At 44.0% G+C, this 71,016-nt stretch overlaps 2 protein-coding genes and 2 long non-coding RNA genes across 6 annotated transcripts; 3 read left to right on the top strand and 1 right to left on the bottom strand.

Annotated features, from left to right (window-relative positions):
• Positions 1-22,792: 22,792 nt before the first annotated feature.
• On the top strand, positions 22,793-27,962 carry APOLD1 (apolipoprotein L domain containing 1). Of its 2 annotated transcripts, none has more exons than XM_009003302.5 (2): positions 22,793-22,859; positions 24,052-27,962. In XM_009003302.5, the coding sequence occupies exon 2, from the start codon at positions 24,055-24,057 to the stop codon at positions 24,778-24,780; it is 726 nt and encodes a 241-aa protein (XP_009001550.1). In that variant the 5' UTR covers positions 22,793-22,859; positions 24,052-24,054; the 3' UTR covers positions 24,781-27,962. The 2 variants fall into 2 exon arrangements, with proteins under 2 accessions (XP_009001550.1, XP_035111180.1); XM_035255289.3 differs by having other exon boundaries at positions 23,703-27,962.
• Positions 27,963-36,564: 8,602 nt separating this feature from the next.
• On the bottom strand, positions 36,565-38,987 carry LOC118144076 (uncharacterized). The gene is made up of 3 exons (XR_004728549.3): positions 38,124-38,987; positions 37,589-37,618; positions 36,565-37,459 (listed from the first exon to the last, which is right to left on the bottom strand). It is a non-coding gene; the product is annotated as an uncharacterized LOC118144076 (long non-coding RNA).
• A 5,913-nt stretch (positions 38,988-44,900) lies between these two features.
• Positions 44,901-61,600, top strand: DDX47 (DEAD-box helicase 47). 2 transcript variants are annotated; one of them, XR_013522450.1, is made up of 12 exons: positions 44,901-45,009; positions 45,675-45,768; positions 52,920-53,108; positions 53,381-53,452; positions 53,664-53,782; positions 54,346-54,417; positions 54,949-55,065; positions 55,606-55,752; positions 56,284-56,421; positions 57,433-57,503; positions 58,761-58,904; positions 61,044-61,600. XR_013522450.1 is itself a non-coding variant. In XM_002752126.6 (12 exons), exons 1-12 carry the CDS (start codon positions 44,923-44,925, stop codon positions 61,173-61,175), a joined length of 1,368 nt encoding a protein of 455 aa, XP_002752172.3. In that variant the 5' UTR covers positions 44,901-44,922; the 3' UTR covers positions 61,176-61,600. The 2 variants fall into 2 exon arrangements, 1 of the variants encoding a protein (XP_002752172.3); XM_002752126.6 differs by having other exon boundaries at positions 58,775-58,904.
• Positions 61,601-63,086: 1,486 nt separating this feature from the next.
• LOC144577832 (uncharacterized) lies at positions 63,087-65,156 on the top strand. Its single transcript, XR_013522451.1, has 4 exons — positions 63,087-63,205; positions 63,347-63,384; positions 64,177-64,226; positions 64,516-65,156. It is a non-coding gene; the product is annotated as an uncharacterized LOC144577832 (long non-coding RNA).
• The last annotated feature ends 5,860 nt before the right edge of the window (positions 65,157-71,016 follow it).

The raw sequence follows: 71,016 nt of genomic DNA, 5'->3' as shown, positions 1-71,016 counted from the left end.
CAGCCTGGGTAACAAGAGCGAAACTCCGTCTCAAAAAAAAAAAAATAGGAGAGGGCCTAGTATAATAAGAGCCCAGTGAAATTTGGAACGGGGGAGGCAGGGCCGCCCAGTGGAGCTATAGCCAAAGATGGATACAGCTACTGCAAAAGACAGAGCTGATGCAAGTAGAAAACAAGGAAGGAATACCCTGATTTTTTCCTTTTATTCTCTGATCTTTTGCTGCAGACACCTCTGCAGTGACCTCTGATTGGCTGAACCCAGTGGGAAGCATTTGGAGGGGAGCCTCAGTGACATGGTCCACCCGCCAGAGAGAAAGAATGAAAATGACCCATGAAGATAAGGAATGGCTTGCACAATGTTTTGGGGATATTTTGGTTTTGAAATAAATTAGGCTGGGCTCCGTAGCTCACATCTGTAATCCCAGCACTTTGGGAGGCTGAGGTGAGAGGATCTCTGGATCTCAGGAGTTCATGACCACCCTGGGCAATATAGTAAGACCCTGTCTCTAAAAGAAAAATTTAAAAAGCCAGGTGTGGTGGTGCATGTCTGTAGTCCCAGCTACTCTGGAGGCTGAGATGGGAGGATCGTTTGAGCCTGGGAGACAGAGGCTGCAATGAGTCATGACTGCACTCTAGCCTGGGTGACAGAGCAAGACCCTGTCTCAAGAAAAAAATATTATTTTTAATTGACAATAAAAGTTGTATATACTTATTGTGCACAGCATGACATTTAGATATATGTGTGCATTGTGAGATGGCGAAATCAAGCTAATTAACATATTCATTACTTCATGTATTATTTTTTTGTATGCAGTAGGAACTTAAATAAACTACCCTTTTAGCAATTCTTAAGTACAATTATCCTTCCATATCCAAGAAACATTGGTTCTTGGTCCTGCTGTGAATTCCAAAATTTGGGGAATGTTCAAGTACCTTAGTAAAAAAAGCATAGTATTTGCTTATAACCTATGCACATCTTCTAACATATAGTGGGCCTTTTGTATCAGTGGGCTCCGCATCTGTGGATTCAACCAACCAGAAATGGAAAATACTGGGGGTGGGGGTGGGGAGCAATACAACAATAAAAATAATCCAAATAAAAAAGCAATAAAGTATAATTATATAGCATTTCCATTGTATCAGGTATTATAAGTAATCTGGAGGTGATTTACAGGATAGGGAGGATGGGCATAGGTTATATGCAAATGCTGTACCATTTTATGTAGGGACTTCAGCATCAGATCTCTGTATCTACAGGGGGTCCTGGAATCAATTCCCCACTTACATGAGGGGGATGTCTATACTTTAAAGCATCTCTAGATTACTTATAATACCTGATATAAGTGTTATAGAAATCATTGTTATACTGTCTTTTTAAAAATTATTTATTTATTTTATTTATTAATTTTTATTTTTATAGAGACGGGGTTTCACCATGTTGGTCAGGCTGGTCTCAAACTCCTGACCTCAGGTGATTTACCTGTCTTGGCCTCCCAAAGTGCTGGGATTACAAGCATGAGCCATCATGCGTGGCCTATACTGTCTTTTAAAGTTTGTATTGTTTTTAAGTATTTTTTCCCAAATATTTTTGATCTGAGGTTGGCAGAATCATGGATGGCAAACCTGAGGATCCAGAGGACTGACTATATACAGTACACTTAATTAATTAATTAACTAATTTATTTATTTATTTATCGAGACTGAGTCTCACTGTCACCCAGGCTGGAGTGCAGTGATAGGGTCTTGGCTCACTGTAACCTCCACCTCCCATGTTCAAGCAATTCTCATGTCTCAGCCTGCCAAGTAGCTGGGATTACAGGTGCCTGCCATCATGCCTGGCTAATTTTTGTATTTTTAGTAGAGACTGGGTTTCGCCATGTTGACCAGGGTGGTCTTGAACTCCTGGCTTCAGACTATCCTCCTGCCTCAGCCTCCCAAAGTGCTTGGATTGCAGGTGTGAGCCACTGTACCTGGCTACAGTGCATTATTATTAAGTATAGTCACCATGTTGTACAATAGATCTGTTCAATTTATTCCCCCTAACTGGAATTTTATATGCTTTGACCAGTATCTTCCCAATTCTCCCCAACAATGTTTATGTTATGGTTGCGGAGCAATATATAATATGCTATTTTTGTAAAAGAAAACCACAACCACACATTTGAAATGTACATAGTTGCATAATCATCAGCATTATGTATGAGCACATAGCAAACTATAAGCTTCAGTATTACTCTAGAGGGTGAAAACATGGAGAAGTATTTTATTTCTAACTTTCTATATTTTATTTTTATTATATATTTTTTATTTCTACTAAGTGTGGGCTTTATTGGTTGATTTCTCGGTGAGTACGTTTCCAAGTGTGAAGGTACCCTTCCTGTAGTGTCTCATATACAGTACAGTGGGAATCTTCCTTATTCGGCAGTCGTTCAGACACCTTTGTGTGTATCTCACATGGTGTTCTCCTCCAGGTGGATGTGATTCTCCACGCCAGTGAAGAGTAAGGAAGACCACTGCATGGTATGGGGATAGAATAAACTCTGCTGGGCTAACCCAGAACTCTCAATAACTTAATGCAAGAAAGATTTGTTTCTTATTCATGCTGATGTTCCTGGTCTGAAAGTTCACCAGAGCAGCTTTTTTCTAAGAGGCAAATTTAGGGATCAGGGCTTCTCCCTTCCTATTCATCTGCCATCTTGGAACCTTCATTTCCACCAGTGCAGAGGAAGAGAGAACAAGCCTGAGAAAGTGGGAGAGGTGGTTTATTCAAGGGAGTGCTGGGAAATGTAGTCTTCCTGGTTCTGCAGGCTCTATGAGAGGCGTAGACCAGAATCTGCTTCTGATGAAGGCCTCAGAAGCCTCCAATCATGATGGAAGGTGAAGGGAAACCAGAGAGGAAGGAATGAAAGGTTTTCATTTTGAAAATTAGAAATGAGGTCTTGCTGTGCTGCCCAGACGAGACTCGAACTCTTGGGGTCAAGTGATCCTCCCACCCCAGCCTCCTGAGTAGCTGGAACTACTGCCTCATGTCACCACACTCGGCTCAATATATTTTTATATTATAGAAATTTGTTATAAAAATTAGGCTTTTTTGTGATTAAATGAATAAACCATACTTTGCATGAAAAGAAAGCACTGTTACACTTAAAGTGAAGACAAAGGTAAGAAAAACTCCTAAATGGTTATTAAACATTTAATTCACTTAAGGGCACTGCAAAGAGGAAATATTTAGAAATCTACATTAATTCTGTTAACATTAAAACCAAAGTGTAGGGTGGGCATAATCCCAGCACTTTGGGAGGCTGAGCTGGGAGGAGTGCTTGAGCCCAGGAATTCAAGACCAGCCTGGGCAACATGGTGAAACCACATCTCTACAAGAAATCAAAAATTAGCTGGGGGTGGTGGCACACACCTATTGTCCCAAATTCTCAGGAGGCTGAGGTATTAGGATCTCTTGAGTGTGGGAGGTAGAGGCTGCAGTGAGCCATGATTGTACCACTGTCTTCCAGTCTGAGTAACAGAGTGAAATGCTGTCTCAAAAACACCCAAAAAACAACGAAAAAAAAATGTCAAAGTCAAACAGTGGATCTTCTGGGCTCTATTGTTGGTAGGATCTTCTGTTGCCAACATCAGAAATCAAGTCACCCAAGGAATGAAAGTGGAGTTAAAGAAAAAAAGGAATTTGCAAATGGCTCATAAAATGGCAGGATGGCAAGAAATAAAAGTTAAGACTCTCTGTTTGCCTCTCAGGTCCTTATCTCTTAAATTTCTCCAGCAAACTAACTTTCTCTGCTCTTGGGGGAACATGATGGGAAAATATGGCTGCCCCCAGATCCTGAGTTCCATATTTCAGTTCCAATCATTGAGAAGACTGCGTCAACTCTCTTTAAGTCCAAATTCTGAAATCTTGAAAGAATTTAATTGGCTGAATTTGGCTCGGATGTCCACCTTTAGTGCAGTTGGCTGTATAGTCAGTGTGCAGGATCATGTAATGTAGTAGCAATGTACTGGAATATTTTAAATGGAGATAAAGAGATGTTGTGAGGTTCAGGGTGAGGGCCACAAATTCCCAAGCTGCCTATTACAGTTGCACAAAGGACAGAGGCTATTAAAGACTGATGAGTTAAAAATCACTTTTGCATTGCTCCCATAGCTAAAAAATTTAAAAAGATATTTCTGAGAAAGCCATAAAAAGGCAAGAGTAAAACACTGATATGAAATCAGCTGGGGCCAGGCTTGGTGACTCATGCCTATAATCCCAGCACTTTGAGAGGCTGAAATGATCTGCCCGGATCACCTAAGGTCAGGAATTTGCCTGGCCAATATAGCAAAACCCCGTCTCTACTAAAAATACAAAAATTAGCTGAGTGCGGGGGCCACGGTGGCTCCGGCCAGTTGTCCTGGCGCTTGAGGAGGCGAGGCCATGAGTTCAAGGCCAACCTGAGCAACATTACATGCGCTCATTGATTGACAAAAAAAAAAAAAAAAATTAGCTGAGCGTGGAGGTGCATGCCTATAGTCCCAGCTACTTGGGAGGCTGAGGCAGGATAATTGCTTGAATCCAAGAGGTGGCGGTTGCAGTGTGCTGAGATCGTGCCACTATACTCCAGTGTGGGCGACAGAGTGAGTCACAGTCTCAAAATACATACATACATACATACATACAAGTTAGCCCTCTGTATTTGCGAGTTCTGCATTTGTGAGTTAAACCAATCACTGATTGGAGTTATTTGGAAAAATTAAAAATAACAGAACAATATTAAAAAATAATACACATAAAGAAACTGGCTGGGTGCAGTGGCTCACACCTGTAATCCCAGCACGTTGGGAGGCCGTGGTGGGCAGATCCCTTGAGGTCAAGAGTTTGAAACTAGCCTGGCCAACAGGGCGAAAACCGTCTCCACTAAAATTAGAAAAATTGGCCTGATGTGGTGGCCCAACGCTGGTAATTTCAGCTACTCTGGAGGCTGAAGCAAACGAATCGCTTGAACACGGGAGGTGCAGGTTGCAGTGAGATCACACCACCGCTCTCAAGTCTGGGCTACAGAGGAAGACTCTGTCTCAAAACAAAACAAAACTAGTGTGACAACTATTTACATAGCACTTACATTGTGTTAGGTATTATACGGAATTTATAGATGATTTAAAGTATACGAAAGGAGGTGAGTAGGTTATATGCAAATACTGTGCCATTATATGTAAGGAACTTGAACATCTGTGATATTGGTGTCTATGGGGACTCCTCGAACCAATTTCCCATGGATGCTGAGGGACAATTGTACAAATGCTAAATGATTTAAAAGGCCACAGATAACTTGAAGTAAAAAATAGTTACTGGCTTGGAAAAAGGTAAGAATACCTTATAATTGTACCACATTTTGTAGGTCTTACAGGGTTTGCACATTCCTTTTCTAACATGATAAAGAAAGCCTGTGGCTCACGCCTGTAATCCCAGCACTTTGGGAGGCCGAGGCCAGTGGATCACGAGGTCAAGAGATCGAGGCCATCCTGGTCAACATGGTGAAACCCCGTCTCTACTAAAAATACAAAAAATTAGCTGGGCATGGTGGCGCGTGCCTGTAGTCCCAGCTACTCAGGAGGCTGAGGCAGGAGAATTGCCTGAACCCAGGAGGCGGAGGTTGTGGTGAGCCGAGATCGCGCCATTGCACTCCAGCCTGGGTAACAAGAGCGAAACTCCGTCTCAAAAAAAAAAAAAATAAATAAAATAAAATAAAGAAAACCTTATAAAATCAATTGAGGCTGAATCCAGTGGCTCATGCCTGTAATTCCAGCACTTTGGGAGGCCAAGGCAGGAGGATCATTTGAGTCCAGGAGTTCGAGAAACCTCGGGAGGAAACCTAGGGAGTCTCCGTCTCTACAGAAAATAAAAATTTAAAAAAAATCAACCAGGTGTCATGCACCTGTAGTCCCAGCTACTCAGGAGGTTGAGTTGGGAAGATTGCTTGAGACCAGGAATTTGAGGTGGCAGTCAATGAATCACACCACTGCAATCCAGCCTGGGCAACACAATGAAACCTCATCTCTTAAATAAATAAACAAATAAATAAATAAAGCAATTGAGTCTCAATAGGTCAAGTCACTTGCTCAAAGTCACACATGAACCACAGACTTGGGACTCAAGCTCCTTCTTTTCACTTTATGTGCAGAGGTCTAACTTATAGAATCTGCCTCCCCTCTTTTTCAAAGGTAGGTTAAACTTTTTAAAATTTTTATTCTTTATTTTATTTTAATTTTTTTAGCATTGAAAGTAAAGGCAGAAATGACTTTAAAAGTGCTACATTTTCAGGGAAAAAAAATGGATTAGGAACATTAGTTTCCATTCTGGCATATAAGGAGCTTAGAAGTCGCCACTCCTGGCTGAGCACTGTAGCTCATGCCTGTAACTCCTGCACTTTGGGAGGCTGAGGCCAAAGGATTACTTGAGACCGGGAGTTCAAGACCACCTGGAGCAACACAGCAAAACCCCATCTTTACCAAATATACAAAAATTACCCAGTCGTGGTGTCACATGCCTGTAGTCCTAGCTACTTGGGAGGCTGAGGTGGGAGGACCACTTGAGCCTAGGCAGTTAAGGCTGCAGTGAACCATGATGATACCGCTGCACTCCAGCCTGGGCAACAGAGCAGGATCCTCATCTCAAAAAAAAAAAAAAAAAGCCACCACTCCATTTTAACAAGTAAAAAGCTGAGTAAACTGAAAAATCAACAGCTCTTCTTAGATCCGTAAGAGATGGGCGGTCATAGAGCAAACCCCAAATTAGAAAGATAGGTGAATGTAGATAATCACAACTTACTGGAGCAGAAACCTTCATGGGAATCAGTGCTGGAGTGGGAAAACCTGAAGTGTAATTGATATATTGCTGGAGGCTTGATGTGGACAAGTCTGCCAGATAAAAACGTCATTGGGAGGCTCCCACACTTCTGTAGTTTTACCTCCAGGGGCTCTACTAGGTTTTTGCAGTGGATTTTGGAGAAAGAGACTCTCATGCTTCCATCGAGGGGAGAGCAAAAGGAGCCATCTTGAAATACCCTAGAGTGACGGGCGTGGTAACTCATGCCTATAATCCTAGCAGTTTGGGAAGCCAAGGTGGGTGGATCACGAGGTCAGGAGTTCAAGACCAGCTTGACCAACATGGTAAAACTCTGTCTCTACTAAAAATACAAAAATTAGCTGCACATGGTGGCACATGCCTGTAATCCCAGCTACTCAGGAGGTTGAGGCAGGAGAATCGCTTGAACCTGGGAGGTGGAGGTTGCGGTGAGCCGAGATTAAGCCATTGCACTCCAGCCTGGGTGACAGAGAGAGAGACTTCATCTCAAAAAAAAAAAGAAAAAAGAAAAGAAATGTTAGAGATCAAAAACACTGCAATAGAAATGAAAAATGTTTTTGACGTACTTAGTATACTAAATATGGCTAAGGAAAAAATCTCTGTGTTTGAGGATATCTCAAGAAAAACCTCCCAAACTGAAAAACAAAGAGAAAAAAAGACCGAAAAAAACAAAACAACAACAACAACAACAGAAAAGAGTCTCCAGGAATTGCAGGACAACTACACAAGGTGTAAGTGTGTACACCAGAAGCAGGAGAAAGAGAATACAGAAGAAATATTTGAAACAGTAATGACTGAGAATTTCCCCAAACCAGTGACAGCAAATCACAGATCCAGAAAGCTCAGAGAACATCAATAAGAATACATGTTTTTTTTTTAAAAAAAACCTATACCTAGATATGTCATACTTAAACTACAGAAAATTAAAAAAAAATCCCTATAGAAACCAGAGGTGAAAAAAAATATTATAGAAAAGAAAAGAATTACATCCAACTTCTCCTCAGAGAGTAGGCAAGCAAGAAGAGAGTGCAGTAAAATATTTAATGTGTAAAGAGAAAAAAATACCACCAACCTAGAATTCTGTACGCTGTAAAATCATCCTTTAAAAGGGGAAGAGAAATAAAGGTCTTCTCAGATTAACAAAAATTGGGGGAATTTGTTGCCAGCAGACCTGCCTTGCAAGAAATAGTAAAAGAATTTCTTTAGAACAAAGGAAGAGTATATAGGTCAGAAACTCAGATATAGAGAAAAAAAGACCATCCAAGTAAGGGAAGGTAAAATAAAAAAAAAAACTTTTATTTTTCTTATTTTTAATTGCTCTGACAGATAACATCTTTTTCAGAGCTTTGGGGGAATTTACCGGACAGATTTGGTGTACCAAAAAGGTGCCGGGCTTTTATCTACCACTAGCAGGTGTCATGCCTGGTGGCCCCTGAACAGCCATCAGTTGGTTGGCCAGACTGCAGTGGCTACAGGAGCCATGAGCAGCAACAAAACTACCATTGTTATCCAACAGGAGCTTGACTTTCTGTCCACAGTGTGTGAATGCCTGGTTTCAGTGCACACTTTTTCATCTGTGTTCTCCAGCAAACTGGCAAAGTTGTTAATTAACTCATTTTGTCCGTCCAATTCATTCTCAATTTCCTGCCCCATTTGTTTTTGGCAACTTATGATGGAGGAAATGGCATCAAGGCCTGTGTCCTGTTCTTGGATAATTTTCTGCTTGCTCTTGTCAGAGTTCATTAAAACCCAAGCCTCTTGTCTCCTCTGGCTCCTCAAAGAGCCAGGGGTTGGGCATTTCCTAACAGATAACAGTTTGTTCAAAATAATAATAGCAATAATGTTCTTGATTACATATTGCATATATATATATTTGTGTATGTTTATGTATAAGTGAAACAAATGACTGCAATGATACAAGACATGTGAGAGAGAAATTAGGATTATTTTGTTATTATAAGGTACTCGCTAGTTGTGAAGTGGTAACCAGAAGTAAAAAAAAAAAGCACTTATTCAAAAGTGACTCAGTTTAGGTGTAAATGTATATTGCAAACTCTAGGGCAATCATTTAAAAAGGTTAGAAAAAAAGAAGTATAACCGATATGCTAAGAAATGAAAAAAAAATCAATTTATATAAAATGCTCAACTGTAATGACAAAAGGCAAAATAAAAAAAGAGTGGAAGATAAAAATAAGAACAAAGAACAAGGAAAACAAATAGAAAACAGTAAAAAAAAATTAATCCAATTGTATTAATAATCGCTTTGAATGTCAGTGGTCTGAATTCACCAGCTAAAAAGAGATCGTCAGAGTGGCTCAAAAAACAAGAGCCAACTATATGTTGTATGCAAGGAACCCACTTTAAATATAAAGACACATATAAATGGATAGAGGAAGATAGACCTTGCTAACACTAATAAAAAGAAAGCAGAAGGAGCTATGCTTATGTCAGACAGGACAGACTTCAGAGAAGGACAGTGATTGGGAAGAAGGACATGACATAATGATAAAGGAGTCAATTCTCCAAGAAGACATAACAATCACTAACCCAATGTATGCACCTAACAATGGAGTGTCAAAATATGTGAAGTAAAAACTGACAGAACTGGAAGGATAAATAAATGAATCCACTATTATAACTGGAGACTTCAACACACCTCTCTCAGGAATGGACAGATCCAGTGGGCAGAAAAGCAGTAGGGCATAGTTGAACTCAACACCACCATCAATCTGTGCGGCATCTATGGATGTAATTGACATCTACATGACTTTATTAAACAATAACAGGTTACGTATTCTTCTCAAAGTCACATAAAACATTTATCCAGATAGAGCACATTCTGGGCCATAAAATATATCTTAACAAAATTTAAAAGAATGAAAATAATGTAATGTCTGCTCTCAAACCACAGAGAAATTAAATTAGATATCTATAACGGAAATGTAGTTGGAAAATCCCAGTATACTTGGAGATTGAATAATACACTTTTACTTATTCATTCCTTTCAAGAGAAAATTAAAATATTTTAAACTAAATGAAAATAAAAGCCAGGCATGGTGGTGCACTCCTGTAGTCCTAGCTACTCGGGAGGCTGAGGTGGGAGGATCACTTGAGCCCAGGAGTTCGAGGTTACCGTTAGCTAGGATTGCACCACTGCATTCCAGCCTGGATGACAGAGTGATAGCGCGTCTCTAAAAAAGAAAGACAAGACAAAATTGTCTGGGTGCAGTGGCTCACACCTGTAATCCCAGAACTTTGGGAGGCTGAGGCGGGTGGATCACCTGAGGTTGGGAGTTTGAAACCAGTTGACCAACATGGAGAAACCTCGTCTCTACTAAAAATACAAAAAATTAGCTGGGTGTGGTGGTACATGCCTGTAATCCCAGCTATTCCGGAGGATGAGGCAGGAGAATTGCTTGAACCGGGGAGGCAGAGGTTGCAGTGAGCCAAGATCATGCCATTTGCAAAAAGAGTGAAACTCTGTCTCAAAAAAATCATATGAAAAGCACAACTTACCAAATTTGTGGGATGCAGTAAAAGCAATGCTTAGAGGGAAATTTATAGCACCGAATCCATATATATGAAAAGAAGAAAGATCTAAAAATCAATAAGCTTCCACCTTAGGAAACCAGAAAAACAAGAACAAATTAAATCTAAACTAAGTAGAAGTAGCTGGTCACAGTGTCTCACACCTGTAATCCCAGTGCTTTGGGAGGCTGAAGTGGGAGGATTGCTTGAGGATAGGAGTTCAAGACCAGGGTGGGAAATATAGTGAGACTTCGTCTCTACAGATAAATTAAAAAATTAGCCAGGCATGATGGTGTGTGCCTTTAGTTCAGCTACCTAGGAGGCTGAAGCAGAAGAATCACTTGAACCCAAGAGTTTGAGGTTACAGTGAGCTATGATTGCACCACTGTACTCCAGCCTAGCTGACAGACCCTGTCTATTAAATAAATGAAAAGTGGAAGAAAATAGATTATAAAACTTAGAGGAGAAATCGATGATATTAAAAACAGGAAATCAAAATCTGTTTTTTGGAAAAGATTAATAAAATCAATGAACCTCTTCCCGACTTAATACTTCCTCTAAAGTATCACAGTAATCAAGACAGTGTGGTATTGGTGAAAGACTGGACAAGTGGAACAATGGTATGAATAGAGAGCCCAAAAGTGGACCCCCATAAATATAGTCAACTGACCTCTGACAAAGGAGCAAAAGCAAGACAATGGTGCAAAGATAGTCTTTCAACAAATGCTGCTGGAAACCTGACATCTACATGCCGAAGAAAATGAATCTAGACACAGATCTTACACTCTTCACAAAAATCAACCTAAAATGGGCCACAGACCTAAGAGTAAAACATAAAACTATAAAACTCCTAGAAGATAATAGGAAAAAATCCATATGACCCTGGACTTGGTGATTACTTTTCAGATACAACATCAAGGGCACGATTCATGAAAGAAAGAATTGATAAACTGGACTTTATTAAAATTAAATAATGTTACTGTGCAAAGGACACTGTGAATAGATGAAAAGGCAAGCCACAGACTGGGAGAAAATATTTACAAAAAACATATCTAATAAAGAATTGTTACCCAAAATATACAAAGAACTCTTAAAACTCAACAATAAATAATAATAATAAAAAGAACCTGGCTGGGTATGGTGACTCACACCTGTAATTCCAGCCCTTTGAGAGGCTGAGGTGAGTGAATCACTTTAGGTCAGGGGTTCAAGACCAACCTGGCTAACATGGTGAAACCCCATCTCTACCAAAAAATACAAAAATTAGTCAGGTGTGTTGGTGTGCACCTGTAATCCCAGCCACTTGGAGGTTGAGGCAGGAGAATGCCTTAAACCCACGAGGTGGAGGTTGCAGTGAGCTAAGATCACACCACTGCACTCTAGCCTGGGTGTAAGAGCGAGACTCTGTCTCCAAAAAAAAAGAAAACAAAGAACCTGACCAAAAAAACTGGGCCAATGACTTTAACAGGCACCTGACCAAAGAAGATATCGACTATAAATAAGTATAGGAAAAGATGTTCCACATCATATGTCATCAGGGAAATGCAAATCACACAGCAATGAAGTACCACTATGTATTGATTAGAATGGCCAAAATCTAGGACTGACAACACTAAATTCCCTCCTGAGGATCTGGAGCAGCAGGAACTCTCTCCTTCATTTCTGGTGGGAATGCAAAATGGTACAATGAGTTTGGAAGACAGTTTGGCAGTTTCTTGAAAAACTAAACACACTCTTGTCATAAGATCCAGCAGACATGCTCTTTGGTATTTACCCAAAGGAACTGAAAACTTAAGTCCACACAGAAACCTGCACACAGATGTTTACCACAGCTTTATTTGTACTTGCCAAAAATCAGAAGCAAAGCAACCAAGTTGTTCTTCAGCAGCTGAGTGAATAAATGGTGGCACATCTAGACCATGGGACACTATTCAGTGCTAAAGAGAGATGAGCCATCAGGGCAGGGGGTGGTGGCTCACGCCTGTAATCCCAGTACTTTGGGAGGCTGAGGCACGAGGATCACAAGATCAGGAGATTGAGACCATCTTGGCCAACATGGTGAAACCCTGTCTACAAAAATACAAAAATTAGCTGGGTGTGGTGGCACGTGCCTGTAATCCCAGCTATTTAGGAGGCTGAGGCACGAGAATCACTTGAACCCAGGAGGTGGATGTTGCAATGAGCTGAGATTGTACCACTATACTCCAGCCTGGCACCAGAGCGAGACTCCCTCTCAAAGAGAGAGAGAGAGAGAGAGAGACAGAGAGAGAGAGAGAGAGAGAGAGAGAGAGAGAGAGAGAGAGAGAGAGAGAGAGAGGAGCTATGAAGCCACTAAAAGACATGGAGGGAATTTAAGTGCATATCAGTAAGTGAAAGAAGCCAATCTGAAAAGGCTACATACTGTGATTCCAACTACATGACATTCTGGAAAAGGTGAAACTATGAAGACAGTGATCAAAGATCAGTGGTTGCCAGGGGTTAGGATGGAGGGAGGGATGAACAGGTGAAGTGCAGAGAATTTCTGGGGCAAGTAAACCACTCTGCATGAGACGATAATGGTGGATACGTGTCATTAAATAGTTTTCAAACGCACAGAATGTACACCACCACAAGGAACCCTAATGTAAACTGCAGATTTTGGGTCAATGTAGGTTCATGAATTGTAACATAGGCGCCACTCTGTGGGCATTGGCAGTAATGGGGGAAGTGACACGTGTGTCAGGGCAGGGAGCGTGGGGTGTCTCTGTATGTTCCACTCAATTTTGCTGCAAATCTAAAGTGGCTCTAAAAAATAGTCTAACAAAGCAGGATAGATTACATAAAATTATAGAGAGGAAAACAGATTACATAAAATTGTTTTCTCACCTAATCCAAAAGCAAATAGAGTTGAAAACTCACCATAGAGGCTACACTTTTTTAGAAAAACAGTTGGGTGCAATGGCTCATACCTGTAATCCTAGCACTTTGGGAGGCCAAGACAAGAGGATTGCTTGAGGCCGGGAGTTCATGACCAGCGAAGGCAAAATAGTAAGACCTCATATCTACAATTTTTTTTCTTTAATTAGCTGGGTGTGGTGGTGTGTGCCTGCAGTCCCAGCTACTCAGGAGGCCGAGGTGAGAGGATTGCTTGAGCCCAGGAGTTCAAAGTTACAGTGAGCTATGATTGTGCCACTGCACTCCAGCTTGGGTGACAGAGTGAGACCCTGTCTCTAAAAACAGAAAAAAATCTAAATTAATAAAAGCAAATAACTAGAACGATAATGACCAACTTTCAGGGTGTTAAAAGATACACCCCTTGCTTCATCATATTGTTTAACGTGCCCACTGAATTCTACTAAAAACAGACTTTAAACAAAGTTAGAGAAGAAAACCAATATCCAACATTCTCTTGCCTATAAGAGGCATATTACAAATTAAACCACTCAAATAGTCTAAAAGCTGAGGGCAAGCTTAAGACTTATTATGCCTCTGTAGATACAAAACAAGCAGGTGTTAAAATCCAGGCTGCAATGCTGTTGTAGATGTCTGAGAGCTCGCAAGATAATGACTAAGCCTGGGAAAGGGACAGACAAAGGTAATTGTTTCCTGGCATCCTGGAAGATAAGAGGATCTTTATGGCCACTGGAGGGATGTGGACTCAGCTGCAGTCTTTCTGGCACCAGAGGAAAAGGCATGTGGTAAACTAGATATTCCGTAATAGGGCCCATGGGGCAAACGCTTCTGTATTCATGATAAAGTGTAGGTTTCACCCACAGGATCCCAGGTGTTCTGTGCAGGTGTGCACACCTGTGGAGGAGGAAGCAGGACAAATTTTAAACTGCCTTCTGTGGATCACATTAGGAAGCCTGGGACAATCAAAGAGCTCCCAGCATCAGATATGTCCAAAAGAATAAGCAAGTAGGATTACCAAATATACATGGTTGTTTTTTTTTCCTCAGCAAAAAGCATTGAAGGTAGTCTCCCTTTAAAAATAAAAATCTGATTATGAAGTAATATTCAAAATCATATTATATTGAATTAAAAACAGGTTAACTAGTGGAATAAATTTCCTAGAAGTACATGTTAACAACGGTAACAAATCAATATAAGACTAACCAGCAATAATAGATCTATAGAAAAACATACTTTTTAAATAAAAAATTACCAAAATTGCATTCATCTGAAGAAGAATTAGCACCCACTAGGCACGATATATAATAAACTCCAGGTGGATAAAATTAGGTTAAAATGTTTATTGTGGCTATTTTCTTTCCACTTATCTAAGCCTCAGTTTCCCTTTCCCCGACACAGCAATCCCACTGCAATTTCCTGGTGTGAAACTTTTTCTCCCTGACTATATATATATAATGTTAGTGGGAAGGTCAAGTTCTTTCACCATCTCCCACTTGGAAGCTGAAGGCAAGTCACCCCTCTTCTCCCTGCCCAGTGCAGACAGTAGATGGGCACTTGACCTAAGCTCGGCCAACCCAGTGGTCACTCCTGGAAATTTTGATTCTTTTTTTTTTGAGTCAGAGTCTCGCTCTGCCACCCAGGCTGGAGTGCAGTGGCAGGATCTCGGCTCACTGCAACTTCTGCCTTCCAAGTTCAAGCGATTCTCCTGCCTCAGCCTCCCAAGTAGCTGGGACTACAGGTGTATACCCCACGCCCGGCTAATTTTTTTTTTTGTATTTTTAGTAGAGATGGGTTTTCACTGTGTTAATTAGGATGATCTTGATCTCCTGACCTCGTGATCCACCTACGTCTGCCTCTGCCTCCCAAACTGCTGGGATTACAGGCGTGAGCCACCCAGCCCCGCTCGAACTTTTATTCTTAAACTGATACAAGGACAAAAGGATACAGTGGTTGGTCAGTTTCACCACACAGGCTATTCCAATTACAAAACGACTGCTGTACTTTCAGTTTCTTGGTTCTTTAGAGCTCTGTGGTCCTTTCCCATGCTCAAGTAAGTTCCCTCAGTCTCACAGCAATAATTCACTTACATCAGCCAGAGCGAGATTTTTACTACGGGTTGAGTATTCCTTAATCCAAAAGTTTTGGGACTAGAAGTGATTTGGATTTCAATTTTGCGGGGATTTTGAAATATCTGCATTGTATGCGTACCAATTGAGCATCACGAATCCAAAAATCTGAAATCCGAAATGCTCCAGTGAGCTTTTCCTTCGAGTGCCACGTTGGTGACGCTCTAAAATCCAAAACTTACGGAGCACCAGCATGACGCTCAAAGGAAATGTTCACTGCAGTATTTCGGCTTTCGGATTTTTGGATTAGGGAAACTCCACCTCTCAACCTGTATATCCCGATGGAGACTGCAATTGCAAAGAAGGAACTGAAGAGGAAGAGGGTATTGGAGGTGGATGGTGGTGTCACAGTTCACCTGGAAATATCTTCTCTATAAGGGAAGGTCGTTTGTTTTTCTTTTTGAGACAGGATCTCACTCTATCACTCAGGCTAGAGTGCAGTGGCGCAGTCTCGGCTCACTGCAACCTCCGCCCCCTGGGCTCAAGTGATCCTCCCATTTCAGTCTCCTGAGTAGCTGGAACTACAGGGGTGCACCAGCACACCTGGCTATTTTGTGTGTGTGTGTGTGTGTGTGTGTGTGTGTGTGTGTGTGTAGACAAGGTTTTTCCATGTTCCCCAGAACGGTCTCAAACTCCAGAGCTCAAGCAATCCGCTGGCCTTGGCCTCCCAAAGTGCTGGGATTACGGGCGTGAGCCACCATGCTTGGCCAGAAAGTATCCTGACAATGATCTGCTTGCTTCTCCCTGTGAGAGGCATATACCTCTGTATCCCTTTGTTTTTTATTTTATTTTATGTTTTTGCGACAGGATCTCACTGTTGCCCAGGCTGGAGTGCTCACTGTAGCCTCGCAGCCTCGCCCTCCCAGGCTCAAACAGTCCTCCCACCTCAGCCTCCCAAGTAGCTGAAACTACAGATTAACACCTCCTTTTGTGGCTTTTTCTTTTTTTGTAGAGATGGGTTTTCACTGTGGTGCCCAGGCCGGTCTCAAACTACTGGGCTCAAGCAATCCTCCTGCGTTGGCCTCCCAAAGTGCTGGGATTACAGGAACGAGCCACCGTGCCTATCGCCTATCCCTTTAATGTTGGGCTGGCCACAACTTGATTGGCCAATAGAATGTGAGTAGATGTGCTGGCCACCCTGTCAGAGCAGCCTTAGGTATGATTAGCCAATTTTGCTTCGAAAACGTATTCTGTACTTCATCCACCCCATTCCATCGTAGCAACACTGGCTACATCTGAAATAATCTCTGTCAACTACTTCAATAAGCTTCCAACTGTCTCCTGGCTTTACTCGTGTACCTCTGAAAACCATCCTTCACACAGCCGTCAGTGATGTCAAACTGAGCCTTGTAAGGCCACAGATGAATGCCTGCAGTGGCTCCCTCTTTCCCACGTGGCACTGGAAAGCTGCCATGATTTGGCTTCTACTTACCCCTTCAGCCTCATCCTTGGGCCTTCCCTGCTTCCCACTTTATGTTCAGCAACACTTAACTGCCTGAAACACCCTGGACACTCCTTCGTGCCTTTGTCCATTCTGTCCCTTTGTCCAGCCCTGCCCTCCTCTCTTTCCTAATTTTTGTCCAAATAACTTCTGTTTAACTCTCAAGATTCACCTCCATGTCAGTGCTTCCAGAAAGTCTTTCCTAGCACTTCCTTGGCACACACTTTCCCTGCGTTTTCTTGGTACCAGCACACATCCCTGGCATTTCCCACATTAAATTTAAATGTTATGTTCTGTCTTTTTCTCTTCCAGTAGATCTGCCGTCTCCTGGACAGCAGGGACTGTATCTTATTCAGCTTTTTGTCCCCAGACTCTAGCATGATGTCTGACACACAGTAGGTGTTCAATGCACATTAGTGGGGCTGAACTAGACCAAATTAAGCATTAACATAAGAAAATTTTGAAAGCCTTCTGTCCCTATTCCTACAAAAGCTGTTAGCATTATAAATGGATTCTTCTGGAAAGCAATATAGCAATATATAACAAAAACTATGAAAATGTTCATTCTCCTTGACGTGGTATTTTCCCGTTTGTGAATACCCTCGACGAAATAATTCAAAGGAAAAAAAATGTACACAGTTGTCCTGGCAACTCTAGTTAAAACAGTGAAAACCCTGGAAGCAATCCAAGTGTCTAACAGGGAAATGACTAAGCAAACAATGGGATTATTACATAGCGATTAAAAAATAACATAGGTGAGGATTATGTCAACATAGCCAAGTGTGTATCTATCTGCAGGAACGTTAAGTAGTAAAAAGAACACAGGCTAGTGTTTAAACACTAGTGATTAAGGATGTGTGTGTACACTAACAAAGACTGGAGGGCAATCTGGAGAAATGAAAATGGCTCGAGGGCAGTGCTTGTTGGGTCTTTATTTTCCTGTGCAGTTTCATGAATTTTTGACAATAATACTGAGATTCTACACAATCTAGACATCCTGGAAGTCTTCTGCAGAATAAATACTCTAAGTTATCCCAGATGGTAGATTCTAAGAGAAAATTTTATGTTAAATTCTTACAAAGTTGTTATAAAAATAATATTTCTTTAAGTGAACAAAACATTTTTCTTTAAATTCAGTGAGCAACTATGAGAGCTTGACTATGTTCTAGAGCATTTACATTCTGGTGAAATTCACAAAAATCATGGGCAAAAATCCTCAGGGGAATATGTGTTATTTTATTTTATTTATTTTATTTTTTTTTTGAGACGGAGTTTCGCTCTTGTTACCCAGGCTGGAGTGCAATGATGCGATCTTGGCTCACCACAACCTCCGCCTCCTGGGTTCAGGCAATTCTCCTGCCTCAGCCTCCTGAGTAGCTGGGATTACAGGCACGCGCCACCATGCCCAGTTAATTTTTTGTATTTTTAGTAGAGATGGGGTTTCACCATGTTGACCAGGATGGTCTCGATCTCTTGACCTCGTGATCCACCTGCCTCGGCCTCCCAAAGTGCTGGGATTACAGGCGTGAGCCACCGTGCCTGGCGTGTTATTATTTTAATTTACCTTTTTTTTTTTTTTGAGACAAAGTCTGGCTCTGTCGCCCAGGCTGGAGTGCAGTGGTGCGATATGGGCTCACTGCAGCCTCACCTCCCAGGCCCAAACCACCCTCCCACCCCTCCTTAGCGTCCCAAGTAGCTGGGACTACAGGCCCACACCACCAAGGAACTGCCTCAGCCTCCCATAGTGCTGGGATTACAGACATGAGCCATCGTGCCTGGTCGAAGTTATTTTTATTTTGGTGAATGTACATATTAGAACAGATGACAAAGGAAAGTCTGCAAGACCTTTGGACTAAACCTCACATTCATGAGTTGTTTCAATTTTATTTATTTATTTATTTTGAGACAGAGTATGGCTCTGCTGCCCAGACTGGAGTGCAGTGGGGCAATCTTGGCCTACTGCAACCTCCGTCTCCGGGGCTCAAGCGATCCTCCCACCTTGGCCTTCCCAGTATCTGGGACTGCAGGTGCAGGCCACCACGCCCAGCTAATTTTTGTATTTTTTGTAGAGATGGGGTTTTGCCATGTTGCCCAGGCTGGTGTCGGACTCCTGGGCTCTATCGCCCAGGCTGGAGTACAGTGGTGCGATATTGGCTCACTGCAGCCTCACCTCCCAGGCTCAAACCATCCTCCCACCCCACCTTAGCTCAAGTGATTCTTCCACCTTGGCCTCCCAAAGTCCTGGGATTGCAGGGTGAGCCACCACGCCCGCCCTCAATTTTATATTTCAGTGCCCCCAAAAGAGGTCCTATATTTAGTCACTGAGATATACTGTTAAGGATTAAAAGGAAGAGTCATATCATATAGCTTTAAACTTATGCTACTTTTCCACTTAGTGCACTATGAATTAATATTTTATAAATCCATGATTATATTGTGAGTAGCAAAATATTAACATTATAAGATATATTACATTGCAATTAAGAGAAATAAGCCACAATTTTTTATATTCCATTATAGAATTTCTTCGTTTTTAAAATTAACTGAGAGGCTGGGCGCGGTGGCTCATGCCTGTAATCCCGACACTTTGGGAGGCTGAGGCAGGTGGATCATTTGAGGTCAGGAGTTCAAGACCATCCTGGCCAACATGATGAAACCCCATCTCTACTAAAAATACAAAAAATTAGCCAGGCTGGTTGTGGGCACCTGTAATCCTAGCTACTTGGGAGGCTGAGGCAGTAGAATCGCTTGAACCTGGGAGGTGGAGGTTGCAGTGAGCTGAGGCTGTGCCATTGCACTCCAGCCTGGGCAACAAGAGCAAAACTCCATCTCAAAAAAAAAAAAAAAAAAAGAAAAAAATTAAAAAAAACCCAAAACTGACAGCCTCAAAAAATGGAAGTGGCCCAGGCCTCTGGGAGACCTTGAGCATAATTATCACTTTATGTTTAAAATGTGATAGTTTCAAGTAGGGACCTAAAGCAAATAGGTTGTTAATAACTATATAAACACCTAGCTAACATAGTCCTGTCACTAGAATTACTGTTTCTGCTGCCACGTGACCAGCAGTCAGAAAACTACCAGTTCCTAGAGCCGTGATTCACAAGCCTGGCTGCAGGTAGGAAGCACCTGCATTTTCCCAGATTCCACTCCAGACCTCCAGGGCTGGGGCCTGGAGATTCCTATTCTTAAAAAGCTCTCTATCTCTTTTCTTCCTGCATTGAATGTGGAGTTCAAACTTTTTCCTTATGGAGTTCAAACTACTATAGCTAATGCTGCGGTTCAGCTGCATCAAGAGTTCAACATAGTGAGAACTTGTCTCTCCCAAAAGCCAAAAAATGAGGCAGGAGGATCACTTAAGCTCAAGAGGTTGAGGCTGCAGTGAGGCCTGATCGTGCCATTGCACTTTCACCTGCCTGACAGAGCGAGACCCTGTCTCAAAAAAAAAAAAAAAGAGTTGAACAGATCTGAAGCCCAGTTTAAGGGCCAACGCCTGCTTTTGATGTAGTCTCTCCAGGGTGATGTGTTGGAAGTGCCCAACACATAATTTATAAAAGAAGTTTGAGAATGTGGTCCACAGATTTTTTTGGAGAAATTGACCACACAGAACTTTTGACCAAAATGCCTTCATTTCTTCCTTCTTCTTCTTCTTTTTTTTTTTTTTTTTTTGAGACGGAGTTTCGCTCTTGTTACCCAGGCTGGAATGCAATGGCGCGATCTCGGCTCACCGCAACCTCCGCCTCCTGGGTTCAGGCAATTCTCCTGCCTCAGCCTCCTGAGTAGCTGGGATTACAGGCACGTGCCACCACGCCCAGCTAATTTTTTGTATTTTTAGTAGAGACGGGGTTTCACCATGTTGACCAGGATGGTCTCGATCTCTTGACCTCGTGATCCACCTGCCTCGGCCTCCCAAAGTGCTGGGATTACAGGCATGAGCCACGGCGCCTGGCCTCGTTGTGGTTTTTTACTTTTTTTGGGGGGTATGAGATCTCACTTTACCATCCAGGCCACATTGCAGTGGTACCATTATAGCTCACTGCAGCCTTGACCTCCTGGGCGCAAGTGATCCTCCTGCCTCAGCCTCCTGAATAACTGGGACTACAGGTATGAGTCACTATGCCTTGCCAATTTAAAAATTTTTTGTAAAGATGGGGTCTTACTATGTTGACCAGGCTGGTCTTGAACCCTTGACTTCAAGCGATCCTCCTTCCTCTGCCTCCCAAAGTGCTGGGATTACAGGCATGGGCCACCATGACCAGCCAAAGTACCAGGTTTCTGTGGGCAGTAAAGCTTCAGCCCAAACTGTCAAATAACTCAATCGTTTTTGCCTCCATAAAGAGGCAAATACACAGAAAATGGGTTTTCAACACAGAGAAAAACAAATTCCAAGATATGGGCTGAGGTCAGTACACATGCCAACTATTCTTCATCCTACCTCTGAACTATGGTATCGAGGCTCTGAAGAAGACCCTGCATCCCAGCAATATTCCTCATCTATAAAATATTTAATTGTGTTCCTTTAAACCCAAAACATACAAGATGATGTCCAGGGAAGTTAGAGGAACACGTGTCAGTTGAAGAATCAGGGGTACGGTCCCTCCTGTCTATCTCCCCAGTTTACCCTGGCCCACAGCCCATTTGGAGTGACCATGTATATGGAGACAGAGGAGGATATTCTTCCACTTTTAACATCAAAAGGAGACACTGGAGGCATCTAGATTGAGGTAACAGTTATCCTTCGAGGAGCTGCAGCAAGAATATTTGGAAGTGGACCAAATCCAGAATAATCAAGCTTGAAAGGACTATAATCGTAAGTAGTAGCAAATGCTGTTGTGTTGATAAATACCAAGTACAGTCATAAAGGGAGCGATTTCATCATGTTCCAGAATGATATGGCTGTTAAGGCTTTCCAGGTAAGCCAGAGAGCTGAGACAATCCTCATTCAAGTGAGAAACGAATTTGCCCCTCCTTATCTGCAGGTGAGTGTTAGAAGGACGATGGATGGATTTGAGGCTTTGTAGTAGGACTGAATTCCCAGGATGAGCTCCAACCACTTCTGAATGCCCCAGAGATAGCTATGTTCCTGATCTGGTCTGCACCAAGTCCACAGAAGCTACACTCACTTTTCCCTGCTGAATTATCAAAATAATTGCCCTTCAGCCCATATCTCACTACCCTGTAGACAGAATCCACTCATTTCCCTATTACATGGGCTACAGTTGCTACTTCAAATGAAAACCTGGGAAGCCAATTCCCTGCTGCGGCTGAAAGTGTATAATTAGCTTCTCTTGCAGCCTGTCCCCACTGATTTTTCTGACGCATGTTGCCTGGAGTGTGCCCTTTCTGAGACCTCCAATGTCTTCTCCACAGCTGGAGATGCCTAAAACTGCACGCAGCACTTCCTGTGGGTGTGGCCTTGCATTCTTAGGACTAAAGGGTACCCGTTACATGCCAAATGGATCACAGGCTCCAGCCACTCACAGATGCACAATGCTTTTAAAAATACAGCGGTGGAGTGTGAGTGGCTATATCAGATATGAGCGTCTTCCATCCCCTCCCTTGTCTTTTAAAATACGATTTTGTAATGGTGGCCTGAAGAAACACTATAATTGGTCAGCCTGGGGTGCATTTGAAGGCCTTCGCTACCACGTCATTAGCTATTCTCAGGAGAGGAAAGGCAGGGTATCCCCCCGGGAGAATGACAACACACTTGTTTCAAGTTAGGGAAGAGCCTGCGGTTCTCTTCCTGAGTTTGAGGGAAAGCGAACACACAATGTTCATTTCCTAAATACGGGATGTGCTGCGCTAGCAGGTCATTTTCCACCATGTCACATCCTTCTGGATGAAGGCAGCAGGGGTCAGGACAGGAAATGGCAAATTCTCAGAATGAGACAAGGCTTTCCCAGGGCAGCCATTGGTTCTCTGGAACTATAAAGCACACTCATCCAGAAACGGCCTCAGATTGTACTTTGGTTCTCTGGAACTATAAAGCACACTCATCCAGAAACAGCAGCCAGAAGTGAAAGGTAAGTGGGGAACCCGGAGCCATATATTTGGGATGACTTTTTCTCATTTTACCTGGAAAATTATCCCTGGTAGACTGGATTCTGGAAGCATGGAAGTAAAATTAAGTCCTATGAGTCAGGAGATGAGGAATCTAGCCTGGGCTCTGTGAAGGATCAGCTGCTTCTAGAACCTGTCTGATGCAGGTGATTCTTCCAGGCAAGAATAATGGTTTCTGCCCTGATAGCTCACAGCTTTGAAATGCTCTATTTTTATGGGTCATTTGCCACTTTTAAGACGTTCCTAATAATGAAGAGTACAGTGGACATGAAGGTGGGAATCTTGGCAACTAGGATGAATGTGCTTTTCCAAGACGTACAACTTGTTACTATGTTCGTCAGTCATCTTCAGTTGGTTTCAACTTAGTACAAGTTGTTGAACAAAAATTTTGGCCACTTTATCCAACCATTACTCATTTTTTTTTTAAGGAAACTTTCCATAATAAAGAGACACAATGACACTAATTTAATGTAACTTAGTTTAAATTAAGCACCCAGCAAAGATTGATGTTTCTGAAGGTCCAAGTAGCCCTATTAGAAGAATAAAGAGTGCAAACCTCATTTTAGGTTTAATTCTAAGAAAAGAGCTTGGAAGAACCACAGGAAGAAGAGTTGCTTCAGGCAAGCATCTAACTTAGTTTCTTCTGCTTGGTAGAAAACACGATTTTTGAGGTTTTGGTGACGCCTTTTTCATTTATTAGAGAAAGAGAAAAGTATGTGGCAAAACTCCTAGGATCCAATTTTCATATAATGGAAGGGCTTTGCAAACTGTACAACCTACGACTTACAACGTGTTATCTTAAACAGAGCGAAGGCCTCGGTATTGGAGAAGCCTTCTAAGACCACGCCCCTCCCAGTTTAAATCTTATTTAACACACAGCTGACGAAACCCATCGTTAGCGTTCCCTGGGAGACAAGCAGAAGATGGCACCATTCCCGTTTCCATTATGCAGAGATGAGGTCCTGAGAACGTGTGGGGCTCCACCCGGATTCCGGAACAGGTCTTCTTGGAGAGCCTGAGCCACGATCCACCGCAAACAGACCCGTTCCCCTAGCGTTGCAGGGGACGCTCCGCTGAACGCGAGCCCGGGAAGCGGGGCGGGAGCGGGGGCTGGCTCGGAGACTGCAGGCTGATCGCTCGTCTGTGTTCCCGCAGGGCATGGAGAGGCCGCAGGGGCCCGACGCGCTGCGGCGCTTCCAAGGGCTGCTGCTGGACCGCCGAGGCCTGCTGCACGGCCAGGTGCTGCGCCTGCGCGAGGTGGTCCGACGCCTGGAGCGCCTGCGCAGACGCTCCTTGGCGGCCAACGTGGCCGGCAGCTCGCTGAGCGCCGCGGGCGCCCTGACCGCCATCGTGGGACTCTCGCTCAGCCCCGTCACTCTGGGAGCTTCGCTGGTGGCGTCGGCCGTGGGGCTGGGGGTGGCCACAGCCGGAGGGGCTGTCACCATCACGTCCGACCTCTCGCTGATCTTCTGCAACTCCCGGGAGCTGCGGAGGGTGCAGGAGATCGCGGCCAGCTGCCAGGACCAGATGCGCGAGATCCTGAGCTGCCTTGAGTTCTTCTGCCGCTGGCAGGGCTGCGGAGACCGCCAGCTGCTGCAGTGCGGGAGGAACGCCTCCATCGCCCTATACAATTCTGTCTACTTCATCGTCTTCTTTGGCTCACGTGGCTTCCTTATCCCCAGGCGGGCGGAAGGGAACACCAAGATTAGCCAGGCCGTGCTGAAGGCCAAGATTCAAAAACTGGCCGAGAGCCTGGAGTCCTGCACTGGGGCTCTGGACGAACTCAGCGAGCAGCTGGAGTCCCGCGTCCAGCTCTCCACCAAGTTCAGCCGTGGCCACGACCTCAAGATCTCTGCTGATCAACGTGCAGAGCTGTTGTTCTGAGAACATCCTTTCCTCCTAATGACCGAGGCCAGCAAATCATCCCCATGGGATGCTCCAGATTTTGTAGCTCCCTTAGGAAAACACCAACTTGGGTTAGGAGCTGAAGGCAAAAGATGAGAAAAACTGTTTTTGAAATGGGTGGGTTCCCACAGCCCTTCTTTTCCCGTCACTGTGACAGCTGCCTGGGCTTGAGTGCTACAGACTTTTCAGTTGTGTGATCCTAGTGGAAGAATGTGACCCCAAAACTGTTTTTTTTAATCAAAACCTTTCTGTCTAAACACAGCTGGACAGGCACTTCTGTTTTAAAGTTATTTCAGGGTCCCTGACCCTGCCCTGGTGGCTTGAGCTGAGACTAGAGAGGGTGCCACCCACTGGGTCCTTGCCAAGTCCTACTAGTCTTTGAAGTCCTCAAAATGCCCGTGAGAGGAGGCCCTTGCCTGTCTAGCTAGAGTTTCTGATACAAAGAACTCCAGAATTCAGAGCAAATCAGCCCTTCTCTGAACGTTGTAGGACAGTTCAGGACCCAGAGAGGACCCTGTTCCTCTTCGCTTTCCTCTCAGCTCATCCACTCCCAGATGCAGCCTGGGTATGGCTCCCAGTCCAGACCTCCAAGTACTCAGAGGGGAAGCCTGCCAAACCATCTTCTAAGTCCTGCTCCCTCACGTGAAGCAGCTGAGGCCCTGATAGACGGAGCGACTGATAATCTCATTTCCCAACACCATTGTGTTCAGAAGAGAGTGATGGGTTTTGAGTTAGACCGTCCTGGGTTTGAGACAGGGTTTGTCACTACTGTGTGAGCATAGCCACCTGATCTCTCTGAGACTGTGTAAAACAAAGATGATAAAACCTCACCCTGTTGTGAGACGTTGAATGAGCCAAAGTGCCTAGCATAGTGCTGGTTCACATAGTGTAGTCCCTGGAATGGCAAATTAACATCACCCAGGAACTTGCTAGAAAGCAAATTCTTGGACACAACCCGCCAATTTATGGAATCAGAAACTCTGGATGTGGGGCCCAGCAACCTGAGTTTAAACAATTTCTCTAGGTGGTTCTGTGGCACACTAAGGTTTGAAAACCACTGCAACAAATGCTAACTTCTAATCCCCTCAATGAGCTTTCACGAAGTCTGACAAAAGACAGACTGTCCCAGGAGCCAGAGAGAGAATGATTGTGTGTGTGCACGCGCATGTGCATCCTGGGGCAGTGTCTCACCATATGAACTAAGGGATGTAACACTATAAAACCATTAGAGGGCAGTGTTTCCCACTTATTGTAGAAACTGGTACAGAAAGGAATGTGAAGTTCCCGAAACTGAGCTTTCTCTATTATTACCTTCTCTGAAAATAGCCAGTCCATGTATTTTTTAATTTATTTTAAGTTTGTAATTTAATTATTGTTTATTATTTGCATTTAATTTTATTAAATCACCACATTTAGAAAATAATAAGAGCAAGTTTCTAAATGGGAGACTGCTGAGGCTCTTTGCAAGAGATGAGATTAAGTTTCTAAGGCAAGGCATGAGCTGGAAACAGCATTGCTTTCCTTGAATGTCTGTCTCCTTCAGGGGGATTTTTTTCCTCTAGTGTTTTAAATGATCCATTTAAGTAAGCGTGGAGAATGTCGAATAGCAAGGCCAGAAGCTGAGTTTAAGCTTGTAATGGAGGCTTGCATTGTGTGATGTATACTGAGGAAGCATATTTATCCTGAATGTATTTTGCCAGAAGATAACACTTGACCTGGAAAAAGAACCTGTTTAGTTCAGGAAAAATAAAAATTTAGAGATATGTGAAGGAAGCACTTAGAGCTTGCAAGCCCAATGTCCTATGAAGTTATGTCTTATGGGTGACAGAATAGCATGATTTATGGTGGTGATGTGTTGCATTTTCACTTTGGGGTATGTAAGAAACTGTCAGTGAAAATACAATTCCTTCAATTTCCATTCTTAACAGCTGTAATGTTGAAAAATAAGTTGAAAAGTCTTTGGGACCATACATGCGAAAACTGTGCCTCTGTTATTTAATTATTTAATATGCTATACATGTACCTAATCAACCCCCATCCTTCCCAATGATGGCAGTTTGTCTGAGGAAGTATAATCTCAGTACTGGGGTTGGGGAGAAGAGGTGATATTTCTATATTTTTATTTTTTCTATAAATTGCAATTGTCTGTATCCTGGTTTATTTTGAAATGTATATTGGTTTATTTTCAAGCTGATGTCATCTCCTAGACTGCCTCACCCAGATGCTGGCATTTTTTTTTGAGACAGAGTCTCATTCTGTCACCCAGGCTGGAATGCAGTGGTGTGATCTTGGCCCACTGCAACCTCTGACTCCTGGGTTCAAGCCATTCTCCTGCTTCAGCCTCCTGAGTAGCTGCGTTTACAGATGTGCACCAGCATACCCAGCTAGTTTTTTGTATTTTTAGTAGAGATGGGTGTTCGCCATATTGGCCAAGCTGGTCTTGAACTCCTGACCTCTGGTGATCTGCCCACCTTGGCCTCCCAAAGTGCTGGGATTACAGGCGTGAGCTGCTTCGCCTGGCCAGATGCTAGCATTTTAGGTCACCGGGCTGTAGTTCACATTGTTAGTTGTGTTGTGGGATAAAGGTACAACTATTCCCTAACTCTACCTTTTATTTATGCTTAAGTTTAAATTATATTCTTCCAATGCCTAAGCTATTCCCTGGAAATAAAGTGGGCACTTCTGGAAGCAGCAGCAACAGCAGCAGCAAACTTTTCTTTGGATATTTTGGATGTATCAGAAGTTCTATACTTTTGAAGTTATGATTTCAGTGGCCCGCTTTATATCTAAGGAAGAGTGTCTACTTTGGAACAATACTTTGCACATAGCAGGAACTTAAGAAATGCATTTGAATAATTTAATTGACTGTTTGGCTATCTTAATGAGAATGTGTTGATAACGAAACATCATCCATCCCTTTATGTATAAGATTGGAGCCTCTACCAAGATTTAGTCAATTTCAGTTAGATTGATTCTAGAAACAAATATTTATTCATTTCTTTTGTGGGGATGTGAGTAAGGCTTTTCCTTAAGGTCTTCATTCTATAAATGAAAAGGTTGAAATGTGTGTCATAAAAGGGAAGAAGGAAGAGGGATATTTAGATGTTAAGTGTACTTTACAAAAATGTCAGAATTTGAGAAATAAATATGTTTGTACTAAATGTTTAAGTGCTTCTTGGGTTTGCAATCATTTTGGTGGTTTTGTTTCACAATAAAGGAGATTCACTGGGTTCTGCATTGTAAGGATTCAGTAAAACTACATTCTGCTCCATTAAAAAAATAATCCTTAGCAAGCATTCGGCTTCTAACTGCTTTGATGCACTTCCCTCAGGCACCTGTCATTTCCAATATGGCAAGTGTCAAAATCAAAAGTATTTACTGGGAGAAAAAAGAGAGGAGTGGTTGTGGAAGTCTCCCTAAATCAGATATGTTAAGCCATTAGCCAACGTGGTATATTTCTCAATTAATACTTTAGAGTGAATTGAGACACTGAGATACAGACATTGTGCAGAGATAAATGGGGATACGGTCACATGTAGCAACTCTTGAGTTCATTTTTTCCCACTGTAGCAAAATTAATGCCTTCCCTTTATTGAAATAAATTGCTCATTCCTCAAACGTTTTGATCTTTCTGTAATTAATTTCCTAGTCCTATGTTTCCTTGGGTATGAAGCAGTAACTTTGAAAAGGGGCAAATGTTTAATCATTTTCACTTAGAAGATTCAGATCAAACTATATGAATCCATTTTTTAAAAGTATTCAATGCATACACAGGAATTCCCTTATTGCCTTGAAATCAGACTTCCGGCAGTCTCAAAACCTTTGAACATAATTATAACTTGGGAAGGAATTGAAAGGAAACCTAGAATCAGCCAGATTAGCCTTCACAAAATCCAAACACTGAAGAGAGGTGGACAGGGAGGGTGAAGGGCAGCATGTATATCAGGAAAGCAAAACTTTCCCGTAAATCTCCGGGGGACTTAACCTTGCAAGTCACCGATCTTGACCATGCAAGACAGGCTGGGAAATGTATTTTTAGCCAAGAACAACGTAGCCCCTAGTAGTATTAAGATTCTGTTGGTAAGAAAGGAAAGGAGGGTGACCATTGAGAAGGGGGTCCAGCAATCCAAACAAAAAGCCTATTGTGGTTGCTGCAGCCAGTTGGGAGAGACTGCTGTGGAGATGACCTCACTATCTGAGTGCCAGCTGCACCTTGGAAACATTCCTGGGTCTGGAGGCTGCACTGTTAATGACTGTACGACCGAAAAAGGCTGTGTTGGCAGGCCCCTGACTGTTTGCAGAGGCCAGCCGCAAGCTGGGATCCTGCCTTTGCTGAAGCATATGGTATTCCTGTAGTAACAAGTGTCCTTTTAGTTAATTGCAATAAATCTCTTGTTAACTTGACAGGAGGTTGGGATGTTACTTTTTGCTCCTGGCAAACTCAGAAGAGGAAAAGTAAACCCTGCTGTGGTCTGGAATAGGACAAAGAGTGAGCCCTTAGATCTGAAAACAATCTCTTAGCAACCAGAGAGTTGTTAGGAGAGGGGAAATCGTGCTGATGAAGCAAGATCCATCCAGGGGCCAGGAATGCACATTAGGGGTCCTCGGCACCCCCACACCTGACTAGCATTAGCACTGGGTTGTGGAGAGAAGGCTCTGTGATATGGTCTTTGCCTGCACACATAGAGACTGTCTATACGAAGCTTTATCTGCAGAAAATAATGCTTAATCTAATTTTGTATTTACACTATAACCCCAGAGCTCGGAGGACAGGCAGGCCAGTGACCTGATTCGCCCTGAGCTTTAGCCATGGGTCACAGCCAAGGCCTCTGCCTCCCTTACACACAGGAGCAGCCAGATCCTGGCTTCCTCCAGCATTTGTGTGAATACGGTTGACAAATTCACCAAAATAATTGTAACTGGGAGAAGCTTTTTGTGTAGATGCAGTTTGGGGTAGGGGGATGCCTAAAAATCTTTCTTTTAGGTGAAACTTCTTTTTCTAGGGCTCCCTGGTTGATAAGCAGACATTTGTTTCTGCCCTTACTTTGTATTAAAACTGTACTCTCAAAATACTATTTAAAAACAGTATTTTTCTCACTGCTTAAATAAAATGACATTTCAGTAATATTGAACATACATATGGGTTATTTAACAATAACAATTGCTAAGACTTATTGGTAACTCACTAGATACTGTTCTAATTACAATTTGACCTGTTTCATTTCATTGACCTTGCAAATCTCTTGTGGTTTGCACGCTACAATTACCCTATATTACTAGACAAAGTAAGGAGTTTGAGAGGTTGCCTTGCCAGCATGAGGCGCCCCAGAATTTGAATTCTGGCAGCCTGACTCCAAAGTTCTAGTTATGCTCTTTTCTTTCTTTTTTTGGGGGGATGGAGTTTCACTCTTGTCGCCCAGGCTGGAGGGCAGTGGCACGATCTCGGCTCACTGCATCCTCTGCCTCCTGGGTTCAAGCAATTCTCCTACCTCAGACTCCTGAGTAGCTGGGATTACAGGTGCCGGCCACCATGCCAGGCTAACATTTGTATTTTTAGTAGAGACGGGGTTTCACCATGTTGGCCAGGGGGGTCTTGAACTCCTGGCTTCAGGTGATCTGCCCACCTTAGCTTCCCAAAGTGCTGGGATTATAGGTGTGAGCCAACGTGTCTGGCCAGTCCCAGCACCTTGGGAGGCTGAGGCAGGTGGGTTGCTTGAGTCCAGGAGTTAGAGACCAGCCTGAGCAACATGGTGAGACATCATCTGTGCAAAAAACTTTAAACGAACTGAGCGTGGTGTTGCACACCTGTAGTCCCATCTACTTGGGAGGCTGAGGTGGGAGGATTGCTTAAGCCCAGAAGGTCGAGGTTGTAGTGAACTGTGATTGCACCACTGCACTCCAACCAGCCTGGACAACATAGCCAGAACCTGTCTAAAAAAAAAAAAAAAAAAATCTCTTGGCAGTAACAGTCTAGCCAACTAGAAAGAGTAATCTTATGCCAGTAGGTTAGTCAATCAGAAATTAAAATATAGTTTTGCAAGTTAGTATTTATAATAAACGATGTGGGTGTGATTTGAAAGTTACAGAACTTTGCTCTAATCATACCTATATACAGGCTGGCACAGTGGCTCACGCCTGTAATTCTAGCGTTTTGGGAGGCTGAAGTGGGTGGATCAACTGAGGTCAGGAGTTCGAGACCAGTCTGGCAAACATGGTGAAACCCCGTCTCTAATAAAAATACAGAAATTAGCTGGGTATGGTGGCCACACGTCTGTAATCCCAGCTCCTCGGGAGACTGAGGCAGGAGAATCACTTGAACTCAGGAGACAGAGGTTGCAGCGAGCTGAGATTGTGCCACTGCACTCCAGCCTGGCTGACAGCGAAACTCTGTCTCAAACAAAACAAAACGGAAACCTATGTACAGAACAATACTTTGCGATGGTCCCCCAAATCTCCCAAACATGGCAAGATTCTTGTAAACAAAACACCTGAAGTGGAAGGACGTGATTTATAAGGACCTTTTGCTAACTGCAGATGCACTGGAACTGAAGATAACAGTGGAGCCCACACGGACATGAAGGAAGAAATTACTGGTCGAACAGGCCTATCCAGATCAGATTTGAAAACCTCAAAAAAATGAAACTTGTTGGGGTCATTCCATCGAAACTACCACTGACCTTGCTTGTCAAATTTCTTCCTGTTAGGGGTGTGTGCTCAGTTGCAGTCTAGCAGTTATGGGCTAAAAGCGCTGGAGGCATGTGGGTGAGTACATAGGTATGAGTAGGAATAACACGTTGGGTATCACACGTCTTCATCATAATGCTTTGCCTGTGGTTGGTTTGATTCTAACATTGTTCTCTGAGGTTTTGCATAGTGAACACTATTAGCTGTTTAATTCTCATCCTTTCTAACCTCTCTGTAACTTCTGACTTTGCTGAATACCTGATTATTAAGGCACCCTTTCTCTTGAATTCTGTGACACCAGCCTTTCCTATTCAGTTTCCCTGACAGCTTCTTTTCTCCTCCAGTCTTAAAGTTCAAGTTCCCCTGAGCCTCAGACCCAGGCTGCCATTCCCCTGACCTCACCACACAGCCCTTCACTGAGCATGTGCGTTTCCAGGGTCTCAGTAGTCGTGGGCTGGATGTTGGTAAGGATGAAACCAGCTCCAAAGGATTCTTTGGGGTCAAGTTGAATTTGGTGGGTATCATATAAAACGAAAACAAATGAAATCACTGACTGACTGAAAAAGGTTGCAGAAGAGTGCACATAAACCAAAGCCCTAGCTGCATTCCTACTATCCCATTCCTCTCACTGATGTGCTGTACTTGACTCCAGCCAGATGCAGACATTCCCATCTGAATGTCTAGGAGCAATCTGTGTGTCTCTTATGTAAATTTATCACTTGATACCTTTTATTAAATATGTATGTGCCTACCCCAAGGCTCTTAAGGACAGAAACCACATCATAGACATTGTTAAATCTCTCTCCAGCTCTCCAGCTCCTGCCACAGGAGATGCCCAATAGCATTTGTTGACTGAACAAGCAATGTTTATCCTCATGGATATGCTGGCACTGCTTCTTAGAACCTCTGAATCTAAATTTCTCTGTAAAACTGGCCCAGTTTCACAGCTCTTCTATCAAAGGCAACATCAGTCTCCCAATTGTCTACCTGGAAATATCATCATCATCATCATCTCTAAATTGTCCTTTTTCTTACTTCTCTGATATACTTTTCTTTTTTCTTTTCCTTTTTTGAGACAGGTTCTCCCTCTATTGCGTGGGCTGGAGTGCACTGGTGTGGCCACTGCTAAAGTCCTCTCAACCTCCCACCATGATCCTCCCACCTCAGCTCCTGAGTAGCTGGGATCACAAGTGCTCACCACCATGCCTGGCTAATTTTTGTATTTTTAGTAGAGATGGGGTTTCGCCATGTTGCCCAGGCTGGTCTCGAACTCCTGGGCTCAAGCGATCCACCTGTGTTGGCCTCCAAAGTGCTAGGATTATAGGCATGAACTACCATACCTGGCCACTCTAATATACTTTTGCCAAAGTATTTCCTTCCCATGAAATGTCTCTCCCCTCCGTTTTGATCCATTCTACTGCTCCCACACCCACCTAGGCTTTTATGTCCTAACACCTACGATGACCTTCAAGCTGTTTCCTAATTCCAACTTCTTTCTGCTCAAATTCACCCCATACTTCAATCCTTGATTCATTTACATAATTCCAGGTTTGTTTATAGTTCAAGCAAACAGAACATAATCTTGTCTAAACTTTGACTCTGAACTTGAGTACACACCCCAGAGAAGTGCCGAGTTCCTGTGGTGTTTGTTATGATGGATGACACTATGAAGGGCTAAAAGGAACTCAATTCTGTGGTTATGTATTTATTGATTTTTGAGGTGGAGTCTCATTCTATTGCCCAGGCTGGAGTGCAGTGGCATGATCTCAGTTCACTGCAATTTCCGCCTCCCTGGTTCAAGCAATTGTCCTGCCTCAGCCTCCTGAGTAGCTGGGATTACAGGCACGCACCATCATGCCCAGCTAATTTTTGTATTTTTAGTAGAAGTGGGGTTTCACCATGTTGGCCAGGATGGGCTCGAACTCCTGACCACAAGATCCGCGAGCCTGGGCCTCCCAAAGTGCTGGGATTACAGGTGTGAGCCACCGTGCCCAGCTTGTTTGTTTATTTATTTATTTTTGAGATAGAGTCTCACTCTGTCACCCAGGCTGGAGTGCAGTGGTGTGATCTTGGCTCACTGCAACCTCCACCTCCCAGGTTCAAGTGATTCTCCTTTCTGGGCCTCCTGAGTAGCTGGGATTACAGGTGCATGCCACCATGTCTGGCTAATTCTTTATGTTTTTAGTAGAGATGTAGTTTTGCCATGTTGGCCAGGCTGCACTTGAACTCCTGGCCTCAAGTGATCCGTCCACCATGGCCTCCCAAAGTGCTAGGATTATAGGCGTGAGCCACCATGCCTAACTGACTCATGTTTTCAAAGGATCCCTTTGCTGCTATGTTGAGAACTGATGGTTGAGAGGTAAGAATGGTAACAAGAAGACTAGTTAAGAGGCTCCTGCCATAACCTAGGTCAGAAGTGTTGGTAGCTGGGAGTGGAGAAAAGTAGCCAGATTCCGGATACATGATGAAAGCAGACCCGCAAGATTTGTTGGCAGATCGGGTGTGGGAGGTGTAAGAGAGGAGTTCTGGCTTGAGTAATTTAGAAAGATGACATGGCTATTTCCTGATGTGGGGAAGGCTGTGGGAGAAACACGCTGGGGAGGAGTGGAGTCAGGAGTTGAGTGTTAGAGATTCCTGACATATCCTAGCAGGCAGCTGAATACATGAGTCTGAGACCCAAGGAAGGACTTAGAAGGGCGATATCCATTTGGGGATCCCGAGCAAGTTGGTGGTATTAAAACTCATGAGACTGGATGTGGCCACAAGAGATGAGTGGAAATAGGCAATACAGAGACCAGGTCCAAGGATCCAGCCCCGGGTACTCTGACATTTCGGGTGGGAAGGGGTGGGAATAAGGAAGAACTAGCTAGGAAGACAGAAGGGACGGCCAGCGAGCCAGGAGAAAGACCGAGTCTCCAGTGTATTGAGACCCAAGTGAAAAGGATTTTTCAAGGAAGAGACAGTTGGATACTGCTAAGGAATCAAGTAAGATGAAGAACAGGAACTGACAGTTGGATTCGGCAGCATGACGGTCCTAAAGGAAGTCTCCCTGGAAACGTTTTGGGCAAAAGGCTTACTCAAGTGGATTCAAGAAACAGGAATGGGAGGCGGCCTACACAGACAATGTGTACGAAGAGTTTGCTGTCAAGGAAACAGAGAAGTGGGCAGTGGCACTACAGGGATGTGGGGTCATCAGAAATACGTTTTAAGATGGGAAGAAATAACAGCATGTATAGATATTGGGAGAATCATCCAGTGCAGAGAGAAACATTCATGGAGCAGGAGAGAGCACAGGGACTTCAGAGGAATGTCCTTGAGAAAGTAGGAGGGGGTGAGATCTGGCCCAGGGCTCACGTGGAGGGTTGGCTGCATTTGGCAGGGGCATGACAGCACACCTTCAAGAACAAGAGGGAAGGCAGATAAGACGGGCGGTGGAAACGTGGCAGTTTTTTTTCATTTTTTCACTGAAATAGGAAGCAAGTCATAGGCTGAGAGTGACAGTGGGAGACGGGGCACGGGAAGGCTGAGCTGAGTTGGTTCAGGAAAGTGGGAGTGGGAGAAAGACGCAGTAAGGAAATGCACAGGCTCACCAGATTGCACAAAGGACCAACACAGACGGACAGTTTGCTGAGCAGGTTTTCATAACATATGATCGGCAGGCTGAGGTGGGAAGATCACTTAAGCCCAGGAGTTTGAGATCAGCCTGAGCAACAGAGTGAGATCTCATCTCAAAAAAAAAAAAAAAAAAAAAAAAAAAAAGATCAGGCCAGGGACAGTGGCTCACGCCTGTAATCCTAGCACTTTGGGAGGCTGAGGCAGATGGATCACATCTGAAGTCAGGAGTCTGAGACCAGTCTGACCAACATGGTGAAACCCCGTCTCTACTAAAAACACAAAAGTTAAGCAGGGTCGGGGTGGGGGCGGTGGACACCTGTAATCCCAGCTACTCGGGAAGCTGAGAAAGGAGAATCGCTTGAACCCAGGAGGCAGAGGTTGTAGTGAGCTGAGATTGAGCCACTGCACTCCAGCCTGGGTGACAGAACGATTCTCCATCTCAAACAAACAAAAAACCCAACAGATCAGAGAAATGTAGTTTTTTTCCTTTACCAGCTCTTAGGGTTCTTAGATACAAACACCAGAACCTCTTCTAGTGAGGCAGAGAAGGAATTTATTAAAGCATATTAGGAAGCTCGCAGAATCTCCAAGAAAGTAAAAGTCAGGCTCAAGGGCAATGCAGCCAGGAACAGCACACCATGCTGTGAGATCACGTCTCCGGCAGAAACCCCGCTGCTGCTGCTGCAGGCTCGGGCACCTCATACCGCACGCCTAGCACAGGCCTGGACGTCACAGCCTTTGCTGCTGCCCCTTCAGCAGGACAACTCTCCCAATGGCTGTGTCCACTTCCTTGCCCGACCCGCGTCTGAACTAAGCTCTGGTGTGACTGTGTCTGTGTGGCAGAGACCAAGTCATGTGTCTGGGACCCAGGTGCAAGGGAAGGTGGAGAGTGAGTTTCTGGTTTCTACTTCAAGGAGATGAACTTAAAATGGGAGGAATTTGCCAATCATTGGAAAAGATGATTACAAGATGTTGGGCTGTCATCAAGCATGAGAAGTGTCCAGGAGACCAGTGAATGTTTTATTTATTTTAAGCATTTAGATATCAAACTTCCTCTATGAAATTCACATGCTTCTAGCTTCAGTGTAGCTGGAAGCCGCTGTGTATTACACTCATTATTTTATTGTGGCCTTGGTATCGGGATTGCCAGGGAACTTTATACACACCTCCATTTCTAGTACTTTTTTAAAAAATTGTGTATACATTTAATGCTGGGTGCGATGGCTCATGCCTGTGATCCCAGCACTTTGGGAGGGTGAGGCAGGTGAATCACTTGAGGCCATGAGTTTGAGACCAGCCCCGCCAACATGGAGAAACTCTGTCTTTACTAAAAATACAAAAGAATTAGCACACGCCTGTAATTCCAGCTACTTAGGAGACTGAGGCAGGAGAATCTCTTCAGCCTAGGAGGCGGAGGTTGCAGTGAGCTGAGATCGGACCGCTGCACTGCAGCCTGAGTGAGGAAGTAAGACTGTCTAAAAAGAAAATAGTGTATACATTAAAAAAAAAAAAACCAAAAAACACTTGTATGAAGGGAATACAAGGAAACCAGAAAACCAGGAAATGACTCAAAGCTGCCTCTTCCTTTATGACCTGGCCCGGAGTGTGAACTGACCTTGAAACCCTAGCCCCCGTGGCTTTCTACATGAGCATTATAACACAACATTCGAACTTCCTGCTCATGGTGACTTCACGTTGAACCCATTCGTTATACATTTTATTTGCATTATAAACGTCATTGTCCTCTTCAGTTTGGTTCTCAGTCTGAGACACCAGATTTTTCGGGAGAACTAGACGGAAAAATCTGTTGTATCTAATGGACCTGGGGACTCAGGGGGCCAAATGGCGGGTTTGGTAGGAACGTTGGCTTTTCTGCCACACTGCCACCCCAGCCCGGCTGAGCAGCTCCTAGCCACCGCCTATGGGTTGGTGTCCATCATGGGAGTGGCCACAGCCTTGTTAAATTATGACATTCCTAGGTCGGTTTCTCTCTCTCTCTCTCTCTCTTTTTTTTTCAGATTCAGAAACTCCCTGTGATCCATCTGATTAGTAAATAAGTAGGCTCTAGGGATTTATTCATGCTAAGCACACTCACAGGAGACCCATCTACCAACCACTCATTCACCCACTGGGCAAGTGTTTCTGAATTCCTGTTCTGTGCTAGGCAGTGGGAATTGCATTAGTGCACAGCACAGATGTGCTCTAGTCACTGCTCCGGTAACGCCTGCATTCTGGTGGGAAATCAAACAACGATAAAATTTATTTTGAACTCTGATGGCAGTGACACAAAAGGAGGAGAAGTAGTGCGAGTCCAGACGAATTTTGGCAACAGAGTCTGTAAGACTTGCTGATGTGGAGCCTGCAGGAAAGAAAGGGGTGAGATGAAGAAGGTGAAGAGAAAAGCAAGTACTGGGAGAAATCCAGATGCTAAAGTTTTCATGTTCACTGGAAGATATGGCCAAATTGAGGCTCAAAACGGATTACCCACAGAAGAGACGTCCTCTGAAGTGCGTAGACTCTGCAGAAGACAAAATAAATCGGCTTAAGCGAATTGAAAACGTTTTGAGCGTATTACTGATATTTCTCTTCATCCTACTGGGGATAGTACAGTGCCAATGTAGTATCAACACACTTGGGTACATTGGCACTCTGGGAGGCTGAGGTGGGAGAATCACTTGAGCTCAGGGGTTTGAGACCAGCCTGTGGGACATAAGGAGGCCTCATCTCGATAAAAACAAAAACAAAATCAAAACAGAATCGCCCAAAACCGACACTAGGGATGGCACGGGATGGTGTAAGGGTGAGCTCTGGACCAGACTTCTGAGTTTAGGTCCTGGTTCCTACCACAGCCACGCCTTCTGAACATGACCTCTTCCCTTCCACGTATTTGCCGCTCCTCCAGTGTTTTCTAGCTGTCAGTGGTTATGCCACTTTGCTCCCTGTTAAGCCAGAAATCTGGGAATCCCTGACACATGCCTGGATTTCATCCTCCATGTTAAATCAGTCGTGAGGATTTACCTAACCTGTATACAGCCTTTAAGTGTCCATTGTTCTCCAACGCCACCATCTCCTCTCTGCTCCAAAATGCCATCATCTTCTGCTCAAACAGCTGCTAGCTGATCTTCCTGCATCCCGCCCCTATCCAAACCACTCTCCACTGCAGCTGAGTGAGGACTCCTTTCAAATGCTTCCATGCTGAAATTTCTTCCACGGCTATTCATTGTCCTTAGAATAAAGTCCCACAGCCCAGATCCTTAACCTGCTCCATAAGGTCCTGGCAAGGTCCTTCACTGTACGTCCAGCTTTTTCATAAATTGCTGCCTTATCATTTCTTTTTGATTTTTTCAACCGCAGGGGCTTCACTTGGAAGATTCTTTCTCTCTGTAGACCTCTTGCCACACCCTACGCAGCTAGTAAGTGCTGCTCAGCTTTCAAGTCTCAGTTTAAAAGTCACAGGAAAGGCAGGGCACAGTGGCTCACACCTGTAATCCCGGCACTTTGGGAGGCTGAGGCAGGCAGATCACCTGAGGTCAGGAGTTTGAGACCAGCCCGGCCAACATAGTGAAACCCTGTCTCCACTAAAAATAGAAAACTTACCCAGGCGTGGTGGCGAATGCCTATAATCCCAGCTACTCGGGAGGCTGAGGCAGGAGAATCGCTTAAACTCAGAAGCCTGAGGTTGCAGTGAGCCAAGATAGCGCATCTACACTCCAGCTTGGGCAACAAGAGCGAAACTCCGTCTTGAAAACAAACAAACAAACAAACATTAAAAAAAAAGTTTCAAATTAAAAGCAAAAAGAAAAAGAAATCAACAAATAGCAAGGAGTAGTTTTTTCCCTCTAGACAAGAGTTGGTTAGAAAACTAAGTAACTTGAACTGTCTCTTTTCTGGATTTATGTAGACTGCTGTCTTCTCTCTCTGCCCCCATTATTACATCATCTATGTATGTCCTTTCTTCCTCTGAACATACATATTCATGACAAGTTAGCACTCACAAGTCTAAAGATAATTTCCTGACTGACTATGTAGGGTATGGGTTCCTTCTTGAATAAAGGGCACTTGGTCCTAAGTGAGCGTCCTCCAAAATAGACCTCCGCGTATGCGGCTTCTCAACCATTTTGTGCAGAAACTGATACTGATTTTTCTTTGAGTCCTTCACAGAAAGCCCTCTCTTGTCCCTAAGTTGGGGGCTCACTCTACTTTTGCTCCAGAACCACCAACACACTAAGCTGCTCACCCCCACAGCGGTCCTGGGTTCCTGGGCTGTGGCAGGCTTCACCCACGTTCCTCACCCTTCCCTTGACCCAATGCCTAGAGCCACAGTGCTTTCACAGATCTCCAAAAACAGGTTTTAATTTCTTTTAAAATCTAAAGAAGGCCAGGGCAGGGCGCGGCGGCTCATGCCTGTAATCCCAGCACTTCGGGAGGCTGAGGTGGGCTGATGACTTGAGATCAGGAGCTCAAGACCAGCCTGGCCAATGTGGTGACACCCCATCTCTCCTAAAAGTACAAAAATTAGCTGGGCGTGGTGGCACGTGCCTGTAGTCCCAGCTATTCAGGAAGCAGAGGTTGCAATGAGCCGAGATCATGCCACTGCCCTCCAGCTTGGGCGACAAAGTGAGACCCCATCTCAAAAAAGAAAAAAAAAAAAAAACATAAAAACAAAGAGGCACAGCTGCGTTGGCTCATGCCTGTGATCCCAGTGCTTTGGGAGGCTGGGTGGGAGGATCACTTGAGTCCAGGGGTTCAAGGTTGCAGTGGCACAGTCAGAACTCACTGCACGCTAGCCTGGGCAGAAGAGAGAGCCTGTTTCTAAAAAGTAAAAATAATACAATAAAAAAGTTGTTTTTGAGCCAAAGAACAGGTTTTAATGTGTAACATTAATATATTTGTCTATATACTACTGCAGTTGTAAAATATAATTTTTAATACTTTTTTTGTGAAAGAAGAGGGGCATGAAGGCGAAGGAGCCTGCGGCTCATGAAAACCTTTGAGTAAGTTGGGGTCAGACCTTCGACCTCTCCTTCTGGAGTTGGGATATTGTTTCAGGCTTGCTTTTCCTCCCTCATCATGTAGAGTGTTTATTTAGATTTCCTCCTCAAGCTTTCTCATTGTTCTGAAAGTACAGGATATGACACGGCTCAGTTAACTAGAATGGACCTCTATTATTTCCATTCCCAGAATATAAATATCTGAACTGCTTCTCACCTGATAGGAATAGTCAAAAGCTGACAACCATCTCAGCCCGGCAGGTCCTCTTCTGAACACACCTGTGGCCATCCTGTGGATTTGACATCAATCTTGCCACTGGGGTGGGTGTTGTTCCCAGGCCCAAACCTTGCTGGCAGGAACGGATCAAGGAACTGAGCAGCACTGACACTGCTGTCACTGCATGCCACATTCTTTTCACCGCCCTTGAAACCTTGGGGACAGTGGCACCAGAGGAAGTTCTAAAAGCAGCCTGTGTCTGACTTATCCAAGAACAAACAGAAAAGACTCTTGCTTGGCTAAAATCAACAGGGTTTTATGTTATAACTGAGTTGAAAGGTTTAGATCAGTTTCCTTAAAGCAGCAGCCACCCCCAGACATCTTACGGATGATTCTCTCTTTTCTGTAACACATTTGAACAAAATTCGGGTAACGTTGGCCGTTGTATTATGTACGCATTTATAGACCTTCCAGTTGTTTCCATCTGAGTCCCCTTTTCAGGCGTTTTAATCGCTGCTTCCCCTCGCTCTCCAGTCAGGACCCTCTCCTCCTCTCAGCTCTTCCTTTCCAGTTCCACTCTCCTAAATGCAATCAGGGAATGAGTCATGGGGAAGCAAAACAAATACTGCAACTGCTTTCTCTCTTTGTTCTTACAGAAAAGTCTGTGTGGCTGGTTTTGAAGAAGAAAGCTGCTTTCGATTATGTAAGATTATGTTCTTTTTGGTAAAAGCTTTGGTCTGGTCTGAAGAGGCTTGGCTTTTTTTTTTTTTTTGAGACAGAGTCTCACTCTGTCACCCAGGCTAGAGTGCAGTGGTGTCATCTCAGCTCGCTGCAACCTCCACCTCCCAGGTTCAAGCAATCTTCCTGCTTTGGCCTCCCAAGTAGCTGGGTTTACAGGCGCACACCACCACACTCGGCTAAATTTTGCATTTTTGGTAGAGACGGGGTTTTGCCATGATGGCCAGGCTGGTCCTGACCTCAGGTGATCTGCCTGCCTTGGCCTCCCAAAGTGCTGGGATTATAGGCGTGAACCACGGTGTCCGGTCTAAGAGGCATGGCTTCTAGTCTTATTTCTTGTGATCTTTACTATTTCTTTACTCTTATGTCTCCTTACTCTCTGGGACTAGAGTTCTCATCTGTCAGATGAGGGGTACAAATGCCCCAGCAGGTCCACATAACAGGGAAGAAGAGGAAGAGCCCAAGTGAGCTGCGTAGGCTTTCTTTGGGAGAAGATGACGTCCCCTTATCCCAAAGCATATGTATGCACTTTGGAGACCATCTAGGGTGGCCCGAGAGGAGAGCTAAACAGAGAGATGGAGTGCCTTAGACGGGGTAGCATAATGGTATGCCTGTGACTGCCCAATAGAACCAATTTCAGGGTGGCCTGGTGTCTTATCCAGTGTGTGTCTTCCCGCCTTTCTTTTAACTTGGAGTGAATGAATATAAAAAGACCAAAGGCCCCGGCCTATTCTGCAGGAGTGTAACGTTTTTAAAATTTTTATTATATATATATATATATATATATATATATATATATATATATATATATATATATATATATTTGGAGGGCGAGTCTCACTGTGTGGCCCAGGCTGCAGTGTAGAAGCACGACCTTGGCTCACTGCAACCTCCACCTCCCAGGTTCAAGTGATTCTCCTGCCTCAGCCTCCCGAGTAGCTGGGATAACAGGCGCCTACCATCATGCCCAGCTAATTTTTGTATTTTTAGTAGCGATGGGGTTTCACCATGTTGGTCAGGCTGGTCTTTAACTCCTGACCTCAAGTGATCTACCCACCTTGGCCTCCAAAGTGCTGGGATTACAAGCCTGAGCCAATGTGCCCGGCCAAGAGTGTAATCTTAAAGACGGAAAAACCTCACTCCCTAAAAAACAAACAGTGAAGCCCTCCCTGGTCTGCTGGGGTTCCTGATCCCAACACTTTGCTGAGTTTTACTTCAGCCAGGCAGCATTTACAGAGCATCCACTTTTTGCCAGGCCCTGTGCTTAGAGCCAGGGGTATGAAGACCATCCCTTCTCCCTTAGATCAGGGTCCCCAGCCTCCGGGCCGTGGACTGGTACCAGTCTGTGGCCTGTTAGGAACCGAGCTGCACAGCAGGAGGTGAGCAGCAAGCAGGTGAGCAAGCATGACTACCTGAGCTCCACAACCTGTCAAATCAGTGGTGGCATTAGATTCTCTTAGGAGCACAAACCCTATCCCAAGGGATCTAGGTTGCCTGTCCCTTATGAGAATCTATTGCCTGGTGATCTGTCACTGTCTCCATCACCCCCAGATGGAACCATCTAGTTGCAGGAAAACAAACTCAGGACTCCCATTCATTCTACATTATGGCAAGTTGTATAATTATTTCAATATATATTACAATATTATAATTATGGAAATAAAGGGCACAATTAATGTAATGGACTTGACTCATCCTGAAACCATCCCTGCCCCAACTCGGTGGAAAAATTATCTTCCATGAAACCAGTCCCTGGTGCCAAAAAGGTTGGGGCCACTGCCTTAGATGGTCTCCTTTTCCCACTCTTTCTACAGCTTATCTCCACAGAGAGTTAGAGGAATATTTTCAACATGTAGACCATGTCTCTTCCCTGCTCTAACCCCCCAGTGGCTTCCCTCTGCACCAGTCCAAGGGGACCCCTAATCTAAGAGAGAAAAAGGTCTGGGATTTGCATTTTAACACCCAAATCCCAGACCTTTTTCCATGGGGCCCTGCAGGGTCTGAGCTGAGCCCACTTTTCTCACTGAACCCTACCCTTTTTGTTGTCACAGACACCACTGTGATGCCTAAATCAGGGATTTTTTTTTTTTTTTTTTGGTGTGGTGGTGGGAAAGACAGCAGGCATATTGAGTTGAGTTCATCACGATTCTCAGGCCAAGCACACTGGCATCACAAAGTCCCCTCTCTTGCTTTGTGTATTTATTATTATTATTATTTTGAGATGGAGTCTTGCTCTGTCACCCAGGCTGGAGTGCAATGGACTGATGGCCTACTGCAACCTCTGCCTCCTGGGTTCAAGGGATTCTCTTGCCTCAGCCCTCTGAGTGGCTGGGATTACAGGTGCACACCACCAAGCCCAGCTAATTTTTAGTAGAGACGGGGTTTCACTATGTTGACCAGGCTGGTCTCAAACTCCTGACCTCAAGTGATCCACCCACCTTGGCCTCCCAAAGTGCTGGGATGGCAGGTGTGAGCCCCCTTCCCCAGCCTATTTTCTTTTATACTTAGTTTTTTTTATTCCCAGTTCCCAAATTTATTCTAATTACTCTCCCTCCGCAGGCAACCATTCTAAAATATTTCAAGAATCTTCTGTTGGATGTGTTTTAGCAGAATGTGATATCTGTGGGCCTATATTTTAATATACTTGATGTATTTTATGCTTTTCTCACTCAGCACTTTGAGATCTAATCATATTGTTAAGGGCATGTTTGTAGACACCATGTTCACATTTTAACATGCATTTTCCCAGTGACGGGCACCAGATTGCCTCCAACTTCCCATCCTCAGGAATAAGGCTGCAATAAGCACCCTGCACAGTGTGAGGCCCGAGTGACAGGCCATGGGAGGGCACTTGCTGGCCATGGGGCATGCAACATACAGCTCTGAATTTGCTGCTTTCCCAAATAGCCTCAGTAGCTTCATGGTCTTGGTACTTGTAATTCTCTTACTCTGGAATAATTATCTCCTGGGCTCTTACAGCATTTTCTCCTGCTCCTCAGTGAGGTCTTAGCTCAAAATCATTGTCTCAGAGAGGCCTTCCCAGTCTCACAGTTATCCCCACAACCCACCCTCCCCAGGTTACTCTGTCATTTTTACTTACACAGGATTTCACCCTGTCACCCAGGCTGGAGTGCAGTGGCACCATCTTGGCTCACTGCACCCTCAACCTCTGGGCTCAAGTGATCCCACAACCTCAGCTTATCAAGTAGCTGGGCACATGCCACCATGCATGCCAGGCTGATTTTTGTATTTTTTTGTAGAAATGAGGTTTTACCATGTTGCCCAGGCTGATCTCGAACTCCTGGCCTCAAGTGATCCGCCTGTCTCAGCCTCCCAAAGTGCTGGGATTACAGGCGTGAGCGCACCCAGCCACTTTTCACAATTTGAAATGGTTTGTGATAGCTTATTTATGATCTGTCTTCTTTTTCTCCACGAGGGCAGAGGTCACTGTCCTGTTCACTAGGTATCTAGCATAAACTTAGCATATGGTAGGTTCTCAACATGTTCGAATAAATTAATGAAATAATGAAAAAAATAGTATTGTGATACCAATCCGTTCCAAATTCTATGGTTAGAAAAGTGAGAGACGTAACTGGCGACACACGTAGGGAATGCTCTTTAAGAGGGACCTAAAGGTCAACTGGATTTCCTGGTGATCAGTCCCTTCTGCACTCGGATCTATTCCCCAAGCCTACGCGCTCATATCCACCGCTAATTTTGAGCTGCATTTCCACTGGGCCCCACCCGTCTAGCGGACGGGTGCAAATCTCTGCAAGCCCGCAGGGGGCGCCCAGAGCACACCGACCGGGGAGAACTAAAACTACATTTCCCGGCATCCCGCGCGCCGCAGACCCACTTCCGGAGACCTCGGGCAAGATGGCAGCATCCGAGGAGCACGATTCTCCGACCGAAGAGCCCCAGCCGGTGGTGGAAGAGGAGGAAACTAAAACATTTAAAGACCTGGTGAGACTGGGTGATGCTGGCTTCCTTTATATACTCTGGTGTCAGGCTCAGGCATACCCCAGTTACCTTAGACCTCGCTCTGATAGTGTACAAAAGCATCTCGGGGCCTAGCTTGGGTTTTCCCCCAGAATTTCAGAGGGCCGGGTTCCGGGCTTACTCCGAGTTTGGGTGGTGAGAGGGCTCGTGGGCTCTCAGGGCCCCTATTTGCCCTGTTCTGCAGTTTAGTGTGGCAACGTTTGTATGTGTCCAGGAGGTTGTACATATGGGGAACTGGTCTCTATAGTTGGAGCTTTGGAGTCAGAGGAACCAACCAGATTTGAATTTTGACCCAGTCTCTTACTATAGACAAATTGTTACCTCTCTGTGCTTCTCTTTTCACATCTGTAAATTGGGGGTAGTAAAAGTACTTACCTCTCAGAATTGTTGTGACAATTCAGTGAGATGATACATGTAAAGCATTTGGCCTTGGCCTTGGTGAGTACAAAGTGTTCGTTAAGTCTTGAGCTACTGTCTCATGTTATAAAGAGTAGGATCTGAGATGCACAGTAAATAGGTTCTAAATCAAGTATAAGCATTGTACTTGATGGTTCTGTCAAAGTCAGTTAAGTAGGAGGGAGGTAGGTGTGTGCTGTTCTTGGCTAAGATGTATTTTTCTGAATTCTAAGGGTGTGACCGATGTATTGTGTGAAGCTTGTGACCAGTTGGGTTGGACAAAACCCACAAAGATCCAGATTGAAGCTATTCCTTTGGCCTTACAAGGTAGGTTGTATGACCTCGTACAGATTTAATATAAAGTTATCTCAATTAGATACCCCTTTTGAAAGCCGTTGCTTGCATACTGCATACTTCAAGTGAAATGAGGATGTGGTCGCTAAATGTACAAGGTTTGGGTAATGGTATTTGAAAATGGCATTCTACAGTTTTACTGAGCTTACTTTCTGTCTTAATAGCTGAAAGGGTTTGTTCTCTGCCACAGATGCTGACTTTAAGGAAGCCCTGGATTAAAGTATATTAACGACAATCTTGGTAGACTTTATGCATCAGTGGGTGCACACTTAGGCAGGGAAGGATTCCTGGAACACATGTGTGTGTCTTGAGTTGAGAGTTCTTGCTGTGAGCCATGCTTATCAGATTTGTAAAAGAATGGTTAAAGCGCTGATGGATGGCTAGTGGAACTGAAACCAATAGGATGAACTTTTTTATTTTTGAGACTTTTTTTTTAAGATGGAGTGTTTTTGAGACAGAGTTTCACTCTGTAGCCCAGGCTGGAGTGCAGTGGTGTGATCCTGGCTTACTGCAACCTCTGCCTCCTGGGTTTAAGCAACTCTCCCATCTCAGTCTCCCAAGTATGCCTGGCTAATTTTGTATTTTTCATAGAGATGGGGTTTCAGCATGTTGGCCAGGCTGGTCTGGAACTTCTGACTTCAAGCGGTCTGCCTGCTTTGGCCTCCCAAAGTGCTGGGATTACAGGCATGAGCCACAACACCTGGCCGTACATGGATGGACTTTAACAGGAGTAGAAGTCAAATCGTGCTCTTAGATTCCTAAAGTACCAACTTTACAGGATTAGAGTAGGTGATAAAAGAGACTCAGAGGTGTTAGTTAACTGAAATCTATTAAGATCTTCAGAGAAAGTGAATGTAATCTTAGCTCTTATTATAAGAGTAGTCAATGTGGCTAATTATTGTTAGTATTAATATAGCTATTATTGTATTAATTACTATATTAGTGATTAATGTAAGCTATAATTATTATTAGTAATTAATGTATTGCTTATTTATAATAATTGAAAAATGTAATGATTTGAAGAACTGTCATGTGGAAAAGGGGTTAGGCTTACTCTGCAAAACTGCATTTGCTCCTTCCATTAATAGTTACTATTTGGTGTAAATGTAATGCACTGGAGGTGAACTGTCTTCCCCAAGAATCTATATTCTAATAAAGAGATAATTATAAATTTATTACAAGTTGAATGGGGACCTAAGAAAGTTACATTCAGGGTGCACTGAGGGAGAAGAGATTACTTCTAATTGGGATGGATTAGAGAAGATTTATTTCATTTTATTTTTGGCCAGGGAGGTTGGGAGGACATTTGAGCTGAACCTTGAAGACTGAATTTAGAAGGATTTAGACATTCAGATATGAGGGGAGGGGAGGACTTTCTAGGCATAGGGAATAGCATGAAAAAAGCCAGTCTGGAAAACATGGGCATGTATGGAGATTTGCAAGTACTTAACAGAGTGGTGAAAAATTTAGTAAGGTGATTGGGGCCAGATTATGAAGGATTTGAGTGCTGGGTCAAGGAATTTGGTCTTTGTTTCATAGGCAGTGGAGCATTTTTAGAGATTAAGGATTTAGAGTTGTACTCTTGGAAGATTAATCTCATAGCTGTGAAAGATCATTAGAGACAAGAGATTGGAGTCTGGGAAGCCAGTGTCATTCAAATGATTTTAGCAAAAAATAATGGGTAGGGTGGTGGTAGAATGAAAAGAGAAAATGTTAGAAAAAGAATCATGATTATATAACCAGTAAAGTAGAAGGCAAGGAAGGGGTGGAGAAAATGTAAGATTATTGCCCAGTTTCTAGGCTATATGTTTGGGGCATATTATTGGTGTATCACTGATACCAGAGGGGAGCAGGGGGAAGAATTCAGGAAAGCTGAATTCAGTTGGAAGTCATTGATTTTGGATATCAATGAGCTAGAGTTGATAACTGCGGGAAGGGAATGGGGAAATGTTGCTTAGGGTACAGTTTCAGTTGGACAGGATGGATGAGTTCTGAAGATCTGTTGAATAGCGTGGTGACTACAGTTAATCATAATGTTTTGTATATTTGAAAATTGCTAGGAGAGTAGATCTTAAATGTTCCCACCACAAAGATGACACGGATGTGAGGTGACAGATATGTTAATGAGCTTGATTTAATCGCTTCACAGAGTATACATATCTCAAAACTTTGCATTGGATATCATAAGTATATTATAATTTTTTTGTCAATAAAACTGGGGGACAATAAAATAGGAAAAAAATAGACAGTTGGAATTTTGGGATTGGAACTTGATCAAGAGGCCAGAACTGGATATAGAGACTGTGTCCAAAGAGCGATTATAACTGAGGCTAGAAATGGGTTAGATTGGCAAATGAGGCCAGAAGATGACAGAGGAAGATCGGAAGAGTCAGTAGAGCGTTGGAAATCATGAGAGTGGCCGGGCGCGGTGGCTCAAACCTGTAATCCCAGTACTTTGGGAGGCCAAGGCAGGTGGATCACGAGGTCAAGAGATCGAGACCATCCTGGTCCACATGGTGAAACCCCGTCTCTACTAAAGATACAAAAGATTAGCTGGGCGTGGTGGCTCGTGCCTGTAATCCCAGCTACTCAGGAGGCTGAGGCAGGAGAATTGCCTGAACCCAGGAGGCGGAGGTTGCGGTGAGCCGAGATCGCGCCATTGCACTCCAGCCTGGGTAACAAGAGCGAAACTCCGTCTCAAAAAAAAAAAAAAAAAAAAGAAAAGAAAATCATTCGAGTATGGGTTCACACAAACTAGGGAAGGGAAAGTGTCTCAAGGAGGGGCTAGGAAACACGTCCAACTTGTGTAGAGAAATTTGGAGGATAAGGACCGTTCAAAGGCAGGTGGTGGGAAAGAAATATCAGTGGCCCAGTGCTACTTTAAAATAGCAAGAAGGGTTCATGGATTTTAACTTTTCCAGTTTGCCCTACAGCATAGGTGAGAAGAAGGAGTCAAAATAGCTGGTAATAATCCTAAAATCATTCTAATTTTTTCAGCCGTAAGTTTAAATTTGTTGCAGAAAAGAATAGGGAGGGGTCAGTCGAAGATTCCTAGGAACTGGCAGAAATGATCACCATGGAAAATGTCTTTTTTCTTATTCTTGGGTTTGTCTCATTCTAATGAGTAGTTTATAAATGCTTCATTTGAATCTATAGATTCTGCCTCTAAGCAAACGATTCAAATACTCTAGTGTTTGTTTTTGTTGCTTAAAATAACTTGTACATTTTAATGTGGGACTAATGACATTTTCAGTTTCTGCAAAGTTCCTGAGCCCAGATTGTCTGCTGTTCTTAAACCTTGTGACAATCCAGAACAGTAGGTAGGGTTGATTGTTTTATTCGTGTGGAAATTGAGACTCAGGGGGTTAAGTCCCTTGGCTAGAGTCACATAACTAATTATTGCCAGAGCTGGAATTTGAACATAGAATCTTATAGCTCGAAAAACCTCTGTTAATGGACCCGCATCAAAGTGTGTTACTATCAAGAGATGGAAAATTGTTTGATGGGCATGGTGGTTCATGCTTGTAATCCCAGCCCTTTGGGAGGCTGAGGTGGAAGGATTGCTTGTGGCCAGGAGTTTGAGACCTGCCTGGGCAACATAGTGAGACACCATCTGTTTCTATCAGTTTGAGATCACTTAGAGTTGTCCTCAAAGAATTTCAGTTTATTAATGGCTGCTGTATAGTGAGCACTTAATTCAGTGCTAGCAATGTGGCAGATCTATATGACAAAATTTATTCTGCTCTTACGGAGTTTATGCATTCTGGTCTATTCTCTACAGGTATAAACACTGAAAAGGCTTAGCGACTTCTTCAGAGGGAAGGAAAGGAAATGACATAGAAAAATATCAGTTTCACAAACTGAGGGTTGCTCTGACGGACTCATTAAAAAACTAAAAGCAGTGCAGGCCTCAGCTGTGGGCAGCAAGCGGTGCTTACTGCTTCATGAATCAAGCAACTTTAGCTCTTTTACTTCCCTAAATCTTTCTTATGTACTCCTTTCTTCTGAAATGTTAAGATTTCTCTTGACAAAAAAGGACAAACCCTAGCTCCCCTGCCCCCTGTTCCCGAAGGTGTATTGTGTTACACAGGCAGGGGTGGCAGTATCCCCTAGGGGCTGAGGAATAAAAAGCTTTGGGAATCATTTACTTACATTGACCTTTATTTCTCAGATAGGTGGATGCTGTTGCCATTCACTGTTACCTGCCCTGCCACTGGAGAACATGAAAATAAGTAGATGAGTGAGACATTTTATTCCTGGATTGTCATTTGCATCTATAATCTTTAAAAAATCAGTCCATTATCTGGTTTGACTTGGATTTCACATTTCTGCATTTGCTTTTGAATGGGAAACACTGATGTTAATGAAAAGAAGGCTAAAGGATAGAATTCACTAGGATACACTGTGTATTAGTCCATTTTCATGCTGCTGGTAAAGATATACCTGAGGCTGGGAAGAAAAAGAGGTTTAATTGAACTAACAGTTCCATTTGTGGCTGGGGAGGCCTCAGAATCATGGCAGGAGACAAAGGCACTTCTTACATGGTGGCGGCAAGAGAAAATGAGAGAGATGCAAAAGCAGAAACCACTGATAAAACCCATCAGATCTTGTAAGACCTTTTCACTATCACTAGAACAGTGTAGGGGGAAACTGCCTCCGTGATTCAAATTATCTCCCACTGGGTCCCTCCCATAACATGTAGAAATTATGGGAGTACAATTCAAGATGAGATTTGGGTGGGGACACAGAGCCAAGCCATATCACACTGTTGTCTGATCTGGCATGGCAGATCCTGGTTTAACTGATTAAGAGATGGATTTTACAAGTCTGTTCTACTTGGTCAGTGTCACTGAACACTACTAATCACTCTTCTTGCTGGAAGCTGTCTTCCTGCTTAAAAATTTCAAGACAGCATTTTCCTCTTGTCTTTCTAGCTATTCTTTCTCAGTCTCTTCTGATTCCTTTCCCTTTGCCTTACAGTATTGATTCTGTCTTTATCTTTTTTTCTTACTCTGAAACATTATGTAACATTTCTTATTCAGCCCTCAACCTTAAAGCCTGTCTTAAAGTGAGTCTGTATTCATCAGAATCATCTGTGGAGCTTTTTTGTTGTTAAATAGAGATTTCTAGCCCCCAGCCAAGACCTACTGAATCAGAATTTCCAGGAATGGGACTGGGCAGACACACACACACACGTAAGCCTCATAGATGATTCTGAAGCATCTGTCCCTGAGGGAGTACCAGTGGTAGGACACTCATGGCTCCCATGATTTTTAGACATATCTCTTTGAGTTTATTGCAGGAACCTTAAGTTTCGAGTTCCCTATGTGGAAACCGGAGTCCTTATTTTCCTCACCAGGACTAATTTTTCTGTTGCCTGCATCTCAGTTTTTGGCTTTTGAGTGTCCCGCACTAAAAATGTGTGTGTCACTCACATTTCCTTTTGTTAGTTTCTGAATCTCACTGGTCCCTGTGCTCATGCCTGGCCTCAGTTGTCAGTTGAGCCTTGGTTTTCCTTGTTCTGGTCATTGAAGTCATTTCAAATTGTAAGTCATGTTTAGGTTATGTCAGGGAAAAGGGATTTATTTATTATAGGATTGTTTTCTAGGCAAAGAAGACTTCTCAGCAGTAACACAGGCATAGAACAGGAGCAGCAACTGTGGGGCCATGATTTAATAGGGAGCATTCTCACTGGACGCTGTTGCAGTGCGTAGCTACCTCACGGGCTGCAGCCAGCCTGGAGATGGTGCTTTTGACTCAGGAGTTAATTTTCAAGTCTTGTAAATGGTGGCTTGAGTGGTGATAACACACAGCGGTGACCTATTCTTAAAGAATTGCTTAGAGGGCCGGGCGCGGTGGCTCAAGCCTGTAATCCCAGCACTTTGGGAGGCTGAGGCGGGTGGATCACGAGGTCAAGAGATCGAGACCATCCTGGTCAACCTGGTAAAATCCTGTCTCTACTAAAAATTACAAAAAATTAGTTGGGCATGGTGGCGCGTGCCTGTAATCCCAGCTACTCAGGAGGCCGAGGCAGGAAAATTGCCTGAACCCAGGAGGAGGAGGTTGCGGTGAGCCGAGATCACGCCATTGCACTCCAGCCTGGGTAACAAGAGCTAAACTCCGTTTCAAAAAAAGAAAAAAAGAATTGCTTAGAGCATTCTTCCCTGAGAAGCAGCAGTAAATGGCATGCACTGTTAAGTTCTTTGGCTCCTCCTTACCATCAGGCCTAGAGTTTATCATCCTAAAAAGTAATATTGATCATGATATTCCCTGTTTGAAATCCTTCAATTCTCTCTTATAGGAAAGCATCAAAACTCTAGCCTCATTCTTCTTTCTCCCTTAACACTTCTGTTTTCCAGCCACATTGCACTTCTCAGCCTAACTATGCACTTCTTTTTTTTTTTTTGAGATGGAGTTCCGCTCTTGTTACCCAGGCTGGAGTGCAAAGGCGCGATCTCGGCTCACCGCAACCTCCGCCTCCTGGGTTCAGGCAATTCTCCTGCCTCAGCCTCCTGAGTAGCTGGGATTACAGGCACGCACCACCATGCCCAGCTAATTTTTTGTATTATTTTGGTAGAGACGGGGGTTTCACTATGTTGACCAGGATGGTCTCGATCTCTTGACCTCGTGATCCACCCGCCTCAGCCTCCCAAAGTGCTGGGATTACAGGCTTGAGCCACCGCGCCCGGCCAACTATGCACTTCTTGGCCTAACTATGCATGCTGTGTTCTGTGAAGCCTTAATTCTCTTCCCTCTTAAAGGAATAACCCTTTCTTCCTTTCTCTGCTTACTTCCAGGTTTAACTCACTCATCACCTCTGTTAGCCTTTTCTAACTCTTCTGGGCAGTAGTTACTCTTTTCCTTGTGTTCTCACTGTAGTTTGTAGGGGCTTATATTAAAACTCTTATCACATTATAATGCATATGTATGTTTGTCTCACCACTGGGTTTTGAGCTTATCCAAGAGAGAGACCATGTCTTTTCTGTGTTCAGCCTTTCTCTCTCCCCAGTTCATCAGGTATTTATTCAGAGTCTATTTTGTGCCCAGCATCGTGTCTCCGTAGAAAACACAGAAGTAGTGCAGAGAGAATTTCTTGGCTGTTGAATGTTTTCTTTTTCTTCTAGGTCGTGATATCATTGGGCTGGCAGAAACTGGCTCTGGAAAAACAGGCGCCTTTGCTTTGCCCATTCTCAATGCACTGCTGGAGACCCCGCAGCGTTTGTTTGCCCTAGTTCTCACCCCGACTCGGGAGCTGGCCTTTCAGATCTCAGAGCAGTTTGAAGCCCTGGGGTCCTCTATTGGAGTGCAGAGTGGTAAGTGTCTGAGAGGGAAGGGATCCTGGGTTGTAGTTTGTAGGGGCTTATATTACAAGTGAATAATGAGTGTGAAAAGAAAATGGAGTAAAGTGTTACTAGCATCATTTGTTGACCTAAAGAGCTAATGTTGTATTATAGCTTTGGGAAGAGTATGAATTGTATGGGAAGAGCAAATTTAAGTAGAACTCTGGCATTGGCTTTAAAAGATATTCAGTGGACTGTGGAAAAAAATTAAGGATCTCGTCTCTGTGTTCTTTCTCTCTTTGTAGCTGTAATTGTAGGTGGAATTGATTCAATGTCTCAATCTTTGGCCCTTGCAAAAAAACCACATATAATAATAGGTGAGTAACTGACAGAGGTAAAAGACATTGGCAGTGATGAATTGGCGAAAATCTATCAGTGTTGGATAGAAAGACTTTGTAACCCTGTGAAATTTTTTAATTTCTTAAGTTAAATTTGGTGGAGAGCTGTGGGGTGGGGCAGATAACTTTATTTATTTGTTTTTTGACCTGTTCTAAAACATCACTGTTTCTCCTCAACCTCTCTTGGTAGCAACTCCTGGTCGACTGATTGACCACTTGGAAAACACGAAAGGTTTCAACTTGAGAGCTCTCAAATACTTGGTCATGGATGAGGCCGACCGAATACTGAATATGGATTTTGAGACAGAGGTGAGCTCTCAGTTCCGTTCCTCCTCTTAGAGCATCTCAGAGTTCCTGTTTCAAAATTTGGTTCAGTGCCCACTTGTTTTGTGTAGAACATTGCATCAGTATGAGTTTTATTCTTGATAATCTTCAAGTTGCATTTACTGAGCACCCTCTTATCTTTAGGATATAGTCTGGCTCTGACGCCAGAAATGGGAAATATCAAAACCAGATTTTCTTTTCCATTTCATTTAATTTAGACCTTGACATACACCGTGAAATATCTTCATTTTTTTTGATGACCCTCTACTCCCAGCTTACTTAGTTGATTAATATCGACTTTTCTGTTAGATTAGCTCCAGTCTACTAATTTATACTATTCTTTTCTCAGAAAGGTATTTTTTATGTGTCTGGCAGGGTATCGGATAGGAAACATTCAGTAAACCTTAGCTGAATCGAATTATTTTCGAGTCTCAAATCGTCACAGTGATACATTGGTTTGTTAGTGTCTACCTCCTTCACTGCCTGGAGGATTTTCTGGTCTTCCGGTCTGAATGTCACATTGGCATCTTTTCCCCGTTGTGCCTTAGGTTGACAAGATCCTCAAAGTGATTCCTCGAGATCGGAAAACATTCCTCTTCTCTGCCACCATGACCAAGAAGGTGAAATTTGCTAGGACTTTTGTTTCTTCTTTATGAGAATTGACACATAAACAGTAACAACAATAATAACAATAAGTAAAAATAAGTTGCTTTACTCCGTTTTCACACTGCTATAAAGAACGATCTGAGACTAGGTAATTTACACAGAAAAGAGATTTAATTGACTCGCAGTTCCACATGGCTGGAGAGACCTCAGGAAACTTACAGTTGTGGCAGAAGGCAAAGGGGAAGCAAGGCACGTCTTACATGGCGGCAGGAGGCAAAGGGGAAGCAAGGCACGTCTTACGTGGCGGCAGGAGGTGGGGGCAGTGCCACACTTTAAAACCGTCAGAAACTGTGAGAACTCACTATCATGAGAACAGCATGGGGAAAATCCGCCTCCACGATCCAGTCACCTTCCACCAGGTCCCTCCCATGACACGTGGGGATTGCAATTCGACATGAGATTTGGGTGGGGACACAAAGCCAAACCATATCACAAATAAAGAGTGTTTAGGCATCAGTGTGCTATTCTGGATTTTCTTCCTTCAGGTGCAAAAACTTCAGCGAGCAGCTCTGAAGAATCCTGTGAAATGTGCCGTTTCCTCTAAATACCAGACAGTTGAAAAATTACAGCAATATTATATCTTTATTCCCTCTAAATTCAAGGTGAAGTGTTTGCTTTCATCATTCCTGCCTCTCCCTCTTCTTTTCACCAAAGCCTCTGAAAACGTGTCAACTCCTGATTAGCTAAGAGCTGCGATGCAGATTGGCGTCCCGTCTGCTTTAGAGTGCATCTCATGCTTGTATTATCGCCGATAAGCCAGACATTCCAGGAATTCACAACACATTAAACCACAATACTGAAGTTGTGATTTAATCATATAATTCCTTCCCATCCCCATCCTTGAGGTAATTTTTTCTCTGTCTGCTTATTATGTAGCTTTTATTTAGGATGAAGCCCCTGGTTTTGTGCTTTGATATAATGACTTCTCCTGTTTGCTCAGTATAGATCTCCTGCTTGCCTTCAGGCTGTGTGGGGAGTACGTGGTTCACACAGATGGTAATGCTGGTTAAGGATTGGAAAGCTGGCAGCTGGGGGTCTGGATAATTGAGAAACAACTATAGGCGTAGTCTTTTACCTATGCCAGGTCTCTAATCCTTTCTCCCAGGTTCAATTACATTTATTGTTTTGGGTTTGTAACTTAGGATACCTACCTGGTTTATATTCTAAATGAATTGGCTGGAAACTCCTTTATGATATTCTGCAGCACCTGTAACAATACCCAGAGAACAGCTTTGCTACTGCGAAATCTTGGATTCACTGCCATCCCCCTCCATGGACAGATGAGTCAGGTAAGGATTCTTCGTCGTCATCAGCCGTGCACTGGTGGCGTGAGTGACATAAACCTCCTAACAGTAGATTTGTACGGTAAGGACATAGGGCATCAATGCCTGTTTCCATAATTGTAATTATGGGCTTTGAAGTGTTGCCCTAGATCCTTGCTTTCTTCTTTCAGGGTAGCAGGAGGCTTCCATTAGAATATTTCATATGTAACTGTCTGGTTTGCAAGCTGTTGAGTTGATTTATTCAGCCCTAGTGATAATAATGACTCCGGTCTCTAAAAACATTAATAAATTATTTCCCAGTTACCCTTCTTTCATTTCAAACTATGCTTTTTTTTTGTATCATATTTTTTGTTGAGTCTTACTTATTTTTGTTGCTTCCGTATTTCTGTTTCGTCCCTTGAAGCCCCATTGAAAACTTAGTGGGAAAAAAACTTTTTTAAAACATGTATGCCTCTTTGTTCTTGTGTTTGTGTGTTTTGTGTTTTGTATCCCAAAACGTATGTTAAGTTGTCCAACATTTCTTTTTCATTATCTCAGAGTAAGCGCCTAGGATCCCTTAATAAGTTTAAGGCCAAGGCCCGTTCCATTCTTCTAGCAACTGACGTTGCCAGCCGAGGTTTGGACATACCTCATGTAGATGTAGTTGTCAACTTTGACATTCCTACCCATTCCAAGGTGAGTCCTCTTCCTAACTTGCCTTTCCAGTCCTAAAGTGTATTTCTTAATGGAATGTCTTCTGTCTTTCCTTAGTTACAGCAGTTTTTTGTTCCTGATTAAGCATCAAAAAACGAGAAAGCCCTTGATTTGTTCATTCTCATCACCATGCACAGGCCTGTGCATGTAACATTAGTACATATGAAGGGGGTAGCCAAGGAGAGTTGTTAGATCCTCGTAGTCAAAAGAGGCAGGTGCGCCACATACTGATCTAGGTCACTGTTGTTTCTTGAGAATGACAGCCTGCAGTTCTTGGCGTATCACAGTTCCTTCGCCTTGGCACTATGAACATTTTATACTATCCCATTCTTTGTTGCGGGGGTTGTTCTTTGAGTTGAAGGATTCCAAGCAGTATTCCTGGCCTCCGCCCACTAAACGGCAGCATCACACACTCTTCCACTGGTTTTAATCCGAAATATTTCCAGATGTTTATTACCAGTGTCCCTTGAGGATGACAGAATCACCCCTGGATGAGAACTGGTGTGTCTCTTGTCTTCGTGTTTTTCTGCTGGAGACAAGGTGCTCTCTCCTTTGATTTTTCTAACAACTCTAATTTGGGCATGTATTTTTATTCCTGTTCAATAGGTGGAAACAAAGGTTCAGAGAGGTTATGTGATTTGCAGGTCATTGTGTGACTGGCCGGTGGTAGCCCAGAGCTGTTACCCAGGTCTGCCTTGAGATCCAGTGCTGTCTTTTAAAATTACCATGTAGCCCGTGACCACGTAGATATGCTTTGTAGATTTATCTTTCTATAAAAGAAGGGAAAGCGTTGGATCAATTTTGTGCTGCAAAGAGAATAAAAAAGATGAAGTAGATTTGTCTCAACAAATTCCCTGGGCTGTTTATCTTCTCTGTGTTACAACATGAATCTATTTTCCTTCAAAGGTTTTGCAGCAAGACTTTGCATAGGGAGGTTTTTTTTTTTAACTTATAATCCATATAACTTGAATTTATTTACACTTTTTGTTTTAGGATTACATCCATCGAGTAGGTCGTACAGCTAGAGCCGGGCGCTCCGGAAAGGCTATTACTTTTGTCACACAGTAAGTAAATCAGCTTTAGGGGCGGAGCGGTGTAGAGAAAAGAGAGAACTTTTGAGCCACTGGCTGGGAACCTAACGCTATTATTTGCTACACTAATCACTTTCATACTGAAAATGAGGAAGAAGGAGTTGAAAGATGGGAATAATAATACCTGTCTATCAGGGTTTTGGTGAAGATTGGAGATAATATATGTAAAAGATCTAGTGTAGTATGTGGCATGGAGAATGGTACCTAGAGCTGGAGAGCAATTGCCTTCCTGTCAACTCAGAAAGCATTAGAACAACTATTTCTGATTTTTTTTTTTTTTAAGGAACAAAGTTTTTTTTTGTCTTTCTTTTTGTTTTTTAAGGAACAAATTTTTATGTACCCAAGGCTGTTCTGTGATTAAATACCTTCAGTGATTTTCTTTCTTTCTCTCTCCCTCTCCCCTTCCTCTTCCCTTCCCCCCTCCCCTCCCCTCCTCTCTTCTCTTTCTCTTGCTTGCTTTTTTAAAAATAGGGTCTTGCTGTGTTGCCTAGGCTGGAGTGCCGTGGTGCAATCTTGGCTAAGTGCACCCTCCACCCCCTGGGCTCAAGCAGCCTCCTGTCTCACCTTGGCCTCCCAAGTAGCTGGGACCGCAAATACATGCCAGCACACGTGGCCCTTTTTTGTATTTTTAGTAGAGACAGGGTTTTGTCATGTTGGCCAGACTGGTCTCAAACTCCTGACCTCAAGCCATCTGCCCGCCTCAGCCTCCCATAGTGCTGGGATTACAGGTGCGAGTCACCTGCCCAGCCAATTTTCTGTCTTTGTTTTTTGTAAGTGGCAAGGTTTCACTCTGTTGCCCAGACTGGAGTGCAGTGGCTTGATCATAGCTCACTGCAGCTTCAAACTCCTAAACTCAAGTGGTCCTTGTGCCTCAGCCTCCTGAGTGGCTGGGACTACAGGCACATGCCACCACGATTGGCTGATTTCTAATTTTTCATAGAGATGGTATCTCACTATGTTGTCCAGGCTGGTCTGGAGCTCCTGGACTCAAGTGATTCTCCTGCTTTGACCTCCCAAAGCATTGGGATTACAGGTGCAAGCCACCATGCCTAGCCTCCCTTAAGTGATTTTCGAATTGGCTGTGCACAGAGATTGCTCTTAACCAATATTTAGAAAAGAAATAACATGTTCAATAATGTTTAAACCTATGGCTCATATTGCGTTGTATCATATAATAGTAAATTGTGAATGGACAGACATTTACATAACCAGGCAACCAAAGCTGTGCAGTTTTCCTTCCTCAGGTATGACGTGGAGCTCTTCCAGCGCATAGAACACTTAATTGGGAAGAAACTACCAGTCTTTCCGACACAGGATGATGAGGTTATGATGCTGACGGAACGTGTGACTGAAGCCCAGAGATTTGCCCGAATGGTATGCAAGTCTCTTTTCTCAGCAGTGCCTGTGCAAACAGTGTTAACTGTGGGCCACTTTATTATATTAACCCTTGTAAGAGACTGCGGAAGCTGGGTATTATTTTATTCCAGATGTAAGATGAGCAAACTAAGGCGTACAGCTGGTAGGTAGTCTGCATCAGACCATACAACGAGTGGTTGAATCAGGGTTTGGCCTCAGTCTAACCAGAGTGACCCCGTTCGCAGCCACTGTTCATGTGTCACATGTGGTGAGATCATTCATTGGGCTTGAAGTCAGAAGATCTAGCTGTGTGAACTGGGTGAGCTTGGGAAATTTGCCTAATTTCTCAGCATCAGAATCAGTTTCTCACCTGTAAATTGGGAATAACACTTGCCTTGAATACCTTATGGGGTTTTATGAGCACCAGATAAGCCAATGTAAGCTACATAGTTACTAGTAAGGGCTGATCATACCTAATCCAAAAATTTGAAATCCAAAACCAAGATCCAAAAGTTTTTTTTTTTTGAGATGGAGTTTTGCTCATGTTGCTCAGGCTGGAGTCCAGTGGTGCAGCCTTGGCTCACTGCAACCTCTGCCTCCTGGGTTCAAGCAATTCTTCTGCCTCAGCCTCCCAAGTAGCTGGGATTACAGGCATGTACCACCATGCCTGGCTAATTTTGTATTTTTAGTAGAGACAGGATTTTTCCATGTTGGTCAGGCTGGTCTTGCATTCCCGACCTCAGGTGATCCACGTGCCTTGGCCTCCCAAAGTGCTGGGATTACAGGCATGAGCCACTGTGTCCGGTGACCCAAAACTTTTTGAATGCCAAAAGGATTGCCACACGTTGAAAATTCCATGCCTGACCTCATGTGACAGGTTACCATCACAGTCAAAACTTTTTTAATGCACAAAATTATTAAAAATATTGTATAAGCTGGGCATGGTGGTGCATGCCTGTAATCCCAGCTACTCGGGAGGCTGAGGCAGGAAGTTGCTGAACCCGGGAAGTGGAGGTTGCACCTCTCTCTCTCTCTCTCTCTCTCTCTATGTATGTATATATATATATATATATATATATATATATGTATTTAGAATTGAGTCCCATCCCCAAGATACTTCATTATGTATCTGCAGATATTCTAGAATGAGAGAAAATCTGAAATCTGAAAAACTAGTGGTCCCACGCATTTCAGACAAGGGATACTCACACTGTACAGCAGCAACAGTAGCAGTGGTGATGAGAAGATTCTAGAGGAAAACCTTGGAAATGCTGCCTGCTTTCTGCAGTTCTAGTCTGAGGGATGCAAAAACTTTGCCCATGGGTTGCTTTTGGAGTAGCTGAGTTACAGATTTGGTTTTTATTCTACCCAGATAGGATTTTTTGGTTTGGTATTTTTGTTTATAAAAATAGTACATGTGCATCGGGGAAAAACATCAAGAAAATACAGGAAGAATTAAAGTAGTAAGTGAAAAGGTGAACCATACCCCACAGAAAACCATTGATAGCATTTGGCTCCTTTTCTTTCTTAGCCACAATTAGACTTTATCTAATTACATAGGATTAACATTTTTCTGTTTCAACAAATATAGATCCATGTGATCGTTTCTTAATGGCTAGAAAGAATTCTATCATGTGTATGAAACACTTGCATTCATGGGTGCTTATGCTTTTTTCCAGTTTTTTTTCTGCTTTGGCACAGTCTTGAACATCCTGCTTTATACAGCTTTGCGTACTTACTCCTTTAGAATAAATCCCTAGAAGTAGAATTGGTGGGCCAAGGGATATACACAGTTAAAATCTGATTCATACAGAACACCAAATCCCCCCCAACACCAGACCAAGGAAAGCTATAGCAGATTGCACTATAAGTGACAATATATGTGAATTTTCTTCACCTTGGCCAGTACTGGGGATTACCCTTCTCTTAAGTCTTTGCCAATCTGCCATGTGAAAATAAAACCTTATTATTTGAATGTTCACATTTTGATTACTAATAAGGTTAACATCTTTATATATTTGGAGTCCAGTCTCATTCCTTTGCTAATGTCAGGAACCAGGGAGTTACTTGATACTTCAGCTTAAGGAGAGGGGACGAGCATGTGTTCCCTTCAGGGCCAGTAATTCGTTTTCAATCCCATCCTCCTTTTTCTTGTAGGAGTTAAGGGAGCATGGAGAAAAGAAGAAACGCTCGCGAGAGGATGCCAGAGATAACGACGATACAGAGGGTGCTATTGGTGTCAGGAACAAGGTGGCTGGAGGAAAAATGAAGAAGCGGAAAGGCCGTTAATCAGTTCTATGAAGGCTCAAGTTCTGCTGTTCCGTGAAAGAGAACTGAAGAAGAGAATGAAACCTGCTCCAACAGAGATCTGGAGACTGAAATCTGTCAGAATTGTGTCCCAAATGTGCCTGACTCACTCAGTACTCTTCCCCATTCTGGGTTGGAGTACCGTTACTGCAGAATAGTTCTTATGGCGCTGATGTCAAGACCTTTGCCGTCCTTCAACTTTGATTCCTTGCTCATGACATGAGTAGGATGTGCTCTTCTGTCACACAGACCTTTTGCCTGTTTTAGCTGCAGGTCCAGGATGAGGTTGATGATACCCATAACTTGTAATTGGAAAGAAGCCTGGACATCTGTAAATGATATTTAAGCTATCTTGACGCTTTATTCAAACTAACGTGAAACAATAAATTTAAATATTATTTTAAAAAGATTCAAACTCCTCGCTCGAAGGCATTGGTATTGAAGGGCCTTATAGATTTAAGTAATATCTTGTTAGTAGCTAAGAAGTATTGGTTTCATGGCGAATTCATTGGTTGTCCTAATGGCTTTGAAAGGGAAGTCCTACTTAAAAGGAGGTTGTGCTTTTTTTGCAGATGGAGCAAAGTCCATCAGTAAGACAATCCCTAAATAGATTTATTTCCTTTGTTCCCTCAGTTAAGCAGGTACTTAGGAAGACTGGTTTCTTATGTAGGCTCTTTTTTTTTTTTTTTGAGATAGAGTCTCACTCTGTCTCCAGGCTGGAGTGCAGTGGCATGACCTCAGCTCACTGCAACCTCTGTGTCCCGGGATCAAGCGATTTTCCTGCCTCAGCCTTTGAGTAGCTGGGACTACTGGCATGCACCACCACACCCAGCTAATTTTTATATTTTTAGTAGAGATGGGGTTTCACCGTATTAGCCAGGATGGTCTTGATCTCTTGACCTTGTGATCCACCTGCATTGGCCTCCCAAAGTGCTGGGATTACAGGCATGAGCCACTGTGCCCAGCGACTTTTTTTTTTCTTTGAGACAGTCTTGCTGTCACCCAGGCTGGAGTGCGACCTCAGTTCAGTGCAGTGTGACTAGGCTGGAGTGTGGTGGTGTGACCTTCAGCCTTGACCTCCCAGGCTTGTGATCCTCCCGCCTCAGCCTCCTGAGTAGCTGGGACTAGAGGCACACACCATTACTCCTGTTCAGTTTTTATATTTTTTGTAGAGATGGGGTCTTGGCATGTTACCCAGACTGGCCTTGAACTCCTGAGCTTAAGAGATCCATCCACCTTGGCCTCCTAAAGTGTTGGGATTACAGGTATGAGCCACTGCACCCAACCCCTTTTTTTTTTTTGAGATGGAGTCTCACTCTGTTGCCAGGCTGGATTGCAGTGGAGTGACCTCGGCTCACTCCAACCTCCGGCTCCCTGGTTCAACACTCCAACCTCCGGCTCTCTTAAGCTCAGGAGTTCAAGGCCAGTCTGGGTAACATGCCAAGACCCCATTTCTACAAAAAATACAAAAACTAAACAGAAGTGATGGTGTGTGCCTCTAGTCCCAGCTACTCAGGAGGCTGAGGCGGGAGGATCACAAGCCTGGGAGGGCAAGGCTGCAGGTCACACCACCACACTCCAGCCTAGTCACACTGCACTGAGCTGAGGTCATGCCACTGCACTCCAGCCTAGTCACACTGTACACTCCTGCCTCAGCCTCCCAAGTAGCTGAGGCGCCACCACGCCCAGCTGGTTTTTGTATTTTTAGTAGCGATGGGGTTTCACCTTGTTGACCAGGATGGTCTCAATCTCCTGACCTCATGATCCGCCCACCTTGGCCTCCCAAAGTGTTGAGATTACAGGCATGAGCCACTGTGCCCGGCCACCCAGCCTCTTATGTAGACTCTTATCCCCAGGTGACAAGAGTAAAATCAATATGCATCAGAAATGTAATTCTAAGACCTGATTTCATCCACTTGTCGTTGGTGCCCACTGGCCACTCACCGTTTTTGTCCCCATCTCTTAGGTGATGCAGGAGATGTAGAGCTGGGGCCTCAGTTCCAGGGGAGGAGGTAAGCATTGGGACTCTAGGGGCTGGATGACTGGGGAGGGTTGCTGGAATTCAGAAACAACTTTGAAATTCCCAATCATGAACAGTTCTGAGGATGTTTACACATCAGAAGATGCCTAATACTTTTTGTTGTCTGTAACAGTTTCACTAGAAGAGTGTGTCTGGAGTGGCAGAACCAAGGTAAAGAGAGTCTAAAGAATCACTTGGATGGATTAAGATTGGAACGAAGTTTGGCAGAAAAGAAACTTTCCATATCCATCTAAGTCAGAGTATGTGATGCAAAGTAAAGATTACACGGCAATAGAATGCGCTGTGGTAGTCTGGGGTAGGCTGTTCATTGCAGGATCTTTGCAGATACCATCACGGAGTGTCTTTACCAAAGAAGCATTCTAAAATGGACACCTGTGGGCAAGGCATTTGCAATGAACTGAAGTACCGTGCATGACATATTTGTTGTTTTGTTTGCTCTGAATTTCATTGCTGCCTGTTATGGTACCTTTGTGTGAAGGATAATTTAGAGGAGTCAGGAGACGATAAGGAAAAGGAAAGGAGAAAAGGTACCAGAATAGGGAGGCAAATGGTTGAGCGGGCCGGACTTGCTCCTATTTGTTATGAGTTGTGCCTCCCACTTGGGGCTAATTCTCCAGTAACATTGTATTTTCCTGTTGGGACTCTCCGGGGTGGCTTAGGATAGCAGTCTACCTTGAGGCAGCCCATGGGTGCTGTTTCAGCTCGGTGGAGGACTTCAGAAGCAAGTTGAAATGGGATTGGTGGACCAGTGCGGCGTAGGAAGGAGAGATTGGAACCATCCTCAGGGACGTCTGACCTTTCCACCTAGGCAGTGGTCTCTGGCCTGGGGTTTGTGGACCCCTGAGGAATATGCATATTTCTGGGCAGACTAAAAGGTTAAGAACAACTGCTCCAGAGCTTAACTGCTGTCTCTGATGTATGTATGCAATTATGCTTTGCTAGGACGGGAAGAAAGGACATTAATGAAAGAAATGTGGACACCGTGTCTTCAGGTATGTTAACAGATCCAGAGCATAGAACCCTATGCAGAAAAAGCACAGATGCCATTGCAAAGGGCAGGAGGCACAGAGACGAATGTGATCCACCAGTAAATCAAAGCAAGGCGTGTAGGTGTGCTCTGTTGGCCATTCCTGGGCTGCCCTGCCCTGTCCTCTGAGGTGAGACAGTGAGGTCGTGCTGCCGAAACCCTTATAGAAGTGTGTTTTTACATCCTAGGACTGCTGAAACAAAGTACCAGGAACTGGGTGGCTCAAAACAACAAATGTATTCTCTCTCACACAGTCCCGGATTTTAAGATGTCCAAAATGAAGGTGTGGGCAGGGCCATTTCCATCTGACGCCTTTAGAGAAGAGTCCTTCCTGGCTGCTTAGCCAGCATCGCCGCTGCTTGCCTGTGGTCCCTGGTGTTTCTTGGCTGTAGCAACATGACTCCATCCCTGTCTCCATCCGCACATGGCCTTCTGCCCCGTGTATCATTGTGTCTTCACAAGGCCTTCTTATAAGGATACTAGTTATTGGATTTAGGGTTCACCCTAATCCAGCATGACCTCATCTTAATTAATTACATCTGCAAGGATCCTATTTCCAAATAAGGTCACCCGAGGTTCTGGGTTGATATGGTTTGGCTGTTTCCCCACCCAAACCTCATCTTGAATTGTCGCTCCCAGAATTCCCATGTATTGTGGGAGGGACTCAGTGGAAGATAATTGAATCATGGGGGTGGTTTCCCCCATACTGTGCTCATGGTAGCGAATTAGTCTCACAAGATCTGATGGTTTCATAAGGGGTTCCCCCTTTTGCTTGGCTCTCATTCGCTCTTCCCTGCCGCCGCGTAAGATGGGACTTTCACCTTACACCGTGACTGTGAGGCCTCCCCAGCCATGGGGAACTGTGAGCCCATTAAACCTCTTTTTCTTTGTAAATTACCCCGTCTCAGGTACGTCTTTATCAGCAGTGTGAAAACAGACTAATACATGGGTAGACATGACTTTTTGTGGGACATTATTCAGCCCAGTACGGGGCATCCTTGTGGACTCTGCTACGTGCTGTGGGGTTTAAGGTTGCAATTATGGAATAGAAATTGTGGGGAGAACTAGTTACAAAGTGTGGAGAAGACAGGAGATGGGTCTTGAGAAATGTTTGAATAGGTATTGCTAGAAGTATAGAAGAACGTTAAAGTGTCATTTTCTTAAATGAGATGTAAATTGCCTTTGCAGTCAAGATACCAAAGGCTCTAGATTTAGTAGTGGGGAACGAGGTCCCTGATCCCTCTGCTGTTCCCTTCCTGGTACAGCTCCTTTGTCCTACATTTCTGATTTAAGAAACGGTGAGCTTCAAAACAATCTTCCCCACCCCAGATGTGACTTAATAAAAGGAGTATCGTGGAATAGTCATGTGATGTCAGTCCAGAGAAATGTCTCCTTATTTCTCATCTGAACCATAAAACCGATTGATACAGTATTCATTGTATGCAGTCGCAATAACAGTGGCTTCATGGTACTAGCTAGCCTAGGTTTTTTTCTTTTTTCGGAGTTTCGCTCTCGTTGCCGAGGCTGGAGTGCAATGGTGCGATCTCAGTTCACCGCAACCTGCACCTCCCGGGTTCAAGCAATTCTCCTACCTCAGCCTCCAGCGTAGCTGGGATTATAGTCATGTGCTACCACGCCTGGCTAATTTTTTGTATTTTTAGTAGAGATGGGATTTCTCCATGTTGGTCAGGCTAGTCTCAAACTCCTGACCTCAGGTGATCCACCCGCCTCGGCCTCCCAAGTGCTGGGATCCAAGTGCTGAACCGTTGTGCCTGGCCTAGGTGGCCTAGTTTTACTTCCTCTGTACAGAACTGAGTGAGAGTGAGAATGAGGAAAACACCTCTCTGTCTTGTGAACATGTCCTAGGATCCTAGTGAGAGGGTTTCAATCGTATAGGCTGTTTCAGGCTTAAAGCAGTTCCAGAATTCCAGGGACCCATGAAGAAGTCATCTGAGGGAACTCAGAGGGGATTCTAGTTACTAAGTGGGGTCTAGACCTGACTAGATCATGATTATTCTTTCTCAGTCTCTCAAAAAAGGCAATGGATATCCCAGAACTTGGCTGTCTCCTTAAGGACATCTTGCTTACAGACAGAGTGTTTTCAGGTAGCTGCCTGCCTGCAGAGGCATCCGCAAACCTGAATGGGAGACTATCTACCCCACGTCCCTCACAGCCCTGGGAAATAGCATCAGAAAGAACCACAGGCTGTGGTGTTGGTTACAGAGAGTGAAGGGATCCAAGTTACCAAAAGCAGGTAACAAAGCAACATCAAGAAACGACGTCCTTAAAACTAAGAGAACATATAAGACATTCTAAACCACATGGTTCTTAGGGTGAAATCTAGCCTCTGGGCAGATAAAAAATCAGGGTGTGAGTCACCCCTCTGTAGCTGGAATGACAAGAGACTCAGACCATAGCTCTAGAGATTCAAGGGTTACCCACACCCACATTCCTTTTCATGCCTCACCTGTCCCAGGCATGCATTAAAACTACTGCTAAAAATAATTGCAGAAACTTGAAGTCTGGGAAATAGCACTGAACAGTCTCATCTGAAGTGAAGAGCTGACTGGTGCCAAATGCCATGGAGACAGGAAGAAAATGGGCTCCTCTGGAGCCATGCGGTCTCTAGGAGGTGGGCCCCGAGGTCTGCTTGTAGACATCCATCCCCTGATACCTTCTAAACACAAGGGATGTCTCCTGGCACTATCTACCTTTGATCCTCTGCCAGTGCCATCAAAGAGGCTGGAAGGAGCAGGAGGGCAGGTGGGGAAAGTGTTAGTCATCGGACTGTTCACTGTTGCTGTGTCAACTTGGGGGAGTTACTGAACTTCTCTGAACCTTGAGTTTTCTCATTTGTTAATATGGAAAGAAGACCATCTAGCCTATCTCTGTCACAGAATCTTTTCTTTTTTTATTTTTTTGAGACCGAGTCTTGCTCTGTCGCCCAGACTGGACTGCAGTGGCATGATCTCAGCTCACTGCAACCTCCGCCTCCCAGGTTCAAGCAATTCTCCTGCCTCAGCCTCCCAAGTAGCTGGGATTACAGGCACGTGCTACCACGTCCAGCTAATTTTTTTATTTTTAGTAGAGAGAGGGTTTCGCCATGTTGGCCAGGCTGGTCTCGAACTCCTGACCTCAGATGATCCATCCACCTTGGCCTCCCAAAGTGCTGGGATTACAGGTGCTAGCCACCGCACCCGGCCTGCCTCACAGGATCTTGAACCTAGTTTTAAAAATTCTGTTTCCTTCCTCCTTCCCTTCCAGTGTCCACCATATCTTAGCCACTGTGCCAGGTACTAGGAAACCAGCACGGAAGAAAGAGTCAGATGCTGGTTTTGCTGAGCTCAGCCTTTGTATCGTGATTATGCTTCCTACAGGGCAGAGACCACACCTAATTCATGGATATAACTAATATCATGCAGGGCCCATAGTAGTAAATGTTCAGTATCTGCCACTTTCTGAAATCTAAGCTGTGTCAGGCGGCTTGAGATGTATTGTTTCTAGTTGTTTGAACAATCCCGAACAGTGGATATTACTGTTCCCATTATGAGCTATGGAGCCAGTCTGCCAAATCGGCCCCTGACCAGAAGACTTTGGACAAGTTGTTCAGCCTTCCTGTGTTTCAGCCTTCCTGTGTTTCAACGTTCCTGTCTGAAGAAACACAGTAACAGCGCAGCGTCATGAAGTTTAAATGAACCCTACTGTGGCTCATGATAACAATCAGTAGGTGTTAGCATCATTAATTGTAGCTATTATCACAGAAGACTGGCAGCGTGCCCAGATCATACAGCTGGTAAAGGGCTAAGTAAAAAATTGAAGCCAAATTGGATTCCAAGCCTCTGCCCTTTACCCTAAATATGGAAATATAATACGGAATCACACATATATACATACACACATACCCTAAACGTGTATGTGTGTATGTATATATGTGTGATTCCGTATTATATTTCTCATTCCATACGTGTGCATCGCATAAATAATTTAACCATCATTTATAGCATTTTCCCCCCTTTGGAATAATATGTTCTACACAACAAGTATTACGGCAAATGAGCTTTCAGGTTCAAAGTTATTTTCAAATCGGCAACAGGCAGGTAAGAAAATATGACATTCTTGTTTTCACCAGTAGATGGCAGAAGGAAGTAAAGATCACCCCGGAGAGGGACGGAGTTTTAATTCGGAGCCGAGTGATTCCCAGTGGGCTGTGACTGAGGCGCAGTGGCGCATGGGGTGGGCTCGTTGTGTGACTACAGAGGACGACAGCCCACTGGGACTAGGGTTAGGGGTCAGGGTGGGGAGAACTACCTACAGGTATGTAAAGGGTGTCAGCCTTCAAGAAGATCTGCTAGGTTGACCCAGAGGATGGGGACTGGGATCCCCGAAGTAAAGGCAAGTTCAGAGGCGGTTAGAAGAAAAGGTCGCAGGCCGGGCGCGGTGGCTCACGCCTGTAATCCCAGCACTTTGGGAGGCCGAGGTGGGTAGATCACGAGTCCAGGAGATCTAGACCAATCTGATCAACATGGTGAAACCCCGTCTATACTAAAAAAAAATGCAAAAATTAGCCGGGCATGGTGGCGCACACCTGTAATCCCAGCTATTCGGGAAGCTGAGGCATGAGAATTGCTTGAATCCAGGAGGCGGAGGTTGCAGTGAGCTGAGATCACGCCACTGCACTCCAGCCTGGGCGATAGAGCAGTCTCCGTCTAAAAAAAAAAAAAGAAGAAGAAGGAAAAGGTGACGTTCCTCTATTGTCTCTACTGCACAGTCCTCAGCTGTGGGCCCTCCTCGTCAGCTTCCAAACACTTGGTTCTGTTCCAAAGCCTGCCCATCCCTCTGGGTTGGAGCCACTTGCCCTCTGTTTGCCCCTTTCCCCACCCTCTACCCCAGTCTGTAACCTAGGAATACTATTTCCCCGCGTATCCCGATACACGTTGTTTGTGAGCCTTCGGTCCCGCTCACTGCCTCCCTCTCTCTTAACTGTGCATCCAGCCAGTAGGCTTGGTCCACAGCCCGTGCTCCTGCGTCAGATAAGCTTGGTGCTGGGTAGCCGGTGAGCTGCTTGTTAATTCATTTTTGTCCTAGAGACATGTCCTTCAGCATAAAGTGATGGGGTGTTGTCCTGCTGGTCCGAAAGAGTAGTAGCAGCAGTCAGCAGTCATCCATCCTGGGCTGACTCTCACTGATGTGGCGCTGGCTCTTGTCCCGAGTCATTCTTTAGGGAGATGAGTTCACCGGTAACCCCTGCTCAATACCTGACATCTTAGAAACTGTTACCCCAGCTATTAAATCTAGCGCCAACTTAAAATCAACATCCCTGTTGCAATTTCTGGGGGGGGGTCAAGAGTGGGGACGATTCAAAGGTTTTTTTTATTTGACACATGTCTATTTGTACATTTGTAATGGTTGTTTGCTTTTAAAGAAGTGCTGCTTGGATGGGGCGTGGTGGCTTATGCGTATAATCCCAGCACTCTGGGAGGCCAAGGAGGGAGGATGGCTTGAGGCCAGGAGTTTCAGACCAGCCTAGATGACATAGCAAGACCCCATCTCTACAAAATGAATTAGCTGGGCATGACAGAGCTCACCTGTGGTCCTAGCTGCTTGGGAGGCTGAGGCAGGAGGATCACTTGAGCCTTGGAGGACAAGATTGAAGTGAGCTATGATTGCGTTGCTGCATTCCAGCCTGGGTGACAGGGCAAGACCCTGTCTCTAACAGGTAAATAGTAAACAAGCAATTCTTTACCATAGGGCCGAGGAGAGCCTCCTGTGGGTTATGCGTTTGCTAGGCGATGGGCATATATTATTTCTTTTACTGGAGGTCATGAGTCATTTCTTGAGGAAACTGTGATTCAGAAAATCTTGTTTGTCTTATTTTAAAACTATAGCCTAGTCATTCTTTACTCTGTCTTCCATGATTTCTTTTTTCTTTTCTTTTTTTTTTTTGAGATAGTTTCTCTCCTGTCTCCCAGGTTGGAGTGCAAGGGTGCGATCTTGGCTCTCTGCAACCTCCGCCTCCTGGGTTCAAGCCATTCTCCTGCCTCAGCCTCCTGAAGTAGCTGGGATTACAGGCGGCTGCCACAATGCCCAGCTAACTGTTTTGTATTTTCAGTAGAGATGCAGTTTCACCATTTGGCCAGGCTAGTCTTGAACGCCTGACCTCAGCTGATCCACCTGCCTCGGCCTCCCAAAGTGCTGGGATTACAGGTATGAGCCACCGCACCTGGCCCTTTCTTAAATTCATCCAAGGGTGTTCAGGAATTTTGCAAGGTGAGCCTATGCTGATGAAATGAAATTGAGCACTGTAGTTTTGTGTTTTCCCTAAATCTTTAGAAAATAAATGTGACCTTTGGACTGCCAGAAGATTGATGTGGAACATCACACAAAATCAGTATGTGAAGATAAACAGACAGGATGTTGGTGATCACTAGAATCTGTTCATTTTTATTTAAGGGACGTATGTGTATGTCTATAGCTTTGTGTATGTTTTAGAATATGCCCACAAGCTCTTAGCCATTTAGACAGACACTAAATACTCCCTCTATTAAAAAAAATTTCTAGTGGAATTTTGTTCATAGTATCTGCCTGAGAAAAACAGGCCCTGCTTTTCAGGACTAATGTCTTGAAGACTGAAGTCTCCTTTCTGAGAAGAGCAGTGGGGGTCGGGTACAGTGGCTCACGCCTATAATCCCAGCACTTTGGGAGGCTGAGGCAGATCACCTGAGGTCAGGCGTTTGAGACCTGCATGGCCAACATGG

The sequence above is a fragment of the Callithrix jacchus genome, chromosome 9 (assembly GCF_049354715.1).
Source record: "Callithrix jacchus isolate 240 chromosome 9, calJac240_pri, whole genome shotgun sequence".
Lineage (NCBI taxonomy): Eukaryota > Metazoa > Chordata > Mammalia > Primates > Cebidae > Callithrix > Callithrix jacchus.
This window is presented reverse-complemented; position numbering and strand designations above follow the sequence as displayed.

Bases quoted from the DNA above. Each gene is read 5' to 3' on its own strand.
- APOLD1 (XM_009003302.5), top strand. From the start codon at position 24,055: ATGGAGAGGCCGCAGGGGCCCGACGCGCTGCGGCGCTTCCAAGGGCTG.
- DDX47 (XM_002752126.6), top strand. From the start codon at position 44,923: ATGGCAGCATCCGAGGAGCACGATTCTCCGACCGAAGAGCCCCAGCCG. The intron at 53,453-53,663 runs GTGAGTAACTGA...CTCTCTTGGTAG, and splicing joins AAAACCACATATAATAATAG to CAACTCCTGGTCGACTGATT. The intron at 55,066-55,605 runs GTGAAGTGTTTG...TTTGTAACTTAG, and splicing joins TTATTCCCTCTAAATTCAAG to GATACCTACCTGGTTTATAT.